The 72089-nt window shown below is 39.7% G+C and overlaps 1 long non-coding RNA gene across 1 annotated transcript; it reads left to right on the forward strand.

Moving 5' to 3' along the window:
* The first annotated feature begins 621 nt into the window (after nucleotides 1–621).
* On the forward strand, nucleotides 622–40411 carry LOC116570919. The gene is made up of 3 exons (XR_004277598.1): nucleotides 622–781; nucleotides 6690–6787; nucleotides 40311–40411. It is a non-coding gene; the product is annotated as an uncharacterized LOC116570919 (long non-coding RNA).
* Nucleotides 40412–72089: the final 31678 nt, after the last annotated feature.

Here is a 72089-nt window from a genome sequence, read left to right on the forward strand (position 1 = left end):
AATAAATAAATCTTTAAAAACCAAAAAAACCAAAAACAGTTGAGTGAATCAGAACCTGTATTGTTTCTTTATTGAAAGGCTTACCTCTGCAGTGGCCAATTTGATTGTGACCACTCTGGTGCTGAGGAAAAGGAACTCCTGTTTTACCTGAAGGAGCTCCGATGTATAGGTTCTACCATATTATGTGTTTCTCATTGCTAAGAGCAATAAAAAATTAATGGCTTATTTGTGGATTATTGCTTAGTTGATAGGAAACTATCTTGGAGGCATTTTTTAAAAATAATATGTTCAGGGGAAAAATTTGGCTGTTGGGTACTATCTACTAATAAGAAGGGGATGATGGATTAAACAAGAGTTACTTTCCCAGAGTAATCATTAAATATTTATGTAGGGCACAGCAAATGAACATAATAGAAATGAGTTTTGGCAAGTTAACAGCACCATTTATCTTTAAAGCACTTTATAAAAACAAACTAATTAATCCTCCCACCCCGTATATATGATAAAGTGAAAATAATGTAATCCTCTCTTTTGTTTTTTCTCCATCAACTTAGTTTTATTTGAATAACTTTTAGTTGGCATGCGTTTTCGATCCTCCTCGGTTGTCTTCCTCAGTGATAGAGTCATTGCGGCCCCCTGGGAGACCCACTTGATGACGTGACATTCCCAAGGAGACGATGAAGTCAAACCGAGCTGGCTGATTCCAGCTGGAGAGCTCATTTATAACTTTCTCAAGCTGCAAAGGAGGTGGAGCTTCCCAGGGGACCACAGCTCCAGACAGGTCAGCCATTCCTTCCAGACCTTTCTCACTGGGTGGAAAGTGAAAAGTCAGGTTCTGCCATGATTTTGCTAAACTGTTTAGTATCTTCCTGCTGACAGCCTGCCTTCTGTTTACATAAATGGACCTTGTAGGCAGTTTATCAACTTACCAATTTTGTTGATTTCTTTTCTCCCAGTTTTATTGAGATATCATGGGCACATAACATTCAATTACTTTAAGATGGATAATATAATGATTTTATATAACGTATATTGCAAAGTGAGCACCATAATAAGTTTACTCAACATCCCTCGCTCACATAATCATATTTTTTTGTTGTGATGAGAACTTCTAAGATTTATTCTCATAGCTACTTTGACTGATGCAATATAGTATTATTAACTGTAGTCACCATGCTCTGCATTTCATCCCCGGAACTTACTGATCTTATAACTGGAGGTCTGTACCTTTTGACCTTGTGTAGCTTTCAGCCAGTGCCCCTCCACAAATCCTTTGGCAACCATGACAACTATCAGTCTCTTCCCTGTTTCTGTGATTCAGTTTTTAATGATTCTACATATAAGTGAGATCATGTAGTATTTGTCTTTGTCTGACCTACCTCACTTAGCATAGTGACCTCAAGGCCCCTCCATGTTGTTGCAAATGATAGGATATCCTTTTTTTGGCTATATAATATTCCATTGTGTATATGTATATGTATATGTATATGTATCTATCTATCTATTTATCTATCTATCACATTTTATTAATCCATTAATCTAACAGTGGAGACTTTTTATGTCTTAGCTATTTTAAATAATGCTTTAATGGATGTGGGAGTACAGATATCACTTGAGATAGTGATTTCACTATCTTTGGATATATGCCCAGAAATGGAGCTGCTGGATCATACTTTTTTATTTTTATTTTTTAATAACTTTAAGTTTTGATATAATTTTAAATATAACAGACAAGTTGCAAGAATAGTATAAAGAACTCCCCTATATTCTTTATTCCAGTTCTGCCAATTATTTACATTTTACCCTATGTTTATCATATTTTTTCTCTTTTATTTTTTCTGAATCTCAAAAATAGAGTATAACCCGATTTTCTTAGAATAATTCTGTATACGTAAATGCTCAATATTTGAAAGATTGATATCTCAAAAAGAATTTTTTTAAGAAGTGCTTGGGTGGCTCAGTCATTCAAGCATCCAGCTGTTGATTTTGGCTCAGGTCATGACCGCAGGATTGTGGGATGGAGCCCCGAGTCGGGCTCCATGCTGGGTATGGAGCCTACTTAAAATTCTCTCTCTCCCTCTCTGTCCCTCCCCCCCACCCCACTCTCCCTTTCTTAAAAAAAAAAAAAATCAAAGAATATTTTTTACAGGTCTGTTTTAAAGACAAGACTATTTAAATGGCAATAGTATTTAATAGAGTCAAATGACTCAAGAATTAAAAAATGTGAATTTTGCATTTGAAGTAAATCTGTTAAAGTTAGGGCCAGTGCTGCCACATAGTAGGCATTCAAGTTTTCTATGACTAAATGATTATAACTTACTTAAAAGCCTAAATATTCCAAAACTGTTTGTATTTCCTCTCAACACATTTTCTTTCTGCAACAAAGGGATGGATGAAAGTAACCTTTATTCTATAATTTAGAACATGAGTATTTAACCTTTCAAACTTGTTTAATAATGCAAACCACAGACTAATAAGTTATCTTTACATTAGTGACTTTTTTTATTAGCTGCTTCTTCAGCTTAATAACTGTAAAAAGTCAACACATTCACAGCTGTGTTAGGTCTTAGGTTAATTTATGTCAGTTTTGATTTGGAATCAGAGAAATGAATTTATCTTAAAGCAAAAAGAATATGATGATATGAAAAGTCTAAAATCTCCAAATAAATTTAAAGTATCTGAACCAAAGGATTCCCTCATCATTACTTCATCACTTTTGGTAAGGAAAATGGGATAGGCCTACTTGTGCCAATGTCTTTTTTGAAAGGATCTGTGATCAGTCAGATTATACTTTTTGGGTCAAGGCACTCTCTTGACATTCAACTTTACTTCCAAGGAGACAGCATTTAATTTTTTATTAACAAAATGTTATTATGACATGGCTCATATTGTCAAAAGAAATTAAAATATCAGATGAATATTCTAATTTTGTCTCTGTGGTCAGGTGCCTGAAGGCACTGTGTTATTTGTGGTGGATGTGGACACCCGTGATGGTTAACTTTATGCATCAACTTGACTGGGTCACAGGGAGCCCAAACATTTGGCCAAGCACTATCCTGAATGTGTCCATAAGGATGGTTCTGGATGAGATGAACATTTCAGTTGGTAGACTGAGTAAACTGGATTGCTTTTCCTAATGTGAGTGGACCTCATCCAGTCAGTTGAAGACCTGAATAGAATAAAAAGGCTGAGTAAGAGGGAACTTCACTTGCCTGACTGTTGAACTAGGACATCTGTCTTCCCCTGCTCTCAGACTGCAATCATACTCTTGGCTCTCCTGGGTCTTTAGCTTACTGACTGTAGATCTTGGAACTTGTCAGCCTCCATAATTTTATGAGCTAACTCCTTTTCCATTGTTCGTTTCTTCTTTCCTTCCTTCTTCCTACCCTACTCCCTTCATTCCTCCTCCCTTTCCACCCCCATTCCCGAAACCAGTATCTATTGATTCTGTTTCTCTGTAGAATCCAGACTAACCAAACATCCTTTTTTTTAAAAAAAGATTTTTATTTATTTATTAGACAGAGAGAGATCACAAGTAGGCAGAGAAGCAGGCAGAGAGAGAGAGAGGAGGAAGCAGGCTTCCCACTGAGCAGAGAACCTGATGTGGGACTCTAGCCTAGGACCCTGGGATCATGACCTGAGCCGAAGGCAGAGGCTTTAACCCACTGAGCCACCCAGGCACCCCGTAACCAAACATCCTTTTAGGACATCTGCCCATTTCACAGGCATTCCCTCTTCTTTGGCCTCTATTTTCTAACCTGAGTTGATGGTTTTTATAGTCATTTTGTTCTATTTGACCCCACCTCCCATATGAATTGTCCAGAGGTGGCCATCTGACTCCATGTGGGCTTTTCAGATTACTCACAGGTTAAACCTGAGAAGGAGGGGGAAAGCACAGTTTCCTGTTTGGCCAACATGTAACATTAGACTTAGGAGCTGTGAGTGGCCGTTTCTGTCATCTGGGTGAGAAGCAGAGAGAGCTGGTCTGTAGCGTGAGTAAAGTGGCACAGATGAAAAGCAAAGAAAAGGTTCCTGACCCACTTCTCATTCCTGTTTTCATCACTTTCTCAGTCCTGGATGCTTCCTTCTTCGGTTTATGTAATGCACCTGTATCACACCCCCCTACCCTCTACCTTGTCTTTTATTTTTTACTTTTGCTGGCTGAAGTTGGTTTCTGCATCAGTAGTGTGACCAGTACATTGGCTTGGCACCTTATTTACTTCTCTTTGTATGTTAGCTGGAGCCAATGAGAAAGTCAAAGAAAAGGCAGGATGGGAACCTGCTCAGGTATAGCTCACTGAGAAGCAACCACAAAATATTATTTTGTAAAACTTCCCTTCATGTCAATTCTAGTTTGAAGCCAACATTTTCATGAAATAGCCCCAAGTGAAACATCCATTCCTAAATTAAGAAAATAATGCCCAAGCCAGGATGTATTGTTTAACTCTTCTTCAAAATGTTGATTTGATGCTGTCAAGAGACCACACTGTACTGTGAAAATTTGTTTTCTCTGTCAATTATTTGGCGTGATGAATTCAACGTTAAGGTTTTGTTTCTTCTTTGCTAAGGTAGTGCTCATTAATTGTGAACATGTATATGAATCCTTCTAAGGTATTATGAACACCATGTAAAATTCGTGTGAGAAATAACTGTAGTTATTTACCTTGGAATTAAATAAGATGTGTTTAATACCTGGCGCATAGTAAGGTCTACATAAATGTTAACTGTTATTTTCAGATTCAGAAGAAAACTGCTTAGACTTTATTATTTGCAATCTTATGTGATTCTTTCCATGCACAATGTAAGCATTGTTATTTTGCTCTGCACCTATCCGCATGGAAAACTCCTGTAACAGATGTGGGGAAGTAAAGCTGTGGGACTTCTGGTCAACATCTAAACAGAGGCATCCCTGCTGCAGACTCTGCCTAGCAGTGCTATTGAAGACAAGGACATAAAATAACTCTTTTTTTAAAAAAAGATTGTATTTATTTATTTGACAGAGAGAGATCACAAGTAGGCAGAGAGGAAGGGGGGCAGGTGTGGAGACAGGCTCCCAAGCAGGGAGCCTGATGTGGGGCTCAATCCCAGGACCCTGGGATCATGACCTGAGCCGAAGGCAGAGGCTTTAACCCACTGAGGCCCAAAATAATTCCTTTTAATAACAAAATGAGAATAGGACTCCGGTGTTCCAGCTCCAGCAACAACCTAGAACACAGTAGAGGCCTCAGATGCTGCCCTGAACCAATCCTTGCCAGTTCACTACTGATGGGTGTGAGTGAGCCGCTCAAGAGAAGAGGGAAGGGAAAAGGTAGGCAGAATTCTTATTAAGGTATTTCTACTTCTGGCAGATCGCTACTTGGTTATGTAGAGCAACACATTTATCTGGAGGCCTTTTTAAAAAAAAGTGAACGTTGCCTTATAATGAATACTAAATAAAACCGATAGAATCCAGATTAATTTTTAATGAGCAGCAGTTGTGTACTGCATGTAATAATATTGAAATTAATACATAATTAAAGTAGATTTGTACAGAATAATTCACTTGAGAGTTGAGGAGTGGAGAACAAAATTGAACATCTCCAGAGGCGACCCACAGCTCTGTATCTTGATTTTTCAGACACCAAGAGAGATCAGTGTTTTCTTGAGGCAAAGTCACACTTTCTAGAGGCGTGGGAGATCACTGGGAACTTTGATCTGGTCTACGACCTTCCATGTTAGTTCATAGGAGGCCCCACTGAACATTAATTAGGACAAAGTCTGCACACGTCACAGCCTTGCCTAGAGCACTGTTACCATTACAATGACTTCTTCTGCATTTTCACTAGCTAATGATTTTCACCTTTCTTACATCACTGATTGACTTAAGGTGATTATTAAGTAAGGTGACTGCTTCACTGACAAAGTAAGCAAGCAGTGCTATCAGTCGACATAGCTTTAAATACAAATCGAATTTATTCTGTTGTAGATATTATAATGGAACAATGGACACCCCCAAAATGACAAGGAAAATGCACTGGGATCCACTTCCTTGTTCTGTGACTCTACTGCAGTAAATGACCACATTGTCACTTCTGGAGAGATCGTCTCTGTGTAAGAGAGAGTAGTTGTGAATTTCAGCCAAATGGTCCTTAGTGAACAACTGCCTTTTTTTTTTTTTTTTAAAACTCAGCATCAATCTCCCCTTCCTCTGCCCTTATCTCCCAGTTTTCTTGGGGGTAGCAGCTCTCCCACACTTGCAGTCTGTGTACTGAAGATGGGGTTGACTTCGTCCTTGGTTCAAAGAGTGGACTTGTGACTTGGAAGGTCACATCCACTCCGTCTGCTGTGATTGGTTCAGAAATGCGCATGTGATCCAAACTGGCACAAACAGAGCCAATATAACTCAGTCTGGAGCTTTAGGAAACTGTTGGGAGAGAAGCTTTCTCTTTTTCTATGGTTGAAGAGCTGAGAAGAGGTAGACCTCGGGTGAATTATTCTGTACAAATCTACTTTAATTATGTATTAATTTCAATATTATTACATGCAGTACACAACTGCTGCTCATTAAAAATTAATCTGGATTCTATCGGTTTTATTTAGTATTCATTATATTTAGTATTCATTATGCCTAGAGTGGGGCCTGGGTGTCTGCATTTCCAACATTTTAGACACATGGTAAATACACACTTTCTCTTTTTCTATGGTTGAAGAGCTGAGAAGAGGTAGACCTGGAACTGGGAGCTGTATTTAGACACAATGCCTTCCAGAGAAAGAAGCCAACATGGAGAGAAGCAGATGTGAACGAGAGGTAGGCAGCTTCCTACAACATTATTTAAATACACAAACCCAGCTGTGACTGGAATTGATCAACATTTGGACTTTTCGGTTCCATGAACGATAAATTTTCTTTTTTTGAGTTGGATTTTCTGCTACTGTAGCTCCAAGAGTCTTGACTTGTAGAGCACTCTCAGAAGTCTGTAGGTTTTCTTTTCTTTAATATAGCTTAGTAGAATCCAGGACACCTCGGCCTCCCAGGCCATGTGGTCCTGCTGGAATCTGGGGGTCATACCACTTAATTTGGTCTTTGGAATCATCCGAGGCCACTACCTCTATGAGTAACCCCTCTGGCCCAGGACAAGTGGGGAGGAGGAGCAAACAGGAGGAAGTAAATCTGGAGATTGAAAAGTGTCCCACTTTTCTAGAGCCCCTGGTGTGAGAAGCTTCCTTCTCACAAGGAGGGCAGAGCCTCTCCAACTTCAAGGGGTATACAAATCACCTGAGGAACTTGCTAGAGAGGCAGTTGTGATTCAGTAAATGCCTAGAGTGGGGCCTGGGTGTCTGCATTTCCAACAAGCTTCCAGGATGCTACTGGGCCAAGGACCACACTCAGAGTTACAAGGTGCTGATAGGGTTTTGCATTTCATCTCCTTCAATCTAGAGTCTGGACTGAGACCCCAGACTGAGACCCCAGACCCCTAGCATTCCTTGAAGAATGAGACCCCATTCTTCAAGGAATGCTAAAGGAGAGATTTTCCTTGAATCTTCTCCTCCCCTCTTGGCACAGCTGTTGAGCTAGAAAATGTTTTGCCGAGGGTACACAGGTTATGGCTGTGGATCAAATGCCTAGAACAGCCTCCGGTTTCTTGACAAAAAAATCACATTTTTATTCTTAAATAATTTACATAACTTTTATCTAGCTCTCAGATAAAAACTCCCACTTACATTCTTGCTGTTAATCTTAAAGTTTCACCAGAAGGTGGAACATGTCTTATTACAGATGACCACAAGCCAGCTTTTCCCTGACCAAACTGAGACAGACGGTGTATTTTTCTCGCCGCCATGCAACTGTGAACGTCAGTCTAGATTTTTCCAGACCCATTGCTAAGTGGTCTTGAAGGAACCTAAAACCTGTGTTACAGTTTTAGAGAAATGGGACAGTGAAGCCTTTTATTTAATAAACACTCATCAATTCTTACATTATTTTTGCTAATTTATTGTTGGTAATAAACACATCAGTTCTTATGGGCTTATCCTGAGCCTACAAGTTTTTTTAACCTATATTCTAAAATGAGAGGATAAGTATAACAAGAGGGAGAACTCCATGTCATTGCTAAAAGAGGGTAGAGTGAAATAAGATTTCAGTAATTTCTGGAACATATAAGCAGATGGAGGAGGGCTGAAGAAAGACGAGTTAACAGATCCCTCCTTGCAGCACAAAGTGGGGGGGGGGCACTGCAGGGGTGACTGGGTGATTCTAGACTCAAATTTACAAGTGACTATGGGAACTGAGCCAGTCTGTGGGATGATGAGCTAGAATGTAGGCTTTTGGGGTCCACCTACAGAGATATTTCCTTAGAAAACTGGTAGTAGATACGATGTTAAACTAGAGGTCTCGTACAAGTGAAGCCTTCAAAAATGTGGGAGATGAGGGGCGCCTGGGTGGCTCAGTCCTTAAGTGCTTGTCTTCGGCTCAGGTCATGATGCCAGGATTCTGGGATTGAGCCCCGCATCGGGCTCCTTGCTTAGCAGGAAGCCTGCTTCTCTTTCACCCACTCCCCCTGCTTGTGTTCTTTCTCTGTCCAATAAATAAATAAATAAATATTTTTAAAAATGTGGGAGATGATCGTATATGTCTTAATATAATGGGCTGGGAAAGAATCTGAAGAACCTCTGGTGGGAGAGGAAAGGACAGGGAAGTAGACAAATAGGTAAACATGGAGTAATGAAGTGTGTGAGTGTGTGTGTATGTGTGTTTACGTGTGTATATGTGTGTGTGCATATGTGTCTTTAAAATCTGAGAATTTCTCAGGAGGTTTAAGGGAGACAATAGCATAATAGTTAGACTTCAGAAATCTGCCTCTTGTCAGTTATTAGAATAAGATACAAGCTTGATTAGTATTCCTACTAGGCCTTTTGTTTAACTTGCAGCAAAGGGTTTTATTTCCCTGAAATATGATTCCAATATGATGATCATAAGCCTTGGTTAATTTTAAGACATTTCTCTTCACTTATGAAAAAGGGCTCATCAGCACTCCTTGCCAAAAACTCATTAAAATACCTTTTAAGCTCTGCGTTAAGGTCATTTTTAGTATTCGTTGCAGTGTTAATTAGAAAACTGCGGTCTCCTTTATTCCTACCAGAATCCCTTTCCAGTAGCATCTTTGGCTCCGGCATTTTGCTGACGACCCTGTTTCCCCGAATTTAACAGAATAAATGGCTCTAGTTTTGCTTTGCTGTATTTTCTTTAGCTATTAGTTTTGCAGCCTCGATCACTGATAAACCCAAAAGCTGTCATTTATTTATTTATTGAGATGCTCTTCACATTTTCCACAGAGTCGGAGAAGATACCAACTAAATTAGTTATTGCAAAAGTGAGATCACAGAAAATAAATTTATATGTTCAGAGTACTAACTTCCATCAAGTTGAATCTCACTTTGCTAAAAGTACAAAATGTCTCATATGTAAATTCAATATATACTTAACTGCTGCATCTTTGCAGACATTCAGCAAATATAATTTGGTTATTGCCTTTGGGAAAATGCACAGAGGAAAAATGTAAACTTTATATTGCACGTGTGCAGGAAATTTGAAGGGGACACAGGAAATCTAGCTTCCGGTTCCAGTTATGGTCCATGTTTGTGTAACATGGCAGGGACAAACACTAAACCAGGGTTTATAAAACTTGTGTCATGTGGGCCTGACCATACTGCTAGGTGTCCTCATGATGTGACTTCTGGTGGAATTCAGAGTCAGTGATAAGGTTATGCAGGAGGGAGAGCAAGGAGGGAAAGATAGACTGGGAATGAGAATAGGAATGGGCAGAAGCAGTCTTTTTATAACCTAATCTCAGAAGTGACCTACTATTACCTTTACCTGTTCTGTTATCAGAAGCACATTACTAAGTCCAGCCACACTCAAAAGCAAGGAAAGTAAATACTTGGAGGGACAGAATATCAACGAATTTGTAAACCTGTCTTTAAAACCTCCATAGTAGGGGCGCCTGGGTGGCTCAGTGGGTTAACCTCTGCTTTCGGCTCAGGTCGTGATCCCAGGGTCCTGGGATCGAGCCCCGCATCGGGCTCTCTGCTCCGTGGAGAGCCTGCTTCCTCCTGTCTCTCTGCCTGTCTCTCTGCCTGTCTCTCTGCCTGCCTCTCTGCCTACTTGTCATCTATGTCTATCAAATAAATAAATAAAATATTAAAAAAAAAACAACCCTCCATAGTACTCTCTGTCCACTCCTTCTCCGAGTTGTGCGGGGCACGTATCACAGGGCTGCACATGGCAGCGCTGGTGAGGAGCCAGGAGGTCAAGGACCAGGAGTAGGAGATAGGACAAATCTAAGGTTTCCTGCAGAAATTTTGGATAAGGAGTAGGGATAAATGTAAAGCAGTAGAGCACAGTGGTTGAGGACTTCCAGTCAGGCATACCTCATGTGATTCCCAGTGCTTTCTCTCCCTAGTTCTTGCCAGTAACCACCCACCCTGCTTCACTTTTATTGAGATATATAGTTGACCCTTGAACAACATGGGAGTTAGGGGCACTGACCCCCACACAGTTAAAAATCTGTGCATAACTTTTGACTCCCTCCCCAAAACTTAACTACTCATAGCCTGCTGTTGACTAGAAGCCTGCTGATAACATAAACAGTTGGTTAACATGTGTTTTATATGTCTTTTATACTGTAGTCTTACAGTAAAGTAAGCTAGAGAAAAGAAATTGTTTTTAAATTGTTGCAAATCTTCAAAAAAATGTCCAGTATATTAAGTTTAAAAAAATCTGCATGTAAGTAGATCCATGCAGTTCAAACTTGTATTATTCAAGGGTCAAGTATAATTGACAGTAATTTAACATTTTACATTTCGTTTTTTAAAAAAATCTGTATAAAAGGGTAATAAATGGCACTGAATTTGCCAAACCCATGTGATCACTTCTCACATTAAATTCTGTGAGCTCTGTTGGCTCTGGTTCTTCCACTACAACGTATCTCAAGTCTGTCCACTTTCCTCCATACCCACTGCTACCTCTTTGGACCAAGCCAGCCTCTACCATCTCCAATCTGGATGGCCGTAAAGACCTCCTCACTTGTTCCCCCCGTTCCTACTTATTTATAGTTCATTCCCTACATAGCAACCAGAATCATCTTTAAAATTACAAATCATATCATACCATGGCTCAGCTGAAAATATTCAGTGTTTCCATGTTTCCACAGAATCAAGGGCGCCTGGGTGGCTCAGTCGTTAAGCCATCTGCCGTCAGCTCAGGTCATGGTCCCAGGGTCCTGGATTGAGCCCTGCATCAGGCTCCATGCTCAGTGGGAAGCCTGCTTCTCCTACTGTCACTGCCCTGCTTGTGTTTCCTCTCTCGCTGTGTCTCTGTCAAATAAATAAATAAAATCTTAAGCAAAACAAAACAGAATCAGAATTCCTTGCTATGAACTGCGGCATCATCCAACTCCCACCTACCTTTCTAGACTCACCTTGGACCATCCTACCTCTAGGATACCAGATTGTTTCCTACCTCAGGACCTTTGCATCTGTTCTGTCAACCTGGAATCCCTTCCTTCAGATGTTTACGTGGTTGTCTCCCTCATGCTCTTCAGGTCTCAGCTTGGATATTATCATCCCTGATCATGCTTTCCAGAGTAGAATTCCCCTCTTTGGGCATTTTTCTCTCTTCATTTAGTTTCTTCTCAGGACTATCACCATCTGTAATTATCTTGTTATTGTTTATTTTCTTATTTATTGCTGTCTCCAACTGCCTGGAAAGCAAGGGCAGTGAGGACAATGCCCTGTCTATTCCATTTGCTTGCTCTTGTATCCTAAGAGGTTAACCCCATCCATGGATTATAATAAACTCTTGATAAATAGTTACTGAATGAATGAGAAAACATATGTTAAATGCTTAGCACAGTGTCCAACACATAATAGGTGGCAAATATAGATAATTACACATTGAATACATTAACATCTATTTCACAGGGCTTTGATGAAGTGATTAGTTGGGATAATATGTGAAGGACACTAACTGCAGCATCTACTACTACTATTAAATTATCAACTACTATTAATTGAATGTATAGTGAAGCATTTATGTAACGGGCATGGAGAGGGATTGATAGATGGCTACCGGCATCGGCATATTTAGGAGCCTTTAGATGTTTATCTGAATTTTCCAACTTTCATATTGGTATCGCTTAGATTTAAAAATCCCACGCTAACAAGTGTTGGGTTCCACATGGAGACGTGTGAGACAAGTGAGCATATTGTTTTGGGCACAGCTTATACTGTGAAGTCAGTTAAGTGAATAGACCTTACTGTTGGAGGCATCATTAACTCAAGTATTTTGTTAGTGTGCCATTCCTACACTTGACAGAATCAGTCTTGTTTGTGCTAGAATATTTCTGCTCTTGCAACAGGGATATGGATGAAAATTTTTAGGTAATGTTGGAAAAACCATCAGCTGAAAAAAAAGAACAAACCCAAACCTCCTCTAATCTAAGGGCTGCTGCTGGTAGATTGATCAGGGGTGCTGGATCTCCCACTGGACCCCTCCACCCCCAACCCCAGGATCACACTGCATGCTGCCTCCCTTGGCCAAGAGCCTGGCACATAGATGATGCTCATCACAGCTTGTTAAAATCAAGGACATGTGAGTTACAGTCTCCATCAGCACATTATGCACAGTGTAAGAGCAGTGAATATGGGACCGAATGAAGACTTTGCTGGCTCTGAGTCACTCTCCCATTGTTTACCAGCTGTGTAACCCAAGACAAATTACTTAATTCCCTAGCACCTTGGATTCTGAGACCGTAGCCTCGGAAAATGCTGTTAACTTTGTGGCACAGGATTGGTGTGGGAGCAATGGGGAGATATAAGAGCTGCAAGAGGAAAGTTGATTATTTTTACTTTCCTCCCTTGAAGCTGGCCTCAGAAAATTAGCTGGATTTCCATCTTTTCTAATCTTTTCAGCCTCTATATGAGTGAGCCTCTATATGAGACCCATGAGTGAGAGAGTGGCCTGTAATCTCCACACACTGTTTCCCGAAAACCAAATCCGGGGGCTTCAGGTTTTATACATTTTAGTATTCTACAAAATGGGACACCAGCATAGCAGATAGATACAATACACAGTCACTGATAAATATTTTGTAATGCTCTTCTGAAAGTGTAACTGGAATCCCCGTTCGATTCTTGCATCAAGCCATTGCCCTTGAGGAAGGGCTCATTAACCTGCTATCCCTCCGATTTCTGACTTCTGGAAGGGACATCCTTCCAGGGGGTCCCTTTGTAGGTTAGTAGGTACTTCTTTCTTGTCTCAAATGAGTGGTTTCTATCTCTGAGGATGTTTATCCTGAATGACTTCTGTTTTAACGGAGTTTCTGCCTCAGCCAGGAAGAGTCGCCTCACGCATCCCTCACACTGGATAGTGGTGTGGTCCACAAGATGCCTGAATAAAAAAGACACCTCTCATAGGGTCTTTATTGGCTACCCTAACAACCCTTGGAATATTCCCCTGTATTTGAAAGAAAACAAATTTGACTTGTAAATTTTGTTTTAAATTTCAACTCCGAAACTAGGTCATAATTTAATTCACATTTCTCCAGTCTTTCCATGTGACAGGCCTTGTGTTGGGATCTCGGGATTAAAAAGATGAAAGGACCTCTCTCCAGTTTTACAGAGCTTTGTGTCAAATGGGAAAGAGAAGCACGTGCCTGGCAATTCTATGACAGAGGCAGACAGAAAGGCGAGAGTCCAATCTTCCTTGTCTGCTAGTATTAGGAATTGAGGGTGGAGAGATAATGTGTAAACTATCTACCCCCCAAATTTGTGGCTTCAGACATTTGTCATAGTTTCTGTGTATCGGGGGTCTGGGCATGGTATGGTGGGGTGATTTTGCTCAGAGTTCTTTGCAAGGCTGCAGTCTGCATATTGGGTGGGCTGCAGTCATCTTGGCCTTTGATGAAAGATCTGGTTCCAAGCTCACTCACATAGTTGTTAGAGATACTCAGTTCAGGGCGCCTGGGTGGCTCAGTGGATTAAACCTCTGCCTTAGGCTTAAGGTCATGGCTTCAGGATCCTGAGATCGTGCCCCGCATCGGGCTCTTTACTCAGTGGGGAGCCTGCTTCCGCCCTCCCCTGCCCCCCTCCCCGCCCCCCCCTTTGTGTGCCTCTCTGCCTACTTGTGATCTCTCTTTTTTCTTTTCTTTTTTAAAAAATTAATTATTTTTATTAACATATAATGTATTATTTGCCCCAGGGGGTGATCTCTCTTTCTGTTAAATAAATAAAATCTTAAACACACACACACACACACACACACACACACACACACACACACACACACACAAAACAAACAAACCAACCAAAAAAGAAATACTCAGCTCTTCCCAGGCTGTTGGACCGAGGGCCTCCATTTTTCACTGGCTGTTGGCTGAAGGCTGCCCCCAGTTTCCTGCTTTGTGGGTCTCTGCATAGGACATCTCCCCCATGGCAGTTGCTTCATGAGAATGAACTAGCAAGAAGAGCCAGCAAGAGAATGGGGTAAGACCAAAGTCACAGTCTTCTATAGCCTAATCTTTGAAGGGACCTGGCATCACTTTTTGCATGTTCTGTTCATGAGAAGCAAGTCACGAGGTTCAGTCTACACTGAAGGGGAGAGATTTACACACAGACACGAATACCAGGTGAGGATCTTTAGGAAGCTTCTTACTATAGAAGAGTGAGCACTCATCACGGCGGACTTGGGATGGAGGAAGAGGAGGGACACATTCAAGGAAAAGGAATCCAAATGAGCCAAACCAAGAGAGCACAGGGGAGGTGTGATCGGAGAATTTCAAACATTTGGCTGGATTTCGGAGTGCAGGGGTGGAGTAATGGTAATGGTAAAGGTTGAAGATGAGGCTAGAAAGAGAGGGAAGACACAGGTTATGAGTGCCTTTGTATAGAGAAATAGAGAATGAACTTCATCCCCAAATGCCGATAGTATTAAGGATTTTATTTTATTTTTTATTTTATAAAGATATATATATATATCTTCATATATATATATATATATATATATATATATATATATATTTATTTATTTGACAGATAGAGATCACAAGTAGGCAGAGAGGCAGGCAGAGAGAAAGGGGGAAAGCAGGGTCCCTGCTGAGCAGAGAGCCCGACCTGGGGCTTGATTCCAGGAACTTGAGATCATGACCTGAGCCGAAGGCAGAGGCTTCATCCCCGAGCCACCCAGGCCCCACTATTAAGGATTATAAAGGAGAATCACGATTCCACATTTATCTTTGAAAGATCCCTCTCTGGCCATGTTTACAGAGGGGTCATTTATCACATTTACAATTGATCCCATAATTGATCCTCATAACCCACATTCACATCAGCTTACCTGACCTATGGAAGCAAAGAGTTTGAGGGCTCTTGAAGAAGCAATTGGGAATCAGTCACTGGGGTGGTTGTGGGTCCTGCTGGTTGTGACATGGCAGAAGTGGGGGCGACTGATCCTTTCTTCTTGCCCAGGAAAACTGGGAAGACTTACATTTATCCCTGGATAAAACATAATCAGTCTTTATAGATTCTTCACTTTAGCCCTGCTCCCTGAGAACATCCCAGTGTCTCTATCTTGAAGCTTATGGTTCTGCACTTGGAAAGTTTTGAAAAACTATTGGCAGAACACTAAAAGACAGGACAAATACGGACCTACTCTGGTGATGTTTTAGAGATGTAGAACATTTTAAAAGTAGAGCACCATAACTGTCATGGCCTCAGTTCCTTGTTTGTAGAGCTGGAGTCTTGAACATGGTGGTCACTGAAGTGTTGGAGAGTTTCACATTCTAAGGTTTTCTGCGAAAGGCATAGTTACTGATAATTCTGCTTGTTTATTTTACTTCCAGAGATTAACCTTGAGGCGGAGTATATTCTTCGCCTTTCAAGCCTAACACTAATTCTTTGATGTTTTGGGGTCATACCATCGTGCAGAAAGGCTTTTTTTTTCTTGTACTATTGCGACATGTGCAGAAAAGCAGTTGCTGTGTTAACTTGGGAACTTGTGAGTGCATTCACTTCCCACTCTACTGCTGACAGGTGAACTTTTTCTTTTCCAGGAGAGGCATTGCCATTTCCAACAGGGTATATATATAATGCATGAAAAGAGGGTCAGCCTGGAGTAATAGAGCAGATGCGAAGAGACTGTCTCACAGTTGTCAGTCCTCTGGGAAGGAAAAAGGGGCCACACGTGCATCGTGCATCTGAGTTTGCTCAGAGTCGTCTCTGTTCTCCCTCCTCCCACCTGCTTCTGGAGTGGAGTGGTGCTGAGGCTGGGCAGTGCTGGAGCAATCCAAACATGCCCCTTTTGAGGAGAGAGGAATCCTGTGTGGTTAGATAAAGGGGCTCTCTGTTTACCGCTATGCACAGGCCCTTGAACTTGATGTCACGTGAAGATGGCAAAAGAATTTCCGGGGAATGTTGAGACCGCTATTGTGCGTATCATTTCTTGAGCATATTTACTCACATGGGAAATGTGGGATTGTGAGGTACCTGCAGATGTTCCTCAGTAAGGAGGCGGTAAGATCTTCTAGCAACTGCAAGAGGGATATTTACGGGCTTCAAATCTATTTTTAATTATTTTTAATCTGGGTGACTCATACATGGGTATATGATTTGCTTATACATTTTAAAAAAGATTTTATTTATTTATTTTTGTCAGAGAGGGAGAGTGAGCACAAGCAGGGGGAGTGAGAGAGGGAGAAGCAGACTCTTCACTGAGCAGGAAGCCCCACATGGGGCTCAATTTCAGGACCCTGAGGTCATGACCAGAGCCAAAGGCAGACACTTAACAGACTGGGCCACCCAGATGTCCCATGACTTGCTTATACATTTTTAAATGGAGGAAACAGTAGGTGGCTATGGAACTTTTAAACAGCCTTCTTAAGGTACAATCAACACATTTAACTGTACATGTTTTAAAATACATAGTTTGGGAAGTTTGACATAAGAATATACTTGTGAAACCATTACCACAATCAAGAAAATGAAAACATCCATCATCCCTAAAAGTTTCTTTAAATTCCTTTGTACTGGGACGCCTGGGTGGCTCAGTGCGTCGAAGCCTCTGCCTTCGGCTCAGATCATGATCCCAGGATCCTGGGATTGAGCCCCGCATCGGGCTCTCTGTTCGGCGGGGAGTCTGCTTCCTCCTGTCTCTCTTCCTGCTTCTCTGCCTACGTGATCTCTGTCAAATAAATAAATAAAATCTTTAAAAAAAAAAATAAATTCCTTTGTACTCTGTCTCTTCTGTTCTACATCACCCTCAGTCTCCCAATCACTGATTTCCTTTCTGCCACTATTGATCGTTTTGCGTTTTCTGGAATTCCTGTATGTGTAATCATACAGCATCTGCTCTGTGTCGGTTGGCTTCTTTCACTTCACATATTTATTTTGAAATTCACCAGTGTTTTTGCATGTAACAAGAATTTATTCCTTTTTATCACAGAATAGTATACCATTGAATGGATGTTCCATGATTTATTTATTTATTCACCTGCTGATGGACATTTGAGTCACTTCCAGGTTGTCACAAATAAAGTTGCTATACACATTCTTTTTTTTTTTTTTAAAGATTTTATTTATTTATTTGTCAGAAAGAGAGAGAGAGAGAAAGCACACAAGCAGGCAGAGAGGCAGGCAGAGGCAGAGAGAGAGGCAGGCTCCCCGCCGAGCAAGGAGCCCGATGTGGGACTCGATCCCAGGACCCTGGGATCATGACCCGAGCTGAAGGCAGCAGCTTAACCCACTGAGCCACCCAGGCGTCCCACTATACACATTCTTGTACAGGTTTTTTGGTGTGGACATATGCTTTCATTTCTCTTGGACAAATATCCAGGAATGGAATGACTGGATCATATTGTAAGTGTATATTTAGCTTTTTAAGAAAATAGCCAGCTGTTTTCCAAAGTAGTTGTCCTGTTTTCCTTTCCCACCAGGGGTGTGTGGTTGTTGCAGTTCCTCCATGTTCTCTCCAGTGCTTGGTATGGTCAAACTTTTCAGTTTTGACTTTTCTAATAGGGGTGTAGTAGTATCTCATTGTGGTTTTAATTTGTATTTTCTTAATGAATAATGATGTTGAAGCACACCTTGTCCTGTGCTTATTTGTCAGTTTATCTATCACTCTGTCTATCTGTTTTTGGTGAACTATATCTTTTGCTCATTTAAAAAATTGGGCTCTTTTCTTGTTCGCTTTTATAATTTATATTTTATAGGTATACATTCTTTATCAGGTATACGCTTTGCAATCATTTCCTTTCATCTAATGACTTGCCTTTTCATTCCCTTTACAGTGACTTCTGAAGGATAGAAATTTATTTATCTGTTTATTGATGGATTTTTAAAAAGATTTATTGATTTATTTAAGAGAGAGAGAGAGTAGGGGGCAGACACAGAGGGAGAAGGAGAGAGAATTGTAAGCAGGCTCCACGCTGAAGCCCTGTCAAGTGCTTGGTCACGACCCTGAGATCATGACCTGAGTTGAGACCAGGAGTCAGATGCTTAACTGACGGTACCACCCAGGTACCCCAAGGTAGAAATTTTAGATTTGAAGTCTAACTTACTAACTTATCCTTTTATGTATTAGGCTTCTGTCTTTGTATCTAAGAAATATGTGCCAAACTCAAGATCTCAGAGATTTTATCTTATGCCTTTTTCTAGAAGTTTTATAGTTTTTAGGCTTTACATTTAGATCTGTAATCCATTTTGAGTTAATTTTTTATGTGATATGAAGTTTCTGTGCTACTTTTTGAAAAATCTATCCTTGCGATATATATGATTTCAAAATTTTCCTTCTCATATGTGGCTTGTCTCCCCGCCTTAGCATTATTTTTTGCAGTATAGTATTAATTTTGATGCAGTCACATTTGTCAATTTTGTCTTTTATGGTTCATAATTTTGGAGTTGTATCTAAGTGATCTTTGCCACTTAAAAATCCCCATCCTTCAGCTATCTGTCCCCTGTGGGATAATCAAATATGCAAATATGGATGAAATAATCTTAGTATATGGAATATGCTAATATTGTAAAGACAGTGTATTATTTTAGAAATTTAAAAGGAGTCAGGGCAACTGCAAATGACAAATTAGGGACAGAAGGAGTTTTTAAACATTTTGGGGAAGAAAGGAAGAAAAAATTGCCCTGCATGTCTTTCTGTTGGTTGTTTTTTCTTAGAACAGAAGGATAATAATGATGGAGATGGGATGAGGCATAGCATCAGATGCAAATTCATGATGATAGTTGGTTGTTCACATTCTGGGGCAGGTGGTATGTGGACTTGAACTTAAAGATCGGCCATAAAGAACTAGTTTCCAACACCTTACTCTGTGAGTAATTACTGGGGATCACGGGTACTGAAAATAAAGTACTCAAATTTTTTTCTCCTACAAATACCCAATTTGGGATCCATGGGACCATTTGCCTTCCTTTCTTTTACGGGCAGGGGACCACCCTTGGTCAGTATCTTTTCCCCTTCCAATTCTTTGCTATTTTTTTTTTAAAGATTTTATTTATTTATTCGACAGAGAGAGAGATCACAAGTAGGCAGAGAGAGAGAGGAGGAAGCAGGCTCCCTGCTGAGCAGAGAGCCCGATGCGGGACTCGATCCCAGGACCCTGAGATCATGACCTGAGCCGAAGGCAGCAGCTTAACCCACTGAGCCACCCAGGCACCCATAATTCTTTGCTATTTTGATTAGGCTACATCTCCAGCCAGTCCTCGTATTTTCCTTGGTTTCAGTAGCTGCCTTCCTTTTCTATATCGTTGAAACCACCAGATGGGCTGCTTCTGTCCCCTGCGCCTAAACACATTATCATTAGCCATGGCGAGCTCTCCATGCCTCGAAGGGCCATACAGGAGCTGAAGGCAGAGGGCACACACAGAGAAAGGCAGGACCCGGGGCGTGTGCTTTTGTTAGGGCCTGTGGGTGATGTGTTGGTCAATTCGAAGCATAAGAGAGGGGGTTTTGTAAGTCTTTTAGGGGTCTTATCTAAAGGACACAAAGGGATTACAGGCCTTGGGAGGCAGGGGAAACTGCTGAACACCAGGGATACTGGGAAAGTCGTATCTTGAGCTCACTTTTGCTTGTGACCCCGTGGACTTGCATGAGGGGCTAGCATCAGTGTAAAGCCCCCAAGGCCACTTGGCCAAACAAAATGGATGCTGAGCCAGCAATACCATGGAGTAGCTTAATTTTAAACTCTGGATGTGCTTTTGTCCTAAGTGTTCATTGGACCCCTGATTTTCCTTCTCCTCCCCCATTTCTTCTTTCTTTCTATTTTATCCACGTGTTTTGAATGAGTAGTACTGCTATCTCTACTTCTACTATTCCAGCTTCTTCTCCGATGCACTGTGTCCTGGCTTCGGCCCTCCCCACTCTACTGAGACTCCCCTCCCGAAGGTCCAGTAACTCCTTCGTTGCCGTACCTAATGGGCATTTGTCAAAGCTCTTTTACTGAACTTCTTAGTTGCATTTACATTCTTCTTTGAAACTCCATACCATTGGGTACCGTGAAATTTTACTCTCTTGGTTATTTTTCTGATTCTCAGAAATTCTTTATTATCTGCTCAATAAATTTTGCCTTTTTTGTAAAAATGTAAGTGAATCATCGAAATGAATGATAAAGACCATATACACACTGAAGATTTTATTTGTTTCTTGTCAAGATTTTTAGATTGGGTACTGAAATGAATATCTTACCATTAGTTTTTGCTTTTTATTTTAGTAGGTCATATGTTCTAATTTTATTCCGTGAACTTTTCCATAACGTTAGCATAACAGAGAAAGTATCCTCCTGGATCTGTTTACCTGTTCTCTTTGCAAGAATCTGGATGGTCATTAAATCTGTGTGCCAAAAAACAGCTGAATTCAGAGTATTCAACTCACAGGACAGAAATATATAGTGTTGTGCCTTAAAAATTATGCAAGCCTTAGAAATCTGTAAATGAGAATTGAATTTGGAGCCTAGAGGTAGAAACTGTGATTAAAGAGACTATGAGAGCTGCTAAGATTTTTTTTTTTCTGGGCAGGAGTAAAAAATAAAAGCCAAATCTTATTTGCTTTTATTTCCCTACCACATAAAAAGGTAATACAAAGGCTTAGAAATACAAAGTTGCTTTTGGAATTTAAGTAGGTTTTTGTCATATAGTATAGTAATCCTTGTTTAAGTCAGTGGAGTAGTGTGGAAGCACGGAGTAAAGGATAAATTCTTTATACATCTGATTTCCCTTCTGTTTGATAGAACAGAGAGAAAACATTAAGTATGAACCTATTTTTTTTCTTTCTTGCAACATTATTGTCTCTTTACTAGATAGAATTAACCTCTAGTCAAGCCACTTTGATCATTGAAAAGATGTTAGCAGTCCTTTCATTTATTCAAATATTTCAAATACTTATCTTTTTTTTTTTTTTTTTTTTTTTTGAGAAACCTATCTAAAATGGGTGGAAAGAGGTCCAGGAAGGATTATGCCGGATAAAGCAATAGTGTTTATATTTATTCTTTATTTTGTCATAAGAGATTTTGTTTCCTTTTACTTGCTTACATGAAATATAGTTGGTTTATGCCCCATAAACAGCACTAGCCTTCTACAACGGAGGAGAGAGTGGCAGCGTGCCTGACTAATGGCCGTTTAAAGTCTCTGATGCACAGGGATCAAATTAAATAAGGCCTCTGTGTTGTCAAGATTTAGTATCTACTGATGCACCGACATTTATTCATCTGCTTTTCATTTAGCTTTGAAGCCTTGCAGGTCAGCGGCTTCTGATGGCTCTGGCCGCCTTCCAGGACCAGAGGAGGCCAAGAGCAGGTTATGAGACTGCCACCAGGTGGCAGTCTTTGACGGAGAAACCCCTGCCCTCTGGCAACTCCAGGGGCTCTTTCTCTTTTGGGTTCTTTTTCTCTCTTTTCTTCCTCCCTTTCTCTCTTGCTTTCTCCCCTCCCTCCTTCTCTCTTTCCTATGATATTTTTTGCCTCTTATTCCCATGAAACATTTCATTTGTCTTGAGGAACCCATTTATGATTTACCTAGTGTCACGATGTTCTTTCCATCTCTGGAAGAGTGAAGAGTTTTTCTGCAGGCTATCACAGCAGGAGGGACTGTTCCTTTACTCTTCATAAATGTAAAGAAGATACAGAAAAGGTGATCAAATTAAAAAAAAGAAAAAATCAAACACAAAGCCCCCACCCCAAAGCAAACTACATAAAATAACCAGAGACCAAAGGTGGATATAATCCATACTGTGCTCCCTAGGTAAAAAGTGATTAGCAGAATTGACTGCGTCTGCTTCCCTCACTGGTCAAGAAGCGACTGTTCCCGTGAGCTCGAGCAGACAGCTCAGGCTAACACCTGAAAATCTCCTCATGTCCGTTTTGCTTTTAACCTCAGAAGGAGTCTGTTTCTGTCTTGTGGACAGTTTTATCGATGGGGCATGAGGATGAAGGAGGCCTGGTCTGCGCTTCTGGGACTGGATAGTTCCTTCCTGACCAGCAGCAGCGGGGAAGATTGCATTAGTCAGTAAAAATGGTTTTTCTGAACCCGGAAGCTAGGTGCAGGTGGGATGGCGTTGACCAAACAAGTGTATTGTTTTTGCTCAGTCTCATCACTGTAGTTTACATTATAGATGAAGAAGCTAAGAATCAGGAAAGCCAGGAACTTGCCAAGACTATGTAACAGTGATCATCAGAGAAAAGAGTCAGACCCAGGTTCATTTCATGCTAAGATCCAAAGGCCGTCTAGGCTACCTGCGGTGTAAGTGTACCAGACTTTTCTCCCTGATTCCTTTTCTTTCTCCCCTGTGATCCCATTCTCCGTACTTTCTGTTTCATATCCTTGTTCTTAAATCCAGTTTCCCATCGTGCAGAGCAGATTCACGTTTCTCCATTGACAGCAGTTAGTACTAATCTCAGTGCTGTTTTAATATTCATGACTTTGATTATGAGTGAGGTAGGCATTTAAAAAAGAAACGTGTATTACTTCTTTTGTGAGTAACCGGTTCATGTACTCTGCCTATATTTTTTTCTACATTGGAAACTCTTTTTTCTTAGTTTCTGTAAATAAAAAAAAAAAAATATATATGTATATATATTTGTGTATATATATGTATATATTACATACAGGTAAAGTACCTACCTTTTTGTATCTTGTCAAGTATTTAAAAAGAGAATTGTCATTTGTTTTTCCTTATGGCAAATTTAAATCTTTGTAAATATAAACCTGTTCATTTTTTCTGCTGTGATTCCTACCTTTGTTGTCTGGCTTAGATAAACATTTTCACCTCAAGATTGCAAACTATATTTTTCTGTGATTTCTTCCTTTATTTCTTAAGCCACTTTATTGAGGTGTAATGACACACAGGAAACTGTACATATTTAATGTATAAAACACAATGAGTTTGGAGATAAGTATGCAGATGTGAAATGTCGACCACAGTCTATACCGCAAATATATAAATCCCCTCCAGAAGTTTCCTCATACCCTTTATTTATTATTTTTATTAATTTTTTTGATCATAAGAGCACAATGTAAGATCTACCCTGGTAGCAATATTTTTTTTTTTAGGCTCCACACTCAGCATGGAGCCAGCACAGGGCTTGAACTTACGATCCCCAAATCAAGACCTGAGCTGAGTTGAGTTGGACACTTAACTCACTGAGCCACCCAGGCACCCTACAGCAATTAAATTGTTAACTTCAGGCCCTATGCTGTGCTGTAGATTTCTAGGACTCAGTCTTCTATAAACGAAACTTTGTATACTTTGTGAGGGATTTTTTTTTTGTCTTCATTATTATTTAAATCCTTTAATCATCATCATTATTTTTCCGTATGGCATAAAGAAGAAATCCAACTTCATTCCATTTTGAGAATACACGTATTTTGAAACAATAAAAATAAATGCATCAAGTACCAGGCACACAGTAAAACTGACTCTATGAAGTCGGTACTATTTTTATTTCAAGTTTTCAGTGCAAGGAACTGAAGCACAAAGGTTACATGATTCACCCAAGTCAAAGCAGTAACGTCTGGCTTCAGGATCATGAAAGTCAGTTGTCTTTCAGCAGGTAGTCTGACTTGAGAGACTGGCCCAAGATTTAGAAGTTTATTCTGAGGATTTAAGTAGGATTACATTTTCTTCAGAATTATGTTTTTATCTTTATTTCCCCTTTTAAATATTTTAAAAATAGTAGGACGTAACCATGTCCTTTCAGACTGAATTATGAAACGGTGAGAGTATTGAAGGCTAACTACAGAAGAGTCTCACATGAAGACTATAATTAGATACAAATAGAAATTTACTAATGTAAACCCATACCGTCCTCCAGACTCAGTACATCTGGAAATGCTTCACCCATTTGCATAAAGCATCTAGCTGTGCTATCTTTTGAAACTCGGCCTGTCTGTTTTTAGCTGCCTTCCCTCCAAGGATGAGGGGCGTGTACTGACCCGTTGATTCTCTCGCTCCCGCTCCTCCTCCTGACGAACGACCTAGATTCCCTCATGTTTGGGATGCAGTGTGTTGCTTTGGAGCCTGCCCGAGCTCACTTGCCTAAACTAATCTCACACGTTTCAGGCTCATTAACTCTATATTCTAAGAAGTTAAGTTCATTTGAGTTACATTTGTTAATTTACTCTGCGAGGGAATTAGTCACACCGTGTGTGCGGCTCTGCCCTGGTGGCCTGAGAGAATGATCGGATTGCTTAGTATCTGAAAGTCATGTCACCAAGTGGAAAGATCCAGCTTCATCAGTTTCACCCATAACACCAGATTTCATCATTCGGAAATTCGACTTCAGAAACAACTTTTGAGTAAAGTAAAACCATCGAAGCAGTGGAGAAAACCAGGGCTCGCTGGGGGCCTGGTGTTAAGTTTGGATATTACATCATATAAACTATGAAGTAATTGTTCTGAGCAAAAGCCATAGTCGAGTCCGTGTATCTTGTCATCTGGACAGAAAGATCTTTGCTAACTGTGCTAGTGTTTTAAGAATCAGATATTTAACAAAAAAGAACCTGAGCCCATGGAAACTAAAAGAACATTTCAGGAACACTTTAAAAGCTCCTGTCTTTGTTGGAGTGAGTTCTGAAAGGGGTCTGGTTTTTGTTTGAAGACCAATACCTAATTTATATTTAAAAATTTGGGATCATACTGAAGTTGAGTTCTGGTGCAGTAGATAATGTCACACAGTCTGAGATAATACATACTCTGTTTTGAGCTACAGAATCTAATAGTTGTTTCTTAATAGCTTTCTCTGTGCTTACATCTCGGTCTTTTTTTTAAAAAACGATTTTATTTATTTATTTGACAGACAGAGATCACAAGTAGGCAGAGCAGTGGGCAGAGAGAGAGGGGGAAGCAGGCTCGCTGCTGAGCAGAGAGCCCAATGTGGGGCTCGATCCCAGGACCCTGGGATCATGACCTGAGCTGAAGGCAGAGGCTTAACCCGCTGAGCCACCCAGGCACCCCACATCTTGGTCTCTTTGTCTCTTTCTTTGGATCTCTGTCTCTGTCTGTCACACACACACACACACACACACACACACACACACACACACACACCCCTCAGAGCAGGAACTACAGAGGGAGATGACTGGGAGCCATTTCTGAGGCACCCATCTTGGGTGCTCTGCAGAAGGGAAAATCAAACCTCTGTAAGTCTTCAGCAATGCCCCATCTGAATATTAAGTAGTCTCTGAGGAAGAGAAAGAAGTGTAGTATTTAAATACATTCAACTTAAACTCTGAACCTTGACCATTTATTTGTAGCTAAGTACTGGGAATTTTCTCTGAGGACTTTAAATGCCTGGAAGCATCAAAGGGTCAATGCCTCTGTCTGCAACTATGGCAAATGGAACAGTATAAACTCAGAGATTCATAGAATCCAGGAAAGTTGCAGATTCAGGAAGGGGAGAAAAAAAAGCAGGATCTGGACCAGATCATGACAGAGATATTTTCATTATCTGGCTCAACTAAGAATTTCCCCCATTTTTTAAGTGAGGAGGGAGGTAGAAGCTAACACCAACAACGGTCTGCTTATTAGATGTAGTTCATTGTGTGTGGCATTGTGCTTAGGTCAACTTGGGTAAATTGTCAAGTTTAGTCTATTGAATGGGATCATTTGTTGCAATCAGAGTCTTAGTAGAATTGCTTCTTTATATATTGTTGGAAAGAAATGACAGAAGTTGGAGGAATCTGCTGATAATTCTAGTTAAGGTTCTAGTGGGCAGCACAGGTCAGTGGCAGTGGAGGACAGCTACTTCAGACCTATTGGTTGGATTGATTTAGAAGGAGAAAGAGTTGTATGGCAGTAGACGCAGTGAAGAGATGTTAGATCTCATACCTCGTCAGATCATCAAAGCTAAGAAGTTTGAGGTTAGGGCAATAAAAGACTTGTCCAAGGCCACCAAGGGAACATAGCAGGGCCAGGATTGGGATGGAGATCCCCTGGCCCTGTTCCCTGGTTCTTCACCTTCAGCTTCCTGATTTCACCAAATATGTGTGTTCTGGCAAGGGAGAAAGTCTCTCTTAATCTGTTTCCAGAATAAAATGTTCTTTGCCATTTGCAACACTCCAGAGAATAGAAACATAACAAAATCATTGTTTTGCGTTAATACTTCCATTTTCAGCCATCTCAGCAATCAATCAGAACTTTTATCTCCTTGCCTGAAACGACAAGGACATTTAATTCACAACAATTTCCTTTTTCCTTTCTCTCAGCGACTCTATTAAATAAAACATGATGGATCACAGTCTGCATTTGCATGCCGGCTAGAACACAGTCAGGGCTCTGCTAGAGCAGAGAGGATCCTGCCCTTGCCTGAACATGATGGGGGCGAAATGGAAGTCCGTGCTGGGAAATGCTCAAATTCTGCACATATGAACATTTTTCACTTAAGGAAAGGGGCCCAATTAACAGCTAGAATGAATACTGGAAGCAATGCTAAAAATTAATAAATAAATACCAATCAATATAGGTTAGAGTCCTGCCTAATTAAGGCTAGCTTTTAATGACACTTGAATTTTAGAGAGCTGAACTAGGGCATAATCTGGCCAAGTATTCATGTTTCTGTACTGGACCTTTCAGTTAATTCCCTCCTTCCTGTGATAGAACAGAGAGTTTTTTGTTTTTTGTTTTTGAATCTGGGCATTTATAGAAACTGTTCATATTTCCTCTTCTTCTGACGACCCAGGGATTCTTGTCTTGGATGTATTTTAGAACAACCCAGTGTACATTGCAATCTTGCATATGACGCTATTGATTGTATTGTTGACAGGACCGTAAAGGCATTGTCCCATCCAACCACCTGGTTTATGCAGACAGGATCACATTTCTACTTCTGTATTCTCTCCGGGAAGTTTGTGGTTTCCTTACAATCAAAGTTAAATAGTGAGGTTTTGACTTGAGTGCAGATCTCTTGCCTCCTGGTGACAATGGTGTTTTCATACGTTCCTTTATTCAAGAGACCCTATTTTGATCAGTGAATGTCAAGATAAACAAGGTGCCTATCTTCCCACAAGAAATTTGCAGATTGGTGAGGGAGTATGGATAACTAGTAACAATAACACAGTGTGGTAGGTACCATTTATGGAATAAGGATGAGATTCTGTGGGAGCACATTGGAGAGATTTGCAGTGTAATGTAAGGGCTAGGGAAGGTGTTCCAGAGAAGGTAAAATCTAAATTGCAATTTGAAGAATGGAAAAGAGTTAATTTAGTGAAAGGTGGGGAGACCAGGCAGAAGGAATAATCTGAGGTGAGAAAACACAGCTCATTCATGGGAAAATGTGCCACTCATGCACAGGATACCTCCTGTCAATATTGACAATGATGAGAGAAGAAGCTGGAAAGAGAAATTATTTAGGCTTCATAAGCCACATTGAAGATGTTGAACTTGCTGTTTATTGCAGTGGAAACCATTGAGTGATTATCAAAGCAAGATGACAAAAGTACATTTAAGCAACAGAGCGATTCCATAGGAGGTGAGGTTATGGATGATGGATTGGAGAAAATCAAGCAGACACCACCACTACCACAGCCTGGGAACTCTGTCTACAGACTCTTTAGTCGCAGTTGCTTGGGAAGGAACCTTATTTAGAAAATGAGCAGATGCTGGAATTTCTACTGACTTGGTAACCAAATTTCATAGTCTTTCCAAGTTCCCGAAGTAGGATTCTGTAGGGCGACATTCCCCAGCAGGGCAGGGTTGTAGCAGTTGGCGTGACTCCCTTATTAAATCCAAACTTGTAGATATTTCCCTTCTTACATCAGGGAATCTGTAGCTCTTCCTAAGTCTTAAATTCCCCCAGCATGCTGGCTGGTGATTATAGTCATGGTAGCAGCAGTGACAGCTCTAGCAACAACCTTCCTTATCCAGAATTCCCTGGGAGGATGCTGTCTCTCAGGGTTTTGGTTTATAAGCTCTTAGAGAATCAGAGAATCATCTAGTAGCACAGTACTCCCCCCCCCCTTTTTGTTTTGCTTTTGTTTTTGTCCCCCCCCCTTTTTTTTAAACACTTCTTATTATTTGTCTCTTACTCATAGTCCTTGATTTTAATTCTCTGTCTACTTAGGGGGTGAAGCTGTATGTGACCCTGTAAAGGCCTATTCAGCCAGAACGGCCCCACCCCGGTTGAACAGCCATTTTGTTGTTTATGCAGTAAAACTTAAATTGACCCTGCCCCCCCAGGGGAACTTACTTAAAAGCAAGTCTGGGAAACCAGTCCCAGGTAACAAAGCCCAAATACAAAGGTGGGTCAGGTCAGATGGAGACATCTAATCAGTAAAGCGCGCATACTATCTCCCTAGCTACCAAGGAGTATGGGACCTGCCCTTTGGGTGCCCTTTGGGCGCCAATTCTGACCAAGGTGGTAGGCTAGTTCAAATAGTTACTATGGGGTGAATTGTAATTCAGCTGGTCACTTATGTGTGACCTAGGAGGTCTGTGAAGCTTGCTCTGTGTTACAATCTCATTGGTCACCTGTGTGTGGCCAGGCCCAACCACATGGCCTTTGCCCTTAAAAGCTAGTCTGTAAGGCAGGGAGAGGTCGCCTCTTTGTAAGAGACAGCCCTGACCAGTCGGTTTGATTCTCGATGCTTGGCGCGAAATAAAGCTTTGCTTGACCTTCGCTTTGTATCAGTCTCGCTACTTTAATCACGGACCCATTATTGGGGGACCCTACAACCCCAGGGCTGGGGCCCTACAGGGACTTTGCAAAGGTGCATGAGTCTGTACCATGGGATCTACCCATCCACCCTTAAGACTCATTATGCTGTCGAAGTCTACATATATGAGAAGAGTCCCTATTTATTTCTATGAGTAACAAAAGGAAAATAAGAAACTGTCATTTTTCCTGGTTCACTAGCTCCTCATTGCCCACGACAGGCCCACTATCTTGCCACATCTCGTCAGGCCTTACATTTATAGAAACCAACAGAGCTCTCAGGAGTAATCTTCACACAAATTACATCAGGGAGCTTTTTGCTTGGCCCCATTCACTCTTCAATCCTAGTGTGACTTTGAATTTAGAGGCCAAGACAGGTCACTTCTAAAGTCAAGAGTGGTTTATACACATTCTAGCAGAAGCTTAGGGAGTATCCCGTCAAGGAAGAAGCAGATAGGAATGGCTGAGGAAGGTTTCTGGAGCTGCTGTGACTGGCTCCTCTTCTTTCATTTTAGATGATTTTTTTAAAATTTCATTTTATTTTATTTCTTTTCAGTGTTCTAGCATTCATTTTTTATGCACCACACCCAGTGCTCCATGCAATACGTGCCCTCCGTAACACCCACCACCAGACTCACCCAACTCCTCGGCCCCCCTCCCCTCCAAAACCCTCAGTTTGTTTCTCAGAATTTTAAATATTGAACAGAAAGTTTAAATTCCTGTCTTCCTACATAGTTGTCCATGCCAAACCTGGAGTTTATTAGGTCTCATAAACTCTTATCTCCCTCCCCCATGTTGCTTGCTATGGTATTTGTCGCACAAAAATATCCATCTGGCATTTATTGGACTAGATAACAAACAGACCCAGGGCATTCCCTATTGTCTCCAAGGAAGCCTTGGAGGCAAAGCCTTTATTCTCACTTAACATAGGATTCTAGGATCTCATTCCTATTTTTCCAGAAGCTATAATATTTGTTCAATTAACATTTCCTGAATTGAATGAAACCTTCAAAGAAGCAAATGGGTCAGAATCTCTCCATGCAGTCTGCACCTTGCAAACAACATCCTGAAGCTACTGGTGCAGTGTTTCCAGGTGGGTGGAGTGGGGACCTATCCAGAAATGGCACGAGGCTGACAGGAGCCTGTCAAGGTGAAGGTGATAGATGGATTTGCGCAAGGGAGGTGGTTATTTTAATAAGGGTTATCTGAGTGAGCTCAGAATAACCAGCTGCCTGTCTCCACAGGGAGCACTATTTGACATAAATGAAGACAAGGACAGTGATCAAGTCTGAAAGAGAGTTAATTGAAAAGGAGTAGCCGGCTCTGATCTCCAGATTGAGCTTCTGAGGAGGATTTGGGGAAGTCAGAGTGAGTCAAATGATTTTACATGCAGGGATTTTCCCTGGGAGACACAACCACCATAACTTTATTGACCTCAAATCAGGAAAAGGTCAACATCACAGAAGCTCAAAGGGTGTTCGTTTCCAAGGGCTGAATCTCTTAATTGCAGTGTTCATTAAAATGGTGTTTGGTTTTTTTTTTTTTTCTTTTAGAACTAGACAAGGTTTTAAAAAATATCAAAAGAAAGGAGAATGAAAGAATAGGGTATTAAGTGTTTGGTGCCTTTTAATTTTGTAACCAAACGCCATAGCCTTTGGGTTGAAAGATAAAGAAGTTTGGCTGTGCTCCCATTTCTCTATTAATTCTTCTGGGAATCAAAAATAAGCATGGGTCTCAGAAGAGCCAGCATTGGTTTTGTCTTAGTGCTTATGAGCTACATACTGTATGTTGTCTCCGATGTAATATACAGATCTCTGCTCCTATATCATTGCTTCCGACTAGCTGTATAGGACCACCACCCAATCTGTATTAGTGTTGTCATCATTCTCTATCAGTAATTACTCGGATGCAGTATGCTTTATGGTATTTAGTAGTATTACATAGTATTATATTACATCCTGATTTATCTCTTTATCTTTCTAACCTGTTTGACTGTGACCTCCATGAAGGCAGGGGCTTTAATTTACTACTGTATCTTCAGTTCCTCCGCTAGTGCTTGGTTGGCACTGTTAAAATGAATGACTGTATATCCTGGGCAAGAATTTTCATGTCTATTCCTAATAAGTTATAGTCACTTTTTTCCTTGTTGGGAAATATTTTATTGCAAATTTTTAAATTCTTTTGTGATGAAATGATAGTAACAGAGATGCAAGTGCCACTGGCAATAGACAGTGGCTTTCTGGAAAAGCACCAGAAATTAATAGCTGGAGAGATAAATAAAGTTTCACATAAATGAATGGCTCAAATATAAAATACACTGCAGAATAAGTTTAGGTGAAGTGAACTAGGTAAGAGCTGTAGCATACATTTCATCATATAGTTGGTGTATATGATTCTGTTAGGGTGATCAATTTTGATGAATGAACTTTTATTAGCCATGCATTTTTTTAATTGAAAATTTTTTGAGATAATTATAGATTCACATTCAGCTCAAAGAATTAATAAAGAAAGATTCTGAGAGCTGGCTAAAGACCACCCTCTTTAGGCAGAGATCCGCACTACTAATTTTAAGAAATGCAAAGGGGAGACATCTAATCCAAGATAGCAACACGGGAGGCTCCTGAGCTCACCCCTCCCCCAACTGGCACACTGAATCAGTGGTTATACATGGAACAATTCCTTCTAGCAGAAACCCAGAAAATAACTGAGCAATAAGTACAAATGGGGTAAAAAAACAAAACAAAACAAAAAAACAAAAAACAAAAAACCCCAAACCAAAAACACCATGCTGAAAAGAATAGGAAAGGCTGAGATATGCATTCACTGTAAACCCCACCCCTAGCACTGTGACATACAATAGGGAAACTATTCACTAAGAGTGAAGAGGTTGGACCCAATATCCCAACTTTTAAGACTTCCACCTAAGAGTGAGTCCCCCAAATACCCAACTCAGAAAGCCAGTGGGGCTTGGTGTCCTTGAGATCGCAAGAGTATAACTAACAAAGAAACAGTTCTTAATGGGCTCAGGAGGACAGGACTCACTGTGGCTATCTCCCTAGGGCTCAGTGTAGAAGAAGCCGACCAAAATGCTCATCTCTCAGTCTTTCCCTGAAAGAGACCCATTCCTAATTCCACACCTGCTGCCTGAGGGTCAGGCTTCTAACTTAGTACCTCCCCGAGACTGGCGAGGCCTGGAGAACATGTCTGAGTCCTCCCTCTGGCTCACTCCAGGTCATTGGTGTCTCCCTGGAAGGGAATTTTTCCAAAGAGATGTCAAATTGCCCTTCAGAAGTTTGGAAATTATTTTATTCTGTTCTCAGCAATGAATATTGGCTGTAATTTTTAAAAATCCTTTTCTTCCAAATGTGAAGGTGGGTTTTTGCTGATGTTTTGGACCCATGGTTCTCAACTCTGGTTGTATGTGGATCTCCTGGTGAGCTTCTGAATGAGGCTGGACTTCCAGCCCTAATCAGTTACTCTTTGGGTAATTCTCATGTTCAGCTCTGGTTGACAGCCATTGGTTGGGGCTAGGATGGTAGCTGATGCAGGAATAAACTATTGAGAAATTGATTTGGTTCAGGAGCTCATAGCAAAGCATGGCATCAAATCAGAACAGCCACCCACATAGTCAGATCATCTGACAAGTACTTTTTAATGAGCTTTACAGATAATCAAGACTCACTGTATTTCCAGTAGCATTAGTTTAAAGCAATGTTTGTCATCTAGAAAGCTTATGAATTTTGGCATCGCAGCCTGGGTGCAAAGTCCAGAGCCCCTGCTCAGGGTCACAGTCTAAATGAGCATCTGAGTTATCAGGATAGAGAGGCATGGCTTCTTGGCAAACTATGTATGTAGTGTGCATGTGGATTGAAACTTCTTAATTTGAGATAGTTGTAGATTGCCATGCATTCGTAAGATGTAATATAGAGAGAGCTCGTAAACCTTTCCCCCAAAACTATAGGACAGTATCTTAACCAGGCTATGGACATTGAATACAGTCAAGATACAGAACATTTCCATGATTATCACAAGGAATCCCCCACATTGCCCCCTTTTAGCCATACATATTTCCCTTCCACAGCAGCTCCTTCCTTAACTTCCGGCAACCACTAAGCTGTTCTCCATTGCTATGATTTTGGCTCGTTGAGACTGTTACATAAATGGAATCACACAGTATGCCATGTTTGGGGGTTCTGCCCCTCCCCAGCTCAACACAGTTCTCTGTGATTCATTCAGTTTGTTGTATTTATAAATAGTTGCTTCCTTTTTTTTTGTATAGTATTCCGTGATCTGGAGAAGCCAGTTTGTTTTTACCACTCACCCCTTAAAGGACGTCTGGGCTGTTTCCAGTACTTGCTGGTACAAACAAAGCTGCGGTCAGCATTCGTGTACCTGTTTTGTGGGTGTGAGCATTAGTCTTCCTTTCCCTGGGAGAAGAGTGCTGTTGCTGCTGCATTTGAAAATTTAAATTTTTAAAAAAATAAAAACATAAAAAAATGTTTTTTAAATAACTGCCAAACTGTTTTGCAGAGAGGCTTTACAATTTTACGTGCATACTAGCAATGCTGGAGTGATTCAGCTTCCCTACTTCCTCACTTATATTTAATATTGTAACTTTTTTTTTCATTTTCACTATTATGATAGATAGGTAGTGAAAATTCATCATGGTTTTAGTTTCATCTCCCTAATGACTAATGATAAAGGAACATCTTTTCATGGGCTGATCTGCCATCTGCATGTCTTCTATGTCTGTTTGCATATTTTGTCCGTTTTCTAAACTGGACTGTTTTCCTGTTGAAATTGGAGAGTTCATAATATATTTGTCCTTTGTCAGATAAGTGGTTTGCAAATATTTCCTCCCGGTTTGTCACTTGTCTTTTCATTCTCTTCATAGGGTCTTTCATGGAACCAAAGTTTTTTAATGTTGGTGAAACCCAATTTATCAAGTTTCCTTTTATGGATTGTATTTTCTGAGTTAAGTCTGAGCACTCGTTGCCTAGACCTACTTCCAAAGATTTTCTCCTTTTTTTTTTTATGAATATTTTATAAGTTTTACAGTTTGCATCTAAGTCTGTGATCCATTTTGAGTTGATTTTTGTATGTTTCTTCTTCTTGTTTTTGCTGATCAATGTTTATTGCTTGAGTACCATTTATTGAAAAATCAGTCTTTAGTCCATTGAGTTGCTGTCATGCCTTTGTCAAAAATCAGTTGGGCATATTTATATGAATCTATTTCTGGGTTCTTTGTTTTGTTTGATTGGTCTGCGTGTTTATTCCTCTGGTAATATCACAGTCTTCATTACTGGAGCTAAATAATAAATCTTGAAATTCTGTGAACAGATTCTTCACACTTTTTCTTTTTCAAAATTGTGTTAATCTTCTAGTTCCTTTGTCTTTCTATATAAATTTTAGAATAATTTTGTCTATGTCTCTAAGAGATATTGCTGAGATTTTGGTAGAAATTTGGTAGGAATTATAACTATATGTTGATTTGTGGAGAGTGGACATCTTTGCTATACTTAGTCTTCCAATCCATGAATACAGTCTGTCTGTCTGTCTGTCTATCTAAGATTTTTATTTTAAAGTAATATCTACACCTAATATGGGGCTTGAACCCACAACTCCAAGATCGAGAATTGCATGCTTCACAGACTGAGTCAGCTGGTTGCCCCTCTCTTCATTTATTTAGATTTTTCTTTCATTAGTGTTATATAATTTTTAACATCTATATCATGTGTTTGTAAGATTTACATATAGGTATTTCATTTTTTGAGCAATTGGTGATGATATTGAATTTTTAATTTTGGTGTTTACATACTCACTGCTGGTAAATAGACATATACCTGATTTTTGTATGTTTTTCTTATATTTTGTAACCTTGCTGAACTCATTTACTTGTCTGTGCTTTTTTTTCTTCCCTCATGGATTCCTTTACATGTCCTATGTAGATAATCTTGTCATCTGTAAACACTTTTATTTATTTATTTCTGATCTGCATGCCTTTTACTTCTTTTTCTTGCCTTGGTGCACTGGCTAGAACTTCCAGCACAATGTTAAGAGTGGTAAGAGCAGACATCCTTGATGTGTTCTCAATCTTAGGAGGAAAACATTCTGTCATTCACTGTGAAGTATAATGTTAGCTGCAAATTTTCTTGAAGATGCTCTTTTTCAAGTTGAGGAGCTACCCCGCTGTTCCTACTTTCCTGAAAGTTTTTTCTTTCTTTTTAAACATCATTAATGGATATTGAATTTTATTACTTCTTTTCTCCATCACTGATATAAGTGTTTTTTTTTTTTTTTCTTCTGTAGTCTGTTAATATGGTAGGTTACTGTGATTGAGTTTCAGATGTTGAAATTCATGGTTAAGGATGATGATGGAGGCAGTTGCCTCATTAGTTGGCGGGAGGGGTGAAAGTCCCAGCTCCCTGCTTGGTCTTCTGTAACACTCCCCTGCTGGGGTGTTGTGGTCCCTCATTACAGCTCCCAAGGGTGGAATTATGAACTCTCCACCTAGTCTTTGCTTCTGTGACTGGGGGTGGGCCATCGATTTTCTTCCCCCTGGTATTTGGCTGTGATGGAGTGGTTATTATCTGAAAGTCTTAATCTTGCTCCTGATCTGTTCCTTTGGCTGAGAGACCAGGCTTACTTATTTTTTTAATTAACAAAAATTTCACTATACTTGGGGATGTTTCTGGTTTGCCAACTTCTTCAGTTTGGGATATTGAAGGCAAAAAGAAAACCCAGGGAGCTCAGGACCATGTTCTCCCTCAAATTCTGTTGTCCCTAATTGGTCTTTCTTCTCTTTACCTTTTGGAGTCTTCTTGAGTTTGTTGTATATATGATATCCAGAGTTTTTCATTGTACATGGCAGGAGAACTGCTTCTTCTCAGAAGCAGAAGCATGTACTTTTAGATGTTGCTGTATTATATACATTAGATGGAACTAGTCAGGATAAGACATTTATTTACATACTGTAACTCTCCTTCTTCATTGTTCTGGATGATTGAAGTATTAGATGCCTGCTTTAGCAAATGGAATCTTGAGTAAATGTTTTTCATTACTGAAAATGTTGAGTGTTTTGTTTCACATATTTCAAATAAAACAAATATCTGTCTCTGTAATTATCTCTTGTTACCTGTATTTTGTTACTTGTCAGTGAGACTCCAAGGCTGGTCTCTTTGTGGAAGGAATGAAGGTTTAGGGAGGCATAGCTCTCTTTGTGGGAATTATCCTTGAGGGAATTAGACCTTAAGGATGGTCTCTTGGTGGAACACTAAGGAAGCTTTAGGGAAGGGAGAGGGAGACATTGTGTAGAGTTTATATGTTGAGTGCTTTATACTGATTATCTCATCTAATCATATAGCAGTATTTATTTTCAGCTGGAACTGTGGCTTAGAGGGGGGAAGTAGATGTGTAGGATTGATATTTTAAGCCTGTGTCTCTTTCCTGATAACTTAAGCTATTCCCCTAACTTGCCTTCGCCAGGTTGTGAGATCATCACACATTATATGGATGTTTTGCTCTGAGTTTATGTCCTGTCTATTTTTGAAGGATATGCTGTAGATAAGACAGTGTGGTAGAGATAAGATGTATGATTAGATCTGCCTGCTAACTTCCGTGACTATCTTATGCACTTTATAAAATGACATCCAACAAATGGAATATGACAGCTCTCTTTTCTAATATTTCAGCCTAGGCATTTGGATGAATGAAAACATTCTGGAAGATGAGTATGGGTTAAGGATTTTTTGGGAGAAAGAAAAAAATTACCAAAGGATGACAGTGAAAGAACATAGGATAGAGAACTTTATGTCTCATTAAAGCATCACTAGCAGTTCAGCAAAAGAAACATTTTATTTTTTTAATTTTTATTTTAAAATATTTCTTATTTATTTATTTGACACAGAGAGAGAGAGAGATCACAAGTAGGCAGAGCAGAAGGCGGGGGTGGGAGGGAAGCAGGCTCCCCGCCAAACAGAGAGCCTGATGCGGGGCTCAATTCCAGGACCCTGGGATCATGACCTGAGCCGAAGGCAGAGGCTTAACCCACTGAGCCACCCAGGAGCCCCAGGAAACATTTTAAGCATTAAAAATGAGAGAGTAAATTTTGACACAAATATCATCTAAAGGTACATGTGGCAAATAATGTGAATGGATTAATTTGGTCATATAATTTTGGTTGAAGATAGAAGGAAGTATCACTATAAAGTACAAAAATTATATGATGTGGAACTGAGAAACTATAATATAGGCTAAAAGACTGTAGTTTCATGAATTAATGTTAATTTTCTGAGGTATGACATTGATGTGGATACATAGGAAAATGTCCTTATGTAGATGAAATCTGCTGAAGTATTTTAAAGTCAAATGTCCTAGTGTCTGCCACTTACTTTCAAATTGTTCAGCAAAAACAAGCAGACAAACAAACAAAACCAACCCGAAACCCACTTGGAATGGTTTATTCCCAGGTCCTCTTGTCCCTGTCACTACCTTCTCCATCAGGTGTAGTACTTAGGGCCAAAAATACTCTTCGAGATCCACAACAATGTTTTAAGTTCTTTTCAAATCAAAAGACAAGAAATGGATTTCGAGGTCAAAGAAATGCTTTGATATATAATGTTAATAATCTATCTTTATGTGAACATAGTCATAAAATGTAATCTTAATCTGTTTTTATGGAGGAAGAGGCACACAAAAGTGCCTAGGACCCACAAAAGCCATGAAGTGGTCTACTTGCCACCAGCAGAATTTAAGCTCTGTAAGGGCAGAGATTAGTGGTCTTCTTCCCTCCTGTATTGAAGACACGGTCAACACAGTGCCTGGTCTAGGGCATAGTCTTAGTTAATATCTGTCGGTTGAGTGAAAGAATCACTCTGACTCGAGTTTTGTGAACTGTTTGAAATACTCTTCTATAAGCCAAATGTGCAATATTTTTAGATTACCAAAACATTTTGGATTGTTAACATCTCTATCCCTCTTCTTGGGTATGGAGAATTGAGAAATGACTGCATCGGAAGGAAGGAGTCCCTGTTACACAATCATTTGCTGACCACCTGCTGTATGGTGGGCAGAGATCTGCGTTCCAGGCACTGTTTTTACCCACTCTGAACCCAATGTGTCTGCTTCTGGAAGGAAAAGACAAGAGAATTTGATCAATATTGGTCTGTGGGTAATTTGCATACAACAGCAACAACATAGTAATAGCCTTTGTCGGCATTTATGTGCCATGCGATGGCATACATTTTAAGCACAAAAAAGTGCTTAAAAGCACTTTTGGGGAATGATCTCTCTTAAATCTGATGAAAGGTCTCGTATACAAACTAACAATACCTCATTTTATAGGTGACCAAGAGCTCTAGTGACTCCCCGAGTAGCATACAGGGAGAAGGTGGCAGGGCCAGAGCTTGAACCCAAGTCACTGGATTCGGAAGCACGGACTCTTACCTGCCGTCCTCTAATCTGCCTCCCATTTGTGCCTTGTGTGAGCTGCCTGTGAAAACTTGGGGGATTATTTTTGGCTTTTTAAATATTTTGCCCTTGTGAGCAGATCTAATTCTGGATTAAGTGCTTCACCCATAGCCATTATCCGTGGTAATGTCTGGAACTGAGGTATCTGAAAGCATGATCGTGATTCTAGGAACAAGAAGTGGATGTGGGAAAGAAAGCTGTACAGGCTCTTTTACCACAGCCCAGTGCCCTGGAGTCACTGTGCCACTGGGGAAACTATGATGCAGCGCAGGTTACACTGTGGTACCCCCTCCCTTCCACCGCCGCCAAAGGGTGAGCGTTGCTGCAAAGCCTCTCATGGACCCATTGGCCCAGCAGTAGCTGGCAGTGGGAGGACTGACTCAGAGGAGGAGAAGGGAGGTAGTGGAGCAGGAGGAGGAGGGGTTGGAGAAGGAAGAGGAGGCGGAGAAGGAGGAAAGGAAGGAGGGAAACTGCTACATTAATGCAGACTGTAGATATTGAGGTCTGTACCAGGGCTATGGCTGTAGGAATAACTCTCGGGGAACAAATGTTAGACACTGTATGTGGCAGCATGATATCTCAATGATGCTAGTGTAACAGAAGTTTTCTTCTCAGAGGCAGGATTAATACAAGACACATGGGCATGGATCATAGGAGTTCAGAGGATGTGGGCTCATCCTGTCTATTTATAGTAGTTCTGGTACCCAATGTGGAAGGATGATTTTTTGCATCAATATCCTGAAGTATACAAGACATCAAGTTCCCGCACTTCATTATTTAGAAATTAAAAAATCAGTTATCAATTTTTAGATTCTTGTAGGGATTTATTTTTTAAGCAGCAGAAAATTTTCAATTTAATTGGAAGAAGTGAGGATTCAAGGACTCTCCTTCTTTCATTTTTTTGTTTGAATTCCCTTGCATATGTGTGTGGATCTGGGGGCCAGTCTGTTCCTAGGTGATGGCCCTGTGGGAGTAGATGATGTGGTGATTTGTTCCAAGAAGGAAATGAGTTGATGGATATGAATTTTGAGCCCCCAGTGCTGAGTGTGCCCTTTGTTTTAGAATAGACAGCAGAGCAGTTTGCACATAGGCTCAGACTTCATAGAGGATTTTGTTTTAATATGAATGTTAAGTTTCATTAGATGTGCCTCCAAATCAGTTTTGCTAGAAATTCATCATTATTTGGACTGTATAATTTTTCTTAAGGTTACAGTAGAGATTTTAGTACAAGTAACTCTAATTGAGGAAACGACACAATCATAGTATGTACGTTACCCAGCCACTAGTGAGCTCTGCAGGCTTAAAAATTGATTCTCATTTTTCCGAAGTAGAAGTAACCTCAGGACTCAAGTCAGTATGTCTATGGTCCCAAGGGCCCGCTTCTTTTTTGGCCCTGATATTCATCATTTCTACAAACTTGTTTTACAAAATAAGACATAAAGTAGTGTGGAAGATTGGATTCATGTCCCCATTTCTTCACTCCCTGCCTGAATTACCATCACTCATCCAGAGCTTTTGTCGTGAGACTTTGCAGAACATATGACCAAGGGGTATGGGTGTCCTTCCCCATCCCATTGGTTTGTGGCAGTGTCCAGTTCTGCAAAGAGGCTTTGAAGACATTCTGTGGTTCTGCTTCTGTCTCTTACATGCTCTCATTGTTTCTAGAAGAACAGATCCCAGGTAGCTGTTGGTCCAAGGGAAATGGAAGATGAGTGGAGCTGACCTGAACCCTGACCTGTGTCCTGAAGCAGAGCTCCCTGACGCTACTCTCAAGTCTGTAAGAAAGCAAATGAATGTTTGTTTTTAAGTCATTACAATTTTGAAATTTTTGTTATACAGCTAATACTGACTTAGTATCAATAGGAATTCCCATGGTTCTTCAGCTGACCTCACTGGGGAAATGCACATGCATAAGTGTGCCAAGTGTTACATCTAATATGTGGGCCTGGACTTGCCAGTTACATCACCACGATCCTCAAATCGAGTCCATTGACCATTTCAAAAAACAGTAACTTGGAAGTGTCTAGGCTTTAAACTTAGATCTGAAATACATAACATTTTTGATTATTTTAAGAAACATCAAATGAATATCATAGGAAAAAGAAACTCTGGAATGATCAGGAGGCCAGGAATCTTTGCACTGTATTCACCTTGGTCTACTGGTGGGCATCTCACATAGTGTGGCACAGACAGCACGTGAGCCAAGAACAGAGGGTCAGGCCAGTTCTAGTCCAGCCTCCTTGTTGAGACATCTCGGCACTTAACGAACCTCTCTGAGTCACAATTTCCTCATCTCTTAAACAGGAAAAACAGTTACTGCTCCAGCTACCAGAGTTTTGGGTTTGTTTTTGTGTTTTTGGTGATCACAGCAGGTGGAGCACCTTGAAAACTCTAATGTCAGAGGTGCTAATTCTCATACTTATATACTTTCAAATATTCAGAAGTAAACGCTGAAGGTGTAACAGTGACTATGGATTAACAAGTTCCTGTTTAGGGAGTTAGGCTAATATTTAGGATTTCTAGAACTCCAAATTGATAAAGTTCAGAAGTTAGAAAATCTCCATGGTGAGATATGTCCTGCTGGTAGTCTCTTAGGTGTCTCATGTGGTTTCTGTAAAAGATTCCTTCCTGAATAATCCTTGAGGTAGGTGTTGGGTGCCAGGTAGGCTACTCAAGACTTGTTTTATTGAGGGTGAGGGAGAGGAAGTGCTCTGTATAGGAGTGGGTAGCTCTGGGATTATCATCCAAGTCTGATTAAACTGCCCTCCCGGTTGCCCATAAAATGCACCTTTTTAATTAATTAAAGGAAGTCACCCTTAAAACTATCAGTAGTAAGTGCATTTGGCAGAATAATTCAATTTTACATTTAAAATATTCTTTGACATGAGGAAATACACACTTCCCGGAAAGTCATTAGTTATGCTATCATTGCCTCTTACCAAGATGTACTTGTGGCTGCTCTAGCAATTTTCCAAAGCACATCTTTGCTTCTCCAATTCAGAAAGGCCATCTAATTCATAGCCCTTTATCGTTAGTAAGATCTGCTTCTCTACAGGTTGTCTTCTTTGCCGAGTATTTTCTTTTGACGATGTTGTTCCTTTCTCCTTGTTCACGTTCTTTAGTCTGACAGTCAGTTTCCCTCTGATTATTCTCCATGAACCTTCCCACTAGTACCATTTCTTCTCATACTTTTCTCTGTTGAGGTCTAAACCAGTTTCTCCCAGTGACAGAGAGAGTCATCAAAATTTATTAAATCCAAATGATCTGATAAGGTTAATTTGTGTGGAGGCTGCCCAAAAAAGTGGAGGCTGCCCCGGGGGCCAGGCCCACATCACAACACTAAGCTGAGATCAACCTGCACTAATTGGAAAGGAAACACCTGTCCAGGAGACCTAACACACACTGACCCCAGTCCTCCCGCTGAGCTTTAGCTAGCTCCCGTCACCCTAGAAACAGGCCCTGATAGCCTTTTAAGAGAAATCCCTGGCCTCCTAGGCAGTCATGCCCTGTTTCTGTGTTGCTGCTTCTAATGCTCAACAAAACTCGCTCTTGCCCCAAATCCCACGGGAAGAGGGCTTCGCTGCGGCTGAGACCCTGAACTCCCACCCAGTCCTTGGATTCTGTTCTCTTGCATAAAGGACATCAGACTTGTTACAAAATTGTTTTACATTGTCATTTGACAGATTCATTCAGCCAGATCTCAACCAAAGGTAGAAAGAGGTTTCTAAACAACAGGATTATTATGATGCATAACTTACATATACTGTATCAGAAATATCATTAAATTGCATGTGATTTACTGACTTCATCATTACAGCTATATAACTGGATCGTACTCACTCAGTTCTTTTAACCACACTTAATTTCTAAACTGTCATGCCAAAAAAATGTACTTCCAGGCTTCGATTTCTATAAAATGGTTAAAACCTGAGGGGCAGGAAAAGATGATAAAGACGGCATGTGTGATTACAGGATTATTTACAGTGTGAACCTGGTACTTCCACAGTCAAAGTTGTATGGATTATTTAACAGCTTCCTCCACTCATCCTCATTCTGAGACCATTGGAGAATTGTCTTCTAGCTCAGTGCTCGTGCTAATTATTGTAAATTTTCTTTCGTAGAAAGTAGAAATCTTCTTTTGTAGAAAGTAGAAATAATCTAGAAAGTAGAAATAAAAATAATTTGTGTGAGTATCTTACAAAACCAGAAGAAAGGAACAGAAATAGTAAACTTTCAGACTACAGCACTGGAGGGTCTCTTGGAGTCAGAGACTGATGCTGTCAGTCCAGTTTCCCCTTTTTGCAAATGAGAAACATGTAAAATTCCAGGGAAATATGTGATGCATTATTGTTGATGCTGAGCCGTCAAATAACTGTCAGGGACACATGAAGTCATGAGAAGTTGTGTTTATTACTTGGTGCAATAAGGGGACCCCATGGGCGAGTGTGAACATAAGTTAAGAAGGTGTAGGAAATTTGTGGTAGGGTTTGGCTTTTGGTTATATGACTGGACAAAGGGGTCAAGGAGGCAGGAGTTTGCTGTAGGTGGGTACTCTCAGGGGGTGGGAGCTATTCTTTATTGGAGGTCAATAGTTTATACCTCGGGTCTAGGGGTACAGAGTGGTGATAACACCTGTCTTGATTTATACATCTGGCATTTGTGATAGCTGGGAGAGGGGGATGTCTGGACATTTCTGTGGTTTGCATATTGTTCTTATTTTTGTCTAGGATCGGACATGATTACAAACTGATCTTGTGTTTTCCTCACCCTGTCATATTCCCAAGGTGACCTCTGCTGAACTTGGTGCTCTGTGACATTGTTTACATTCGACAGGAGACGACCACAAGCTAGCTGTAACAGGTCAGCTCCCAGCTGACAACTAGCAAGGCTTCCATATTATTTCTCATTAAGACATTCGAAATGGGAAGAATGGGAATGGCAGTGTCCAAGCTTGAACCTAAATCTCTTGACTTCTTGGACAGGGACCTTTTCATTAATGCATGCCAGACTATGAAAATCTGTAATGTGGGAAAAACAGTAAAGTGGAAATAACACAGAGTTTGGAATTTGATAAAATTATGTCCAAATCTGAGCTCTGTCACTTAATTAATATCCCCTGAATTTCTGCTTCCTCAGTGAGGCAATTGGTTCCCTTCAGATGAGTGTTCTTTCCCAATTCTATTTTATTAATTTTGCAAGAGGGTCCAAAAAAGAGTTTTTCTCCAGCTTCAGAACAAATGTATAATAGATGCCAACTTAATATGGAAACTTAAATTTTACTTTAATCTAAAACAGATGTCCTAATCCTATGGTTTTGAAATCTAAGTCAAAACTGATAAATAGCTAATATTATCTGTCCTTGGATTGAAATAAGGTAATTTTCTAAATGCTATTTAATGTTAGGAAAAACAAACAAAAACCACTCAGTATGTTTGTCCTCTTGCCCAACTTTAAGGGCAATTATCAAGAAATCATACCTACGAGGGTTAGAAGGATCGTGCTCTTTCTTGGTCTTATATTGTAGAATATGTTATATCCACCCCTTATAATTCTCAAGTAAAAAGTCCCAAACCTCCTACTTGTTACATATTTCACTTCAACTCTCTCCTTGAAAATTGATCACAAGATTTGTTTTTCTACAGGCTGTTCACAAAGATTATTTTGGGTTTCACGAAAGGACACAATTTTAGCAAAAGAACAAGATATCAAAAATACATCTATAGATGAAATAAGGTTAGAAAGCAATACTTCTTTAATTGCTTTCAAATAAAATGTTCATGTTAGTTAAATTTGTGAATAAAACCATACACATCTCCTGGAAGCCTGAGGTTTACCTTTTGATGTGTTTCATCCTAGCGATGAAATAGAGAAAAGGATTTCAGATTTCAAAGGAAAAATGAATTGGATTAATAAGGAAAATAATATTCAACAAGTAAAATGGGCAAGTGAAATTTCTCAAATTGCAATTGTTACAACACGATTTCTCTTCCTTTTACTTTAAAAGCAAAGGAGTGTTTTGGGGGCACAGAAATTGGTTGTAGAGCTTATAGAGCTCTGAGGAAATATTTGCAAGTATTCACTGGAAAGTTGAGGAGGGGGATATACCCCTATAATTCTCCCAGACACAGAAATGCTTAATGAGATATACAACAACAGGAAACATGAATATAGAACCAACTGCAGAGGTGAAGAAGAGAAATCCCAAATATCAGATCCCTAGAGGAATTTGAGCTGGAACAATGAGCTAAAACTAAAGTCTGTGGCAGAATGCTGAAGACCCAGGGGAGGAGAATTTGGAACTTCTCTCTGAGGTTGTCTCTTATGAGGAAAAAAAAATACCCCACTGGAGATGTCAGAAAGTACACGGTTCTTGAGGGAACAAGTCATCCTGGGAAGGCAATGCAGATAACAAATCGGTGTATGAATAGCCCAAGAATTTCCAATAATGAGCAATCTAGAATGGACTAAAAAAAAAGTTTTACTAAAGAGTGATCAGAGATGAAAAAAGGATAGGCATCATAAAGTAAGACCAGGACATTATGAAAAGAGGAAGAGCTTACGTAAAAGAACCAAGCAGGAACTGTAGAGATAATAACTAACTAACTAACTAAGACTGTAATTTAAAAAGTAACAGCAATAGCAACAACAATAACAACATATTTGGGAATTTAAAAGCAACATGGGAGGGGCATCTGGGTTAATTAGGCTCAATCAGTTAAGCTACCAGCTCTTGATTTTGGCCCAGGTCATGATTTCAGAGTCCTGGAATGGAGGTCCGTATTGGGCTCTGTGTTTCGCAGGGAGTCTGCTTGAGCATTCTCTCTCTCCCTCTCCCTCTCCCCCCTTCCCCAAATAAATAAATAAATCTTAAAAAAAAATAAAAGTGACCTGCGATTAAAATACAGATGTTACTCTTAGGGATAAGGGAAGGAGGGGTCTAAAAGTAGTTGTAATACACCATAATTACAATTAAGCATATGTTAACAATCACAAACAAGTTCAATAACTATCAGTTGTATGGAAAGACAGATTGTTGTGTAGTTATACAATGGTGTATTTAAATGGTATAGTTAAAAATGAATGAGATCAATATATCGTAATATGGATAGAATTTAAAAGCATCATTGAGAATGAAAGCAAGTAGCAAAGTAATGCGCATTGTATGTTACCATTCACTTCGATTTGGTAAGCCCATAATATAGAACAATATGCTCCTGGATGTATACTAAGTAGTTACAATGTAAGAACATGGTGAGAGAGAAAGATTCTGTTTGAACAGTGTTAGCAGTTGCTTCCGGGGAGAGATGAAGAGATCAACTTGGACTACTTTTCAGTTGGAACTCCAACTGCATCTGCAATGTTCTATTTATTTATTTTAGAAACTGAAGCAAAAATAATACAGTGTTGGGGCACCTGGGTGGCTCAGTCGTTAAACGTACGCCTTCGGCTCAGGTCATGATCTCAGGGGTCCTGGGATCGAGCCCCGCTTTGGGCTCCTTGCTTCAAGGGAAGCCTGCTTCTCCCTCTCCCACCCCCCCTGCTTGTGTTCCCTTTCTCGCTATGTCTCTGTCAAATAAATAAATAAAATCTTAAAAAAATAAAATAGTGCTTATGTTCCTAGCAGATAGGTAAAGATTTTTTTTTTGTTTGTTGTTTTTTTTTTTTTTTTATGGTACTTCCTATGCTTTTGGTGTGTTTAAAATTTTTCACAATTACAAATACAGAGACAGAATAAAAAAGGTGAAAGAATGGAACAACTTCCAGGTGAACATGGGGCGTATCAAATCCCCAAACAGTCTCTCTGCTTCCCTAAACGTAAGTGACTCTCTCTGCCGCAAGAACCACATTTTTTAAGCTGAGCGGGGTTGCCAAATAGAAATAAAAGTTCTCCAAGCTCATTCATGGAATCTAATTATGTGAGAAGAGATCAGGTTTTTCAGGCAAGTTTCTTTGTCTATATTTGCCTGATCAGCCCTCACCTGCGTTAGTCTTATTTAGAGGTTTTTTTCCAATGGAGACAGAAGTGCAAATGAGTGGAAGAATTGATGTGATAATATCTGAGAGGTAGGGTGTTCCTTTGAAGTTCCTCATTTGGTTCTCTTAGTGAAGATGTCTTTCTCTTGACTTCTCATTTTATAGTACAAAGTGGTCAGCGCCAACCGGTAACAGCTAAGGAGCAGTTGCGTAGAGCTCTATGGATCATCATAGAATGAAGCTGTTTGAAGGGTCTATTGTTATTCAGTATCAGTGGGGGGAAAAACGTCAAAATTCAGTGACCAAAGAGGAATAGTATGACACAAAGAAAGCATGTTCCTGTAGTAAGAGAAAATAGAGAATTTGTAATTAAATCATTTTAGTCACTTAATAATTGAAGAGACAAGTTGAACATATCCTGTACTTTTGATGTTAAGTAGGGTTTAACATATTAATTGCCCCAATCTGATGTGAAATAATGCAAATTTAATCCTGCAACTGCTCTTTCCTGTTTACTTTAACTGATGAGTCTTTCATGGTTCTCCAGCATGAGATTTTTCTTTTTGAAATATTTATGGTTGTGTCAAATATGTGTAGATTCCTTCAAAACTATTTCATTTTTAAAAGCAATTAAAAATGAGAGGAAGCCCCATTAAAATTCAGCAATGAAACTTGTCATTAAATGGAAGTGATCTGTGAGCTGAATACCAAAGGATTTGGCAGTTCTAGGTTGCTGACTGTTAGCCTAGGCTAAAGTTGAGTAACAAGGCTTTAGTGGCTGAAAGAGGACTTAAGCTGGAATTCTAAAACACCACCAGGAAATTAGTTTGCATATATGAGAAATGGAATGGGGGTTTTCTTGACATCTTTTGAAACTCAGGTTGATTGAGCCAATGAATGTGAAAAAAGGAAAAAGTTCTTGGGCCTTAGAATGGAGAATAATAGAGTATATATGACAGACGGATTATCTGGGCAACTTCCCACAGGATGATGTTTCCATTTCATTCAGGGATGGGTATTGCAGAGTGAAGCTATTCCAGGCAGAGTAAGTGGAAGAGATCATACCTTTTCTGGAATTAGGCGTGGGGTAGCCAGAATTGACATACTAAATCCTCTTTAATGTTCTTGTCCAACTCCTAAAACAATGACTAACAGGACTATTCTTAACAGGCAGAATTTAATTACACATTGGACTTTATCTGATGTACATATAAAAATCTTTTTTCCTCTCTTAAATTTCTCTCACAACATCCATCCTTCTAAAAAATGAGGTTTGGATGACCCTGAGGTACTGTATGTGACTTCTTTATGGTGTCCTGCTAGGTTCCCTGTTACAACTTTAAGTCATTTATATGCTGGAGAAAGAATCTGTGGCCCTAATTATTGTGGGAGCTGGGTAGAGGGTTAGGGTTTGGATGTAAAAACGCTAATTTAAAAAAAAAAAAATGCTAATATATAAACCAGCTCTAAAGAGAAGACATGAGGGGATATCTCATTTTGGAATCCCAACTATATCAAAATCACTATGTGACTGAGGAGAAATTGTCCAGAAGATACAATTTTGTATGTAAGCTTTTTATATTTAGCTATGAATTGTGCCCCAAATTCCTCTGGTTTCATTGTTGGTGAAATGGGCTGAATGTCAGGCTGAGCTCTAAGGCTTGCTTATTGCTCCATATTACTTTCCTTGGATTTACTCTGACCTTAGCATTTAAAGAAGTGGTGCCTTCAGAACATAAAGCACCATCAGTTGCTGCTAGAGCATAAGGAAAAACCAGCACCACCTAGAGGGAGAATGTCTCTTCTTTTAAAAAGTTCCAGACTTGAATGTGGAAGGGTTAGTGTAAGTGACTAATATATGAAGACTCTCATTCTTACGTCAGAGGGAAAAGATGAGGAATACCCAACATTATTCCTCATTTCACACATATTTATAGAGGTGATATAATGTGTAAGACAGTTTTTAGGCACTGTGGTCCATACAAGTGTAAGGGTCTCTACCATTGAGAAATTACCATGTTGTAAAGACTAGAGAATATCAAGATTTTTAGGAGGTCAGTACTTAATAAGCTTCAAGATTTTTAGGAGGTCAGTATTTAATAAGCTTTTCCCAAACCAAGGTTTGAACCAGTCAGGAGAGACAAAGTTGGCACGATGGTAAGATCAAAATTGATCTACCGTGGTGCTATACCAGTGTTGGTGTGGTAGAACTGATGAAAAAATGTGGCTTAAGTGTGAGGCAACAATGGTGTCCTCCAAGGTACAACCTCCCCATGCTCTGCAAAGAGGGTAGCCCCTGAAAATCTTCAGTGTAGAAGAGCGGATCTCAGGCTGTGCTTTCTGCAGAGCTGATTCTCAGGAAGGAAACTGGTATCTGCCGATTGGATGGGGGCCCCAAAATGTGGGGTGATGATCGGGTGGAAGACAGAGGTGCTGGTCGTGAAAGGATTCACCCAAAGTGAAACAAAGGAGCTAGAAATTTACTGAGGGAACAAGGGAGCTGTAGAAGGAAGAGCAAAGCAGGGACTGTGTGTGATGAGGCAGTGGGTGGGGTTGTTTTTAAAGAGGGGTGGTGAGGGGCACCTGGGTGGTGAAGTCTGGCTCTTGGTTTTGGCTCAGGTCATGATCTCATGTTCATGAGACTGAGCCCTGCCTCAGGCTCATACTCAGCGTGGAGTCTGCTTGAGATTCTCTACCTTTCCCTCTGCCCCTTCTGCTCATGCTCTGTCTCTGTCTCTCTCTAAAATAAATAAATAAATCTAAACAACAACAACAACAAAAACAAAAACAAAAACTCCCCAAAATTGAAGAGATAGGGTGAAGAGGTATGGGAACATATGGAATTCTCCATTTTTCTGTAACTGTGCCTAGTTGAAAGTAGCCCATTGGTCATTTAGGGCCTATGGATATTTTAAGGTGGGTTGCCTGATGGACGTACCTGTATTCAGCCAGGAGATCACCGTGGGCCCTTTCTGCATTTCATTGCTCAAGCTTTTGTTTGCCTAAAAGAGGCCTCTACAGAAACTGTATACCCATTTAATTATTCTAAATTTACCAACCAGATAAATTCTCTTAGCATAGAATATGTTATCAGGAAATCTTTCTGACATGATCTTCTGGACTTTATCTTTAGGGTCTCCTAGGCAAGAGATAGGAAATCAATGAATTGTGGGTCTGCCTCCCAATTTTATTGCTTAACATCCTCTTGCCTTTGTTTTTCTGGTTTATGCGATCCCACCAGGTTGTGCTCTCCCATCAGATCAATATCTAATCCAGGCCTTGATGCTACACATTATTACCCTTCATGGCTTCCATTTAATATTGAAGATATTTCATCTTTAGTATCCTAATCCCATAAACTTTTTGGTCATGATCTCAATTCTGTCACGCCACCTTCAGGAGCAATCTTTTATTGCAATCCTGACTCAGGAATACTTTGAGTATTTTACCCTGCTGGTCGCACGGATTCACCTTCTGTGACTTTCATGGGATGCTTCTAAATAGTTTTCTGGATCCTGGCTATCTCTGGAGGAATCCTTTCAGTGTTCTCTGATATCTTTCCTCTCTCTTCCTTTGTTAGATTTCCATGCTAAGCACCCTTTCTGATGTAGTAAGAATTGAAGCAATGAAACAGTCCCCTCTTTAAACACGGCTTCTGAAACTTGTCTGCATGTTGGCATGACCTAGGAGGTTTAAAAACACTGATACCAGATTCCACCCCCAGAGATCATGATTGATTTGGTCTGAGGTGCAAGCCCCCAGTAATTCCAGGGTCAGTATGTTTTAAAACCATTGAACTAAAACATGTCCCCTTTTTCTGATATTTTAAGAGCAGTTAGGGTTGCCTGGGCGGCTCAGTCAGTTAGGTATCTGCATTCAGCTCAGGTATGATCTCAGGGACCTGGGGTTGAGCCCCCAGTCGGGCTTTCTGCTCAGTGGGGCGTATGCTTCTCCCTCTCCCACTGCCCCTTCCCCTACATATGCACGTGAGCACTCTCTCTCTCTCTCTCTCTCTCCCAAATAAATAAATAAATAAATAAAATCTTAAAAAAAAAAAAAAGAGCAGTTAGACTCTTGGATTGTATGCCCATGTATTCTAACATCTAAGTTTTGCTTTCTTCCATGTCTGTTTAGTTACTATTTCAACCATCCTCTTAAGGAATTCTTTCTTTGCTTCTGCTTAACCAGAACACCTTTATTTGATTTTCAGTCTTCAGTTGTTCCTATTAAATAGGAAGTCTGAAGCACTCCAAGAAGTTGCTATATTTTCTTTATAATAAGGATTCTGTATCTTTTTAGTTAGTATGTAACAAAATCTACTCTTCTTCTCTGGATGAAACTCAGTTTGGTTCTAAAATCTAAATCTAGTTTCATACCTAATGGTGAGGTGGCTCTTGGCCCTGTGGGCAAGTTTCATGAATTTAAGGTCAGTTGCTCCATAGTTTCTTCTGATTCCTGAATGAAGAATGGAATTTGGGGTTGAGGACCAGTCCCTTACTGTCTACCCAAACATGGTACTAACCTGTAGTTAAACCCTAATTCATGCTCCACAGAACTATCCTGTATAACAGATCTGTCTGCAAAACAGTAAAATTCAATAATTTTGCCCATTCATAGATGCTTTAGGACGGTTTACCCAACACAGTATTGCATTCAACATGGGGCCCAGCCGCTCTTGAAATTTAAGGTCAGACTGCGGTAGCCTCCTCCTGAGTCCGTCATGGCAGGTGTCTGGATATGTTGCTACGGCCTGGTGCCTGCAGCTCAGCCTTTATCCTAGAGCCACTTACCTGTGTCTGAAGGTGTCATAAACTTTGATGACCCAGTGAGGTTCATGTGCCACATGATAATCACTTACTAATGCCTAAGTCTTAAAGCTGTCCATTCAGAACATATCAGCTAAAAACAAAGCAAAACGAAATGAAACAAAACCATACCCATGCATGACACAATACAGGCTGCTGAAACCAAATGTTTCTTGTTTCAAACATAGAAACACTCTTCTCATAGGCCATAGCAGATGCTTCACTCTCCAGGTATTCTTTTACTACCCAAATTCCACTCTTTATTTCTCATGGTTCTTGAACTAGGCATTAGAAGGACAATTCGTAACAGCTCCTTTCTTTATTCAATCAGAGACAAAGGAATTATGGAGAATGAGATTAAAATACCAGCTTGTTACTAATAGGGCTTTTGGAAAATATATTTTCACTATATGACAATAGTGTTCTTTTTAAAGTTGGATCCCAGGTTTACTTAATCACAGACAACCTTAAAAAAACACATACACAGGCAACTCTTGAGGAGTAACAGGGCCAACTTATAAAACAGAAGGGCTGCACAAACAGACCATAATGTGTGCTTCTGGAAGTTAGCCTGACTTCAGTTTCATGTCACATTCATCAGTAACCTACTCTTTCCTCCAAGAGTACTCCACCAAAGAGGTCCCCAATATGGGAACTGGTAGCCAGCAGACAGGAAGCTCCCTTGTTTGAAAGAGATGAGACAGAAACACAAATGTTTGATACACCAGCAACATTTGAGTGACCCATTAAAATAGACTCAGCAGCCTCAGTCCTAGGAAGAAAGACTCACTGTGAAAGACAACTCTTGTAATAGATCTTAGATGGTAGGAAACATGACATGGAATGGGAATTATAGACGCATCCTTGGCAGGAACATTGTAAGAGTAAGATGGAAAAGTTGAAGACAGAGTGAGTCATCTCAAGTCTGTCATCCTAATTTAAGCTTCACTGTTCCCTCGTTAATTAGCTTATTTTGTCCTGTTTCTCAAGTTAATCCTATTTAGCATTTTTCTTTTTCTTTTTTTTTTTTTAAAGATTTTATTTTTTATTTGACAGAGATCACAAATAGGCAGAGAGGCAGGCAGAGAGAGAGAGAGAGAGAGAGAGAGAGAGGAGGAAGCAGGCTTCCCGCTAAGTGGAGAGCCTGATGTGGAGCTTGATCCTAGGACACTGGGATAATGACCTGAGCCGAAGGCAGAGGCTTAAACCCACTGAGCCACCCAGGCTATTTAACATTTTGTAAAATATCTCTTATAACCTTTCTATGGCTTTTAGAGTGCACAAATGATGTAGGACTGGTTCTCAGCACCTCTAACCCAACATATTTTCTGGCTCCTCCTCTTATAAGTATCATATTCTGGGCACTTATTTTGTGGCCTAAATGGAATGAACTCTGCCCACTGTTCAAGGTAACAATCCTGTCAGTGACCTGCTGGAACATCCAATTTTCATGTGGAATCAGGTGGTAGGTGGTGGTAGCATTAAGAGGAAGACTGTGGGGAGCCTGGGTGCCTCAGTCACTTAAGTATCTGCCTTCAGCTCGGATCATGATCCTGGGGTCCTGGGATCGAGTTCTGTGTCAGGGTCCCTGCTCCACGGGAATCCTGCTTCTCCCTCTGCCTCCTTCTCTCTCTCTGTCGCTCATGAATAAATAAATACAACTTTTTTTTTTTTTTTTAAAGAGAGAGAGCAGGACTGCAAGTTTATCTTGAAAATCTATCCTCTTGCCCAGGAATAGAGGAAAAATTGGTCTGATAGGCTTCCATTTATGGGAAACATCCATTCCAGTCTTCACCACCCTCCCACGAAAGGAAGCACAATTACTTGTTTGTGTTATCCTTAATGCACAAATTGTTATATAAACACACCAATGCATAACTGGTAAACATATAATCAGGTTATTTTAGACACCACACACTCAAATACTTAGAATTTTAGTTCCCCTTACAATCTTTAGTTAGCTAGCTGTCAGAGAATAGAGAAATCTAGAATTATGAATTATGCAGATTTAATACATGAAAAATTCATCTCAAGTGAGAGTAGGGAGGTGAACATAGTAGAATGCTAATAATCTTCAATGGTAATGTCTTTATTCTTAAAAACGACTCTCATTGTCAAGTCTGGCCTAAATCTTGGTCTCCATAGCTCTGCACTTTTAACAACTAGAAACACCTGGCTGCAGAATTTAGGATATCACTTAAACCAGACCTTTGTGACTTAAAATGGAGATGGCCATGTGGGTAATCAGGCCTTGATGGTTGTAGTTCTGCTAACTGATCTGCCAGTATTCCCCTTTTACCTCTCATTCTCAAACTTTGGTCTCTGTGTAGGACCCACTCTTCTGAGGGGAGGTCCCATTTTGCACTCACTCATCTTCCTCCTCACAAGACCTTCTGAAGCCTTAATCTTGGTCCTGTTTTAAACACAGGGAAACGTCTTCTTAGGGACTGTCATGACGATTCCATGAGATGTAATGCCGGTGACACCATCCAGGCCCCAGGGACTCTGATTCTAAGCATTGCCACGCTTCCTTCCCCTCTTAGGCATTTACCGGGGGAAGGCCAGCTGGGCTACTTATCATCCCAAGGATCTAAGTCATTTGGTGACAGACCTGTTCAGTCCTCTGCTATAGCCTTTAAAAGCTCCAAAAATGTAGCCAGTGAAGGGGATGTCCCAGCCAAATGCACTGTAGCCCTTACAGAAACTAGCATAATGTTGGTGATCCCCCACCGAGTGATCACAGGGCACTGTGATCACTGAAGCCCCAATAGAACTTCAGGGCATGCAAACATTTCCGTGAAGCTGGGACAAAACTATGTATTTACCTGTCTCCTGCGTTTTCATCTCTTGAGCAACTATGAGATGCTTAGTGTTGTGCATTTTTTGTTTGTTTTTTTTTTGTTTTTGTTTTCGTTTTTTCCTGTTTTGCCCTACCTGGCTGTTTTGCACTGTTTTCATCTACTATATACATATATCCAGTGGCTAACTATATTAACTCTGGCACTTACTGGTCAGCTGAATGACCTTCAGCAAGTTACATAGTCTCTTTCAATCTTAGGCTGCTCATTGAAAATACAGTAGTAGTCTAATATCTTAAAGAACAAATAAGTTAAAATAAAATGATATATCTAAAGCAACAGTTTTCAAACATTTTCAACTCAAAACTCCTTTAGCTCTTAAAAATTACTGTAGATTTCAAAAAGCTTTTAATTTATGAGTTATATATCAACATTTAGTGTATTAGAAATTCAAATTGAGAAATATTTCTGTAGTATTTATTTTAAAGTAGCAATAATAAACCCTTTATGTTTTAACAAAAAATAAAATATTTTTAATTAAATAACTGTTTATAAAAGGTTTAGAGAGTGGCATTATCTTATATTTTGCTAATCTCTTTAATGTCTTTGAGACAGCTGGGTTATCATGTGTACCCTGTACATCTGATCTATTGCTATATTTTTTTTGGTTGAAGTACATGAAGAAAATGTGGCCTTACACAGATTCATAGTCGGGAAAGAGAAGACTATTCTTACAGCCTTTTTCAATAATTGTGGATATTTTCCTTTGATATTCTCCCAAACTCAGCAAGTGGTAGTTTATAAGTAGGTTTGTTATAGTCTGGAATCTTAAACCGTATCAGTGAACACTCTGGCTTGTGTAATATTAAAACCTATTGGTCTGCTTGGCACTTCGAGTGGATCTTTCCCCCACATATAATCTTACGCATTGTGCATGGATCATTTGGAAAATACTGGTTTACTGAGTAATACAGGTCGTCGTCTTTTTTTTTTTTTAAATTAAAGATTTTATTTATTTATTTGACAGACAAAGATCACAAGTAGGCAGAGAGGCAGGCAGAGAGAGAGAGGGAAGCAGGCTCCCTGCTGAGCAGAGAGCCCGATGTGGGGCTCGATCCCAGGACCCTGAGATCATGACCCAAGCCGAAGGCAGAGGCTTAACCCACTGAGCCACCCAGGTGCCCTGTAGTACAGGTCTTCTAAATGTTAACACATTTTATCACCAGATATAATCAGAAATCACATTTGTTAACTCACCACCTATTGTATCAAAAAAAAATCTTTTAAGTATTGGAAAGCTGTCAAGCTTGTGGTTGTAAATACAAGTCTTCAAAATTCGAATTTCATTTGAAAGTTCAAATTTGATCAGTGACCACAACTATTATCATTTGTTTTTCTTGGGGTGACAGGTTTACTTTGTTCATTTTCAAGAAGATATCTACCAAATACCCAAGCCTAAAAAGCACTGTCTGTCAGCTGTTCTTCCAAGAAAACATTGTGTTCCATGAGAAAAGGGGCGAGTGTGGCACATAACTCAGATAATCATACACCTTCCCTCCAGACAACCATGATGCTTTTGGTCTCAGCAGATGGGCTTTATGTGTACTTTCTGTTTAATCATAAAGAAGATTAGAGAGATGAGCATTCAAAGAGGTAAAATTTAGTAAAACTAATAATTTTTACTACTTCATTAAAAACCATCTTAAGTGAGGCTGGCTTTATTTATTCATTTATTTTTCCCTACATGCAAGTTCATGTAGGAAATGTTCCTGTTCCTCATGTAGGAACATGTAGGCAGTGAAAATTATAGTTAAGACTGATAACATTTTTATTTTGATGCCACTGCCTTGATTCATATGTAGGTGCCATGAATTTTTCCTAGGATAAATTTTTCATCATCTGTAGAAATGCCAATGCAATGAAGAAAGACATGGAACTTCTTAGCATTATTACAAAATTAGGTTTGACTTTGCAGACTCCCTGAAAGGGTCCTAAGGATGCTAGGAAGTTCTTGAGCCAAGCTTTGAACTGCTAACGTATGTTTTAGATATTATATGATGTGATACAGAGTGAGCTGTCAGTAAGGAAGATCGATTTCATTATTATAATGTGAGTATTTTATAATGTGAGTGTGTATGTTGATGGCACATTATTGTGGCAGGTTTATGCGAGTTGTCGAGTTGATGGCACATTATTGTGGCAGGTTTATGCGAAATACCCTCTTTGCAAGCTTCTTGGTTTTAATGGTTTTAACCTCTTTCTTTGTTCCCCTAGTCTAAGGGCTGTTTGATTCTCCGTGGGTGGCAGAAATCAGACACCAAACTTGTTGGGGTGGGAAACCATGAGTAGTTTCATAGCCTACCCTCCCCTGAGGTAAACAATGATCTGAGTTTCAAGAAGACAAATTATTCCCTTAATCCAATCAGTCATTACAGATGTTATTTAAACAGTCTGAGCCTCTTCTACAATTAATATGATTCAATTTACCAAAATAATTTTTAAAAAAATGCTGTCAGAATCACAATGCTATTTTTAGAAATAGGAAATACTACCCCTCCTTACATAATGATGCCTGAGGATGATTATAAACATTCACAGGTAATAGTTAAATTAGGCAGAAATGTGTATTTGTTCCAAAACAATTGAACAAAGGAAACTGAGAGAAACACAAAGTGTTTCATTTTCTCTGGCTTCCTAACAGGGCAATTTAATTCTGAAGGATTGCATGTATTGATTGAAGTACTGGCCCCTCGATACTTAACAGATGAATGAAACCAATGAAAAGGGCACTTACTGTTCTCATTTCCCAATGTGAAAGAACAAGTATTAATAAAGGGAGAGGGTTAATTTTAGAAAATGACACCTCCTCCAAAAGATTGCATGTATTGAAACCGTTTCAAAAAAATAGAGTTGTAGGTTATTAGCCTAAAACAATACATGGATTAAAAGAGAACGAGTCCAGAGAGAGCAGCTTCCGGAGAGAACGCCTCCAGATGCTGTTCTGGATAGAGATGACCGGCTTGGTTGCCTGAAGCGGAGCTGGGCCTTAGGGAGTGTCTAATCTGGGAAGAGGCTATTGTTGGGTTGTGGAAGAGCGAAAATCTCTGCTTTTCACTTTAAGCTCTTCTGCTGCTTCTACTCACTCTCCACATTTCTAGTCTGCCTTTCGCTTTAGCTGGTCCAGATTTTTGTATACCAAGGACTGTTGAAATGGCGCCTGCAAGGGACGCCACCTTGAACAGTGGGAGGCATCGTCTCCTCAGGGAGTTTATATCTGAAATTTATTCATTAAAAGAGTAACTGCAGATAAAGTGCAATCTCTTAAAAGAAGTTTCTGGTATCTCTGACATATAGAAAAAATCATCTTGTGGTGTGTTAAGTGACTGGCTAAGGAGATGAGTTAGGAAGAAGAGGTATTAACACTTTTTTAGATGGTCAGATTCTTTGGGCAATGAGCTAGGTTTTACAAACATCAGTGATTTTTTTAATCTTTACAGAAATCCCACAATAACATCCATGTTCAAAAGGGTGAGAAGACTGAGCCTCAGGGAGGATAGCAAATCCAAGGTTGTACAGATTGCTATAAACTGGCTTAATCCATTTGGTCTATCATAACTATTAGGTTCTTCTTGATAGATCATGGTAGCTTCTGTCAAAGCAAAAATTGCATGGGACAGTATGAAACAGGCAAGGAAGATTTTATTTGAGGCTGTTACGACAGTTGGTGGGAGACTACAGTTATGTGTGGGTTCATCTCCACTGTAACAGAGAGCTGGGGTAGGAAGGACAATCTTAGGTTACCTGGGTTTGCTAATTGCCTTTATCCAAAGGAAAAACTGCCTTGTATCTTCGCAAAAAGAGATAATTTTAAAACTTGGAGTAAGCTGCCTGCCAAAATTAGGTTCATGTCCTTCCACAGACACTAGGAGATGGGGCATTATTCTCCTTAATGATTCTATTTCAGAAGGATGGCATTCAGGTTTTTAAGAAAGACATTCCTGGATTGCAAAACTGGTGAGAGGCTTTTAAAAAGATTTATATAACAGAAGTAATGAGGAAGAATTTACAGTTAGGGCTGTTTTGTTTTGTTTTTAAATATTTTATTTTTTTTTTTTAAGTAATCTCTAAACTGATTACGGGACTTGAACTTACAACCCCAAGATCAAGAGCTGCGTGCTCCTCTGACTGAGCCAGCCAGGCACCTCTACAGTTAGAGCTTTCTTGAAGTAAATGCTCTAACAAAAGGGAAGGTCGGGTGTCTATTGACAGGAAGAAGCCTATCTAAAATTTCCTCAGGCTAAAAGAAAATTAAGGTCTTGATCTTGGTCAGTTCTCCCTTTTGTTCTAGGGAAACCAGGCATTCTACTGAACAACTTAAGAAAGGTAGCCTTTCTGTTTTATTAAAGCAGATTTGTCAGGGCGCCTGGGTGGCCCTGCGCTTTAAGCGTCTGCCTTCCGCTCAGGTCACAATCCCAGAGTCCCTGGATGGAGCCCCGCATCAGGCTCCCTGCTCAGCAGGGATTCTGCTTCTCCTTCTACCCTTCACCCCACTTATGCTCTCTCTCTCACTCTCTTCTCTGTCTCTCAAATACATACATACATACATAAAATCTTAAAAAAAAAAAAGCAGATTTGCATTAATGAAGGACTAGTTGAACCATCTACTGAGACTCGGCAGGAGACGGTATTTTCCGGAAGCTGTGAACAATTGGGTATTTAATAAGAGGGAGTTCCTATGGAAATAAGAAGGAGAATAAACATTAATGGGTAGAACAGACCATAAACCTAGTCCCGAGTCCAGAAAGGAGTCAATCAAGAAGATTCCTAGACTTTGGGCTTGACATATCTGTAGATGATGCAGTGAGGATGGCAATGGCAAAATGACAGATTTTCCAGTTTGCAGTTGGAACATTTTGGTGATGGTATAGACATCAGAGAGGTTCTGGTGGGATTCACCACAGCCTTAGTTATTTTCTAGAAGAGCATCAAAGATGCATTTCTAATGAACTTTCTCAGTGGCCCATATAGCTGCGCCTTGAGGCATGAAGGCTGACACGGGATCTGCCGAGTGATGAGCTGCTTTAGAGTCTGTATCAAGTCATCTGGCTTCAACTCATGGGGATTCTTCAGATCGCAGGGGAAAGGCCAGCTAGAAGACAAGTATAATAGAGCAGGGATCTGGGCCGTCGGATTTTAATTCTCAATGACTCCCAAGTCAGAAACCAGTTTTTCCCTCCCCCCAGCAACCCTCAGTTTGTTTTGTGAGATTAAGAGTCACTTATGGTTTGTCTCCCTCCCAATCCCATCTTGTTTCATTTATTCTTCTCCTACCCCGTTAATCCCCCATGTTGCATCTTTACTTCCTCATATTAGGGAGATCATATGATAGTTGTCTTTCTCTGATTGACTTATTTCGCTAAGCATGATACCCTCTAGATCCATCCACGTCGTCACAAATGGCAAGATTTCATTTCTTTTGATGGCTGCATAATATTCCATTGTGTATATATACCACATGTTCTTTATCCATTCATCTGTTGAAGGACATCTAGGTTCTTTCCATAGTTTGGCTATTGTGGACATTGCTGCTATAAACATTTGGGTGCACGTGCCCCTTCGGGTCACTACGTTTGTATCTTTTTTTTTTTTTTAAAGATTTTATTTATTTATTTGACAGACAGAGATCACAAGTAGGAAGAGAGGCAGACAAAGAGAGAGAGGCGGAGGAAGCAGGCTCCCTGCTGAGCAGAGAGCCTGACACGGGACTCCATCCCAGGACCCCAAGATCATGAACTGAGCCGAAGGCAGAGGCTCCAACCCATTGAGCCACCCAGGCACCCGGATCACTACGTTTGTATCTTTAGGGTAAATACCCAGTAGTGCAATTGCTGGGTCATAGGGTAGTTTTATTTTCAACATTTTGAGGAACCTCCATGCTGTTTTCCAGAGTGGTTGCACCAGCTTGCATTCCCACCAACAGTGTAGGAGGGTTCCCCTTTCTCCGCATCCTCGCCAGCATCTGTCCTTTCTTTACTTGTTAATTTTAGCCATTCTGACTGGTGTGAGGTGGTATCTCATTGTGGTTTTGATTTGTACTTCCCTGATGCTGAGTGATATGGAGCACTTTTTCATGTGTCTGTTGGCCATCTGGATGTCTTCTTTGAAGAAATGTCTGTTCATGTCCTCTGCCCATTTCTTGATTGGATTATTTGTTCTTTGGGTGTTGAGTTTGCTAAGTTCTTTATAGATTTTGGACACTAGCCCTTTATCTGATATGTTGTTTGCAAATATCTTCTCCCATTCTGTCAGTTGTCTTTTGGTTTTGTTAACTGTTTCCTTTGCTGTGCAAAAGCTTTTGATCTTGATAAAATCGCAATAGTTCATTTTTGCCTTTGCTTCCCTTGCCTTTGGTGATGTTCCTAGGAAGATGTTGCTGCGGTTGAGGTCAGAGAGGTTGCTGCCTGTGTTCTCCTCAAGGATTTTGATGGATTCCTTTCTCACCTTGATGTCCTTCATCCATTTTGAGTCTATTTTCGTGTGTGGTGTAAGGAAACGGTCCAATTTAATTTTTCTGCATGTGGCTGTCCAATTTTCCCAACACCATTTATTGAAGAGGCTGTCTTTTTTCCATTGGACATTCTTTCCTGCTTTGTCGAAGATTAGTTGACCATAGACTTGAGGATCTATTTCTGTGCTCTCTAGTCTGTTCCATTGATCTATGTGTCTGTTTTTGTGCCAGTACCATGCTGTCTTGATGATGACAGCTTTGTAATAGAGCTTGAAGTCTGGAATTGTGATGCCACCAACTTTGGCTTTCTTTTTCAATATCCCTTTGGCTATTCTAGGTCTTTTCTGGTTCCATATAAATTTTAGGATTATTTGTTCCATTTCTTTGAAAAAGAATGGTGGTACTTTGATAGGAATTGCATTAAATGTGTAGATTGCTTTAGGTAGCATAGACATTTTCACAATATTTATTCTTCTAATCCAGGAGCATGGAACATTTTTCCATTTCTTTGTGTCTTCCTCAATTTCTTTCATGAGTACTTTATAGTTTTCTGAGTATAGATTCTTAGCCTCTTTGGTTAGGTTTATTTCTAGGTATCTTATGGTTTTGGATGCAATGTAAATGGGATTGACTCCTTAATTTCTCTTTCTTCTGTCTGGTTGTTGGTGTAAAGAAATGCAATTGATTTCTGTGCATTGATTTTATATCCTGACACTGTACTGAATTCCTGTACAAGTTCTAGCAGTTTTGGAGCGGAGTTTTTTGGGTTTTCCACATATAGTATCATATCATCTGCAAAAAGTGATTGTTTGACTTCTTCTTTGCCGATTTGGATGCCTTTAATTTCCTTTTGTTGTCTGATTGCTGAGGCTAGGACTTCTAGTACTATGTTGAATAGTAGTGGTGATAATGGACATCCCTGCCGTGTTCCTGACCTTAGCGGAAAAGCTTTCAGTTTTTCTCCATTGAGAATGATATTTGTGGTGGATTTTTCATAGATGGCTTTGACATTATTGAGGTATGTGCCCTCTATCCCTACACTTTGAAGAGTTTTGATCAGGAAGGGATGCTGTACTTTGTCAATGCTTTTTCAGCATCTATGGAGAGTATCATATGGTTCTTGTTCTTTCTTTTATTGATGTGTTGTATCACATTGATTGATTTGTGGATGTTGAACCAACCTTGTGGCCCTGGAATAAATCCCACTTGGTCATGGTGAATAATCCTTTTAATGTACGGTTGAATCCTATTGGCTAGTATTTTGGTGAGAATTTTCGCATCTGTGTTCATCAAGGATATTGGTCTGTAGTTCTCTTTTTTGATGGGATCCTTGTCTGGTTTTGGGATCAAGGTGATGCTGGCCTCATAAAATGAGTTTGGAAGTTTTCCTTCCATTTCTATTTTTGGAACAGTTTCAGGAGAATAGGAATTAGTTCTTCTTTAAATGTTTGGTACAATTCTCTTGGGAAGCCGTCTGGCCCTGGGCTTTTGTTTGTTTGGAGATTTTTGATGACTGTTTCAATCTCCTTACTGGTTATGGGTCTGTTCAGGCTTTCTATTTCTTCCTGGTTCAGTTGTGGTAGTTTATATGTCTCTAGGAATGCATCCATTTCTTCCAGATTGTCGAATTTGTTGGCATAGAGTTGCTCATAGTATGTTCTGATAATTGTTTGTATTTCTTTGGTGTTGGTTGTGATCTCTCCTCTTTCATTCATGATTTTATTTATTTGGGTTCTTTCTCTTTTCTTTTTGATAAGGCTGGCCAGGGGTTTGTCAGTCTTATTAATTCTTTCAAAGAACTAGCTCCTAGTTTCATTGATTTGTTCTGTTGTTTTTTTTGGTTACTATTTCATTGATTTCTGCTCTGATCTTTATGATTTCTGTTCTCCTGCTGAGTTTAGGGTTTCTTTCTTGTTCTTTCTCCAGCTCCTTTAGGTGTAGTGTTAGGTTGTGTACCTGAGACCTTTCTTGTTTCTTGAGAAAGGCTTGTACCACTATATATTTTCCTCTCAGGACTGCCTTTGTTGTGTCCCACAGATTTTGAACCATTGTGTTTTCATTATCATTTGTTTCCATGAATTTTTTCAATTCTCCTTTAATTTCCTGGTTGACCCATTCATTCTTTAGAAGGATGCTGTTTAATCTCCATGTATTTGGGTTCTTTCCAAGTTTCCTCTTGTGATTGAGTTCTAGCTTCAGAGCATTGTGGTCTGAAAATATGAAGGGAATGATCTCAATCTTTTTATATCAGTTGAGACCTGTGTTAGGACCGAGGATGTGATCTATTCTGGAGAATGTTCCATGTGCACTAGAGAAGAATGTGTATTCTGTTGCTTTGGGATGAAATGTTCTGAATATATCTGTGATGTCCATCTGGTCCAGTGTGTCATTTAAGGCCTTTATTTCTTTGTTGATCTTTTGCTTGGATGATCTGTCCATTTCAGTGAGGGGAGTGTTAAAGTCCCCTACTATTATTGTATTATTGTTGATGTGTTTCTTTGATTTTGTTATTTATTGGTTTATATAGTTGGCTGCTCCCACGTTGGGGGCATAGATATTTAAAATTGTTAGATCTTCTTGTTGGGCAGATCCTTTGAGTATGATATAGTGTCCTTCCTCATCTCTTATTATAGTCTTTGGCTTAAAATCTAAATGATCTGATATAAGGATTGCCACTCCTGCTTTCTTCTGATGCCCATTAGCATGGTAAATTTTTTTCCACCCCCTCACTTTAAATCTGGAGGTGTCTTTGGGTTTAAAATGAGTTTCTTTTAGGCAACATATAGATGGGTTTTGTTTTTTTTATCCGTTCTGATACCCTGTGTCTTTTGATTGGGGCATTTAGCCCATTCACATTCAGGGTAACTATTGAGAGATACGAATTTAGTGCCATTGTATTGCCTGTAAGTTGACTGTTATTATATATTGTCTCTGTTCATTTCTGATCTACTACTTTTAGGCTCTCTCTTTGCTTAGAGGACCCCTTTCAATATTTCCTGTAGAGCTGGTTTGGTGTTTGCAAATTCTTTCAGTTTTTGTTTGTCCTGGAAGCTTTTAATCTCTCCTTCTATTTTTAATGATAGCCTAGCTGGATATAGTGTTCATGGCTGCATGTTTTTCTCATTTAGTGCTCTGAAAATATCATGCCAGCTCTTTCTGGCCTGCCAGGTCTCTGTGGATAAGTCTGCTGCCTATCTAATATTTTTACCATTGTATGTTACAGACTTCTTTTCCCGGGCTGCTTTCAGGATTTTCTCTTTGTCACTGAGACTTGTAAATTTTACTATTAGGTGATGGGGTGTGGACCTATTCTTATTGATTTTGAGAGGGGTTCTCTGCACCTCCTGGATTTTGATGCTTGTTCCCTTTGCCATATTGGGGAAATTCTCTCCAATAATTCTCTCTAGTATACCTTCTGCTCCCCTCTCTCTTTCTTCTTCTGGAGTCCCAGTTATTCTAATGTTGTTTCGTCTTATGGTGTCACTTATCTCTCGAATTCTCCCCTCGTGGTCCAGTAGCTGTTTGTCCCTCTTTTGCTCAGCTTCTTTATTCTCTGTCATTTGGTCTTCTATATCACTAATTCTTTCTTCTTCCTCATTTATCCTAGCAGTCATAGCCTCCATTTTTGATTGCACCTCATTAATAGGTTTTTAAATTTCAACTTGGTTAGAATTTAGTTCTTTTATTTCTCCAGAAAGGGCTTTTATATCTCCCGAGAGGGTTTCTTTAATATCTTCCATGCCTCTTTTGAGCCTTTCTAGAACCTTGAGGATCGTCATTCTGAACTCTGGATCTGACGTATTACCAATGTCTGTATTGATTAGGTCCCTAGCCTTTGGTACTGCCTCTTGTTTTGTTTTTTTGTTTTTTTTTTTTGTGGTCAATTTTTCTGCCTTGTCATTTTGTCCAGATAAGAGTATATGAAGGAGCAAGTAAAATACTAAAGGGGTGGTAACAACCCCAGGAAAATATGCTTTAACCAAATCAGAAGAGATCCCAAATCGTGAGGGGTGAGAAAGGGGATAAAAACGAGGTTCAGAAAGAAAAAAGAAAAGAAAAGAAAATTAAAAAAAGAAAACGAATAAAGAAAAAGTATAAAAAAGAAAAATATATATATTAGATAAACTAGTTAAAAAATGAAAAGAAAAAGGGTAAAAGAAAAGGGTAAAAGTTAAAAAAATTTAGCAGAAGAAGAGAAAAAAAATTGAAAAAGAAAAAAAATTAATTCACTGTAAGACTAAAGAATCATGGGGAGAAAGCCATGAGTGCCGTGCTTTGCTTTCTCCTCCTCTGGAATTCCGCTGCTCTCCTTGGTATTGAAACCACACTCCTTGGTAGGTGAACTTGGTCCTGGCTGGATTTCTTGTTGATCTTCTGGGGGAAGGGCCTGTTGTAGTGATTCTCAAGTGTCTTTGCCCCAGGCAGAATTGCACCGCCCTTACTAGGGGCCGGCCTGAGTAATCCGCTCGGGTTTGCTTTCGGTATCTTTTGTTCCCTGAGCACTTTCCGTAGAGTTCTGGGGAATGGGAATGAAAATGGCGGCCTCCTGGTCTCCGCCCAGTGGAGCTGAGAGCCCGGGGCCCCACTCCTCAGTGCATCCTCTGAGAGGAGTGCCCAATTACTCCCGTCTCCCTGGCCTCTGGCCACGCTCCAAGCTCAACGAGCCTGGGACCGGTTCAACGTAACACCGAGCTGGGAGCTCACTCCTCGGCTCTGTCTCTGTAGCCGGCTTCTCCATTCTAATACCTGTAAGCTCTGTGACACTCAGACACCCCCGATCCTTCTGTGACCCTATGGGAACCTGAGGCCACGCTGACCCTGTGTGGGCTTCACCCCGATTTAGCCTCTGGAGCGATGTCCCTCAGCAGAACAGACTTTTAAAAGTCCTGATTTTGTGCTCCGTTGCTCCGCTGCTTGCCAGGAGCCAGCCCCTCCCCTCGGGGTCTATCTTCCCGTCAGTTTGGATTCACTTCTCCTCCAATCCTACCTTTCAGAAAGTGGTCAATTTTCTGTTTCTAGAATTTCTGTTCTTCTCTTTGATCTGCCATTGGATTTGTAGGTGTTTGCAATCTTTAGATAAGCTATCTAGCTGATCTCCTGCTAGCTGAAGTAGTCTCAGCCTGCTACTTCTCCGCCATCTTGACTCCTCTGTTGGAAGTTTCTATAAGGTTTGTAGATTGGACTTTTAAAAACCTCTTGAAGCTAGGAAGCTGAGCCGAGAACTTATTACCAGATTTTGCTTGCAGTACTTACAGGTTTGGATGACTTCCTCCCTTTTTGAGCTCCCTAACATATCCTATCTTCTGCACCTTCCAGGAAGTCTTTCTTTACTTACCTGTAAGGTGGGAAATGTATAAACCAGGCATCAGGTTGGTTTTCCCAAGAGGGCTTTGTAAACATTGGCTCCTTAAAGCGGCTCTTCGTTCCTTAAAACTGTCTGGTCATATTTGATTCTATGCACATCATTCTCAATTATGACATTATCATCCGGCAACCTGGGTGGCTAAGTGGGTTAAAGCCTCTGCTTTTGGCTCAGGTCATGATCCCACGGTCCTGGGATTGAGCCCTCCATCGGGCTCTCTGCCCAGCAGGGAGCCTGCTTCCGCCTCTCTCTTTGCCTGCTTCTCTGCCTACTTGTGACCTCTGTCTGTCAAATAAATAAATAAAATCTTTAAAAAAATTATGACATTATAATCAAAGTCTTGGTTATATAATCAATATTTTTAATTATGTTCTGTTATAAGGAAGACAGATTTTTATCAAACATATGCAAATAATTATGTTGCCATGAAAAGGAGAATACACAAAATCTTCTGAATTCTGAGGAGGATTAGGTAGGGAGAAAACGATGAGTGTTTCATTTCTGTTTACAAAAGTGTAATCTAAATATTTTTATGAGTTAAAGATAGCTTAAGGAAAAAGAGAAAAGGATTCCTTATATCTAGGAAATAAAACAGTAAAGCATCAGTAATATTCCAAATAAAACCCATAATTGCCCTTCATAAATTCGTACAGTCCTGTGGAATTATTTATTATTCTTCTTGATCTTGGATTAGCAATCTCATGAACCCATCAGCTTCTTCTGGCTGGTCTTAGAATTAAACTGACATGAGACTGATTAACAGGAGAGAATCAGTTTTAATTTTGTACAAATGGGATCCTCATACATGAGAATTTCAAAGAAAGGTAAAATGAGATATACGTGGCATCCTGAGCTAAGGAAGGGAATAGAGGCTTCAAAAGAGAAGGGGCACTTCAAGGGCAATAAGAAGAACAGATGATTGGTAACTAGATGTTTGCTCTGCCATATAGATGGATCACTTAAACAAAATTTATCTGTGGTAACAACTCTAATTCTGGGAAAGATCCCAATTTAGATTCTTCCTGGTGGTTAAGGGAGGGACAAAATCCTCTCTTAAGACTACAGGTTCTCTTAAATAGTCCACATGGGAAAGTAGCACATTTTGGGGTATTTATTCTGAACCCTTGCTGGGAAGGAAGAAATTTAATCAACCCTTCAAGGTCTTTCTATCTGGACTAAAAATCAAATTGACGTGAGAGATATAAACAGAAGAAAATCAAATTTAGTTTTGTACATATGGGGAAGCCACGTAGACATTAAATTCTGAAGACAGTTTGGCAGCATGAGGGGTGGAGGTCTGGAGATATGAAGTGGAGGAAAACCATCAGCAGAAGGGTGAGAGGAGATGTTTGGAAAACAAAGGTTGCCTTGTTATGCAAATACATTTCTTAGGTAGGGAGTCATCTGTATTAATAACTGTCTTCTGGTGCAGAATCTCCTTTCCAGCGTAAATTTAGGCAGTTGAAGGGGAAGTAAAGAGCTTTTTCCGAATCTTCTGGATGTTGATTGTTTTAATGCAAAGTAATATTCTTACCAAAGTGGTCCATCTATAACGTGGCCTTTATATCCTTCATTTGGTATCAGGCATAGTGCCAGGACATATAGACATTAATCAAGGGCATTGACACATTTTTAGAAATTTCATATAATCTAAAATTATTATATTATCATTTACCCATACAGATATAACCAAGGGAAGGTTAAGTATCTTTTTTTATTTTACAACAATTCCCATGCAATTCAACATACCAAAAAAACCCTTATTATTTTTTGTATGTTTCTTTTTAGGAGGTGAAGGATCCTTAGTGATTTTCTAAGGAACCTCTGGAAAATAACACATACAGTTTTAGGTGTAAAAAGATATTTAGGATTAGATTTGGGGAAGGCAAAATATTATATGTTGTCAGGAGGTTTGAAGAGCTGGTTAAATCTCATCATGGATCATTGAGAAACAGTGCTTGGTTGCCATTTAACTGAAGTGACAATAAAAGATGTCAAAAGTAAATATAGGAGATAACAAAATTTAAAAAAATCCTTAAGCTCTTTTAAAAGTGGGAAAACTCAGTTCTTTTAAATTATTAAGGACATGGTAAACTCAACATTAAAGCACAGGAAATTATTCTGCTAAAACACATAGTCTTTATTTCCTTAGTGTTGTAGAGAAATGATAGGCCCAAAAGGTGTCTCTTGGGCCAGGCCAAGTGACCAAATTAGAACTTAATGCCTAACCCAATTATAGTTTCTACCTCCCCTAGAAATAATGTCCTTAACCGTCAATTAGGAATTTTCTGATAAGTACCAATAAGGTACTCTGTCACATGGGACTTCTCGATCCCCCAAAGGAAGATGAGGTAATTCACCTAATGAGACTCTCTCACCCCCTTTTCCTACAAAGGAAGATGATCTTGCCAGGAACAGCCCTTCCTTGCTAAAAACTTTCTTACCACACCCTCCTTCCTATAAAGACTTTTCATCTTTTACTATTCCTCGGGACTCCCCTCTACTTGCTAAATGGGTTGATGCTCAATTCATGAATTGTTTAATAAGGTCAGTTAGATCTTCAAATTTACTCTATTGAATTTTGTTTTTTAGTTGGATTATTCAAAAGGCAAAAAGGAGTTCCTGGCTAGCTCAGTTGGTTAGAGCATGTAACTCTTGATCTCAGGGTGGTGAGTTTGAGCTCCATGTTGAGCATGAAAACTACTTTAAAAAAAATGGTAAAGAGAATAATTTATAACCTCTTTTTAAGAACAAAACAATAATTCATATAATGCCTGGGTGGCTCGTCATTAAGCATCTGGACGTTAAGCTCAGGTCATGATGCCTAGGTCCTGGGATCGAGACCCGCATTGGACTCCCTGCTCAGTGGGGCGTCCGCTTCTCCCTCTTCCCCCACCCTGCTCGTGCTTTTGCTTGCTCCCTCTCTTTATTTATAAATAAATAAATAAAATCTTAAAAAAAGAAAAACGAGTAAAGCAATAATTCAGGAAATTGTTGTCATTTTAACAGAGAGAAGCAAACACTAGTTTGCATCAGTATACTATTGATACTGAACCTCATTAAAAAAAAATCTAATCTTAGCTTTGACTGTCAGAAATTGAATTCATTTTCTGTAAAGTTTCTACAAACTTTCTATATCCATTCTAGCTTTGTCCTTTTTCTTTATCATTCTGGAACAACCCGTTGACTTACTTCATGATAAAATTCTTCTTCTTTTTCCCTTTTTTTTTTTTTAAAGATTTTATTTATTTATTTGAGAGAGAGAGTGAGAGCAGACCAGTGGGAAGGGCGACAGAGGGAGAAGGAGAAGCAGACTCCCCGCTGAGCAGGGAGCTCAACATGGGGCTCTATCCTAGACCCTGAAATCATGATCTGAGCTGAAGGCAGACACTTAACTGACTGAGCCACCCAGGCACCCCCAAATTACTCCTTTTCCTTTACAATAACACATCCTATGTACCTTGCATGCTTTGCACACAAAGTTATTAACCTTTGTTCTCATAGTTTCATTTACCTACATTGATTATGTTTTAGCTATTAATAACTTTTGTTTTATAGACAAAGCTAAGAACTAGATAATTATGAACTATGTGTCATATGCCAGCATTTTGTAGCAGATTGGCAAAGCTTATGAATATACCATTTCATTTGGGGTTTTTATAGGGATTTGTTTCCTTCTTGTTGTGGCAAAAAAAGAACATGGTTATTAATAGACTCAAATATCTAGCCTTTGTGTACCATGTAAAATAATAAGTTTAGGTATATAAACTTAAATTTATGCTTAGTAATTAATGTTTCAGTGGTTACTCTTATTTAGAAATGATCTAGCTATTTAATGAATATGTATTACTTAATTTAGCATGTAAATTACCAAAAAGGTTTTGGAAACTATTTTTAAACAGACATACCACAAAATATAATTATTATTGAAGTAAACCAATCATATAAGATGCCTTTCTTCTAGTTAGCCTACTTACAGCTCCTGCAGGCCAACAGCCTCTAATCAAGGCATATCTGGATTAGAAACCTTTTATCTGTGCTTCTGTAGAAATCTGTTTTCTCTCTCTCTCTCTTTCTCTGATTGTTTTGTATGTCTATATACCAATTGTCTCCTTAATTGTCTGTACCAACTGAGTAGTGACATCCTTGCATGCAAGAATGTGGACTTTAACCTCTTTATCTCCTTTAATTAGTGGTATTCTGGTACACAAAGGGATCAATAAATGTTTTTGAATGATTGATTCAGTGAATGAATGGCACGAACTTTCTTGGTTAGGTAAAGTCACTAAAAACAGGTTTGATATAAGCCTCCCCAGTCTCACAGTCAAGAAATCAACTAGGGCTTTGATAATTCTATGACATATAACAGACTATAAGGTAGAAAAGTTTGAGAAATAAAGGGCAGTGAAGATTAGAGCTGAGTGCCCACTATAGGGAAGTAACTCATATCAAAGAGAATCATTCAAAACTCAGAGCAAGCCTAGGTGCTGTGGTTTGTTTAAATAATTTATGCAGTTCTTTACCCAGCACACTAGGATGGGGAATTTTCTACTCTGTTTTTCTAGAACATGAGATGAAGCTGTTAAAAACAAAAATTCAACCAAGTAAACTTTAACGATCTTATTGGATGTATTCAGTGATTCATGAATCAGGCAGCATCTCATTTTAGCAGATAAGAGAGGAGCTCCAAAGAGCTGACCAAAGTGGGCTGAAGTGGGCTGGGACAAGGAAAGAGCCTCTTGCCTCATTTTTCTTTGGGGGCCACAAGTGGTCTATAGGCAGATGATCTCACCAGTACTGACCAGGAAATTCCAGATGGACTGGTTTAAGATTATATTCCTGGGAGAGGTTGAAATTGCAGTTAGGGCTTGCTAACATGGGGCATAGCACAAGTGACTCCATTTGGGGCCCTTTAAAAGGAAGTTATCAGTGACAATATTTCTGCTGTCAAAAATGTTCCTGAAAAGGGAAATCTGAGATAAATGATACAAGAACAAGTTTTGCAATTCATTCATTTTTACATATTGCTGAGCTTTTTAAGTGAGAGTAATAGCAATTTGACTTTCTCATTTGGACTGTTTCACTGAAAGAAGGATTTGCAGTTTTATGTTTTGTTTTCAAAATTATTTTGGTTTTTCTGATTTGATATTCTTTCCTGCTTTGCAGAAACAAACAAACAAACAAACAAATAAATAAATAGAGGAAGCTTGCCTTCCTTATTCTATATATTTTTTAAATGTCCAAATAGATTTTACATTGTGATACTAATTGGAACTAAAATTAACTTGAACCAATTTAAAAATCACAGAGAAATTTTTCTAATATCTTCATCCAGAGAGATTTAAGTATACATGTTTTCAGGCAAAAGAGGAGTATGCTGTGCAGTTAAAATATATTTCTGCTGATAAACATTGACGAGAGTAGAAAGTACAAGTCTTTAATGCTCAACTCAAAGACTTCACACACATCCCATGGAAAACAGAGCTGAAGAACATGGAAAAATGTGCCTGGAAAAAGATTGAGTGTTTTTGCTCATCAAAGTTGAGGAGATTAACCACATTTTCTTCCCACCCCGGAAATGTCAGGGAACATTTTCACATACCTTGCATCACTTTAACTTTAGAAAACTCTGTGGAATCGACAAAATAGACATTTTTGTCCCCATTTGAGGTAAAGGAAAATGATATTCAGAGTGATTAAGTGACTTCAGAAGAACTACAGCTCTAATAGGATGTGTCTGTTGAGCAGAAAACAGCCATCCAGTTTTGCTTTGTGATCAAGACTGAGTTTACCTGTTGCTCAACTTCATGTACAAGTGGAGTGATCTTCTCTCTAGAACTTCAGTAGGCTCACTGATGTTCATGAGCAGACTTCATGAGATGCAGAGGAATTGATGTAATGGGACCACTCTGCTGGAGATCCTTCCACATGCAGATTATCCATATGAAACATGAGGGAGTTATCAGCAATTGCCTTTTCTCATCTTTGTGTCACAAA

The sequence above is a fragment of the Mustela erminea genome, chromosome 12 (genome assembly GCF_009829155.1).
Source record: "Mustela erminea isolate mMusErm1 chromosome 12, mMusErm1.Pri, whole genome shotgun sequence".
NCBI lineage: Eukaryota > Metazoa > Chordata > Mammalia > Carnivora > Mustelidae > Mustela > Mustela erminea.